Source organism: Cynocephalus volans, chromosome 14 (assembly GCF_027409185.1).
Source record: "Cynocephalus volans isolate mCynVol1 chromosome 14, mCynVol1.pri, whole genome shotgun sequence".
NCBI classification, from domain to species: domain Eukaryota; kingdom Metazoa; phylum Chordata; class Mammalia; order Dermoptera; family Cynocephalidae; genus Cynocephalus; species Cynocephalus volans.
In genome coordinates, this window is record NC_084473.1 from 92,130,056 (window position 1) to 92,199,964 (window position 69,909).

The 69,909-nt window shown below is 52.1% G+C and overlaps 4 protein-coding genes across 4 annotated transcripts; all 4 read left to right on the forward strand.

Moving 5' to 3' along the window:
* Positions 1-7,745: 7,745 nt before the first annotated feature.
* Positions 7,746-11,008, forward strand: LOC134362645 (melanoma inhibitory activity protein 2-like; the record flags this gene model as incomplete). The annotated part of the gene is made up of 2 exons (XM_063077824.1): positions 7,746-9,917; positions 10,871-11,008. Coding segments are annotated over exons 1-2 (2,310 nt in total), but the record flags the coding sequence as incomplete, so codon positions are not given.
* Positions 11,009-34,098: 23,090 nt separating this feature from the next.
* LOC134362797 (melanoma inhibitory activity protein 2-like) lies at positions 34,099-36,675 on the forward strand (the record flags this gene model as incomplete). Its single annotated transcript, XM_063078074.1, has 2 exons — positions 34,099-35,631; positions 36,574-36,675. Coding segments are annotated over 2 exons (1,635 nt in total), but the record flags the coding sequence as incomplete, so codon positions are not given.
* Positions 36,676-46,497: 9,822 nt separating this feature from the next.
* Positions 46,498-49,074, forward strand: LOC134362796 (melanoma inhibitory activity protein 2-like; the record flags this gene model as incomplete). The annotated part of the gene is made up of 2 exons (XM_063078073.1): positions 46,498-48,030; positions 48,973-49,074. Coding segments are annotated over 2 exons (1,635 nt in total), but the record flags the coding sequence as incomplete, so codon positions are not given.
* Positions 49,075-58,897: 9,823 nt separating this feature from the next.
* LOC134362790 (melanoma inhibitory activity protein 2-like) lies at positions 58,898-61,474 on the forward strand (the record flags this gene model as incomplete). Its single annotated transcript, XM_063078067.1, has 2 exons — positions 58,898-60,430; positions 61,373-61,474. Coding segments are annotated over 2 exons (1,635 nt in total), but the record flags the coding sequence as incomplete, so codon positions are not given.
* Between the last annotated feature and the right edge of the window lie 8,435 nt (positions 61,475-69,909).

Genomic DNA, 69,909 nt, shown 5'->3' on the forward strand with positions numbered 1-69,909 from the left:
TGCAGCTAAGCTGGGAATTAATTACATTTTCCACAGTTTCCTTCCGTCTCTTCTTCCAGATTAGAATTGGCCAAGAAAGAAACTTGCAGAATATTGGAAACTGGAAATGAGGCAGTGGCCATAACCATCTGCAGATCTTTTCTCAGGCAGATTCAGAGAGAGACAGAAGAAGAGGCCGGGCCCATGTGGGTAAAAACCTCCAGCCGAGTCTGTGAAGTGACGTATCCCGAGGTTGTCCTGAGGGGAGTGCTTCCGTTTTTCTTTGTTCACGGATGTTCTCCTCAAACCAAAGCCATTTTTCTGGAAATTTTCTTCTCTAAAGCTTCTTGGCCTTTAAAAACCTAGTATTTGTCAGTTGAGTTTTGGTGCAGCACCAAAGACCCTCCACAGTCATCTGAAGTGGCTGCTGAAGCACTTCTTCTGCAGTTAGTGTCTCTGTGAAGCTCAACTTGCTTCACGTTCTTCCACCAAAGCAACGTGTTGCCACAGATTCCTGCAGCAGCAGGTAGGAGAGTCCAGCTGCTTCTGAGGAGCGTCAGCGCTGCAGCGGCCTCCTCAGCGCTCCAGCGCTCCCGCTCCGCTGCAGCCTCTGCCCCGCTAGAGCCGCTGCCCGCGTGCTCCCGATCCCACTGCAGCGTCGGCCCATTGGAGCTGCTGCCGCCAGCTCCCGCTCCCTATGCAGCCCCCCTTTCCAGCCTCTGCCCCTTTCCAGCCGCTGCCCCGCTGCAGCCGCTGCATGCACGCTCCCGCTCCTGCTCCCGCTGCAGCCTCTGCCCCGTTCGAGCTGCTGCCGTGCGCTCCCGATCGCGCTGCAGCCTCTGCCTGGCTCGAGCCGCTGCCCTGGCGCTCCCGATCCCGCTGCAGCCTCTGCCCTGTTTGAGCCGCTGCCCGCGCCCTCCCGATCCCGCTGCAGCCCGTGCCCCTCTCGAGCTTCTGCCCCTCTCGAGCAGCTTCCCCCCCGCTCACGCGCCCGCTCCCGCCTCCGCCTTTGCCCAGCTCCAGCTATTGCCCGCGCCCTCCTGCTCCGGCTCCAGCCTCTGCTCCGCTACAGCTGCTGCCCGCTTGCTTCCGATCCCGCTGCAGCGTTTGCCCTGCTGGAGCCGCTGCCCGCGCTCACGATCCCGCTGCAGCCTCTGCCTCTCTAGAGCGGCTGCCCGCGCGCTCCCGCTCAGGCTGCAGCCTCTGCCCAGCTGGAGCCACTGCCCGCGCGTTCCCGATCCCGCTGCAGCCTCTGCCCCGCTCGAGCAGCTGCCCGCACGCTCCCGATCTGGCTGCAGCCTCTGCACCGCTTGAGCCGCTGCCCCCGCGCTCCCGATCTGGCTGCAGCCTCTGCCCTGCTCGAGCCGCTGCCTGCGCGCTCCCGATCCCGCTGCAGCCTCTGCCTGGCTGGAGCCGCCGCCCGTGCGCTCCCGCTCCCCCTGCAGGCTCTGCCCGGCTAGAGCCGCTGCCCACCCGCTCCTGATCCCGCAGCAGCCTCTGCCCCGCTCGAGCCGCTGCCGCTGCCTGCGCGCTCCCGATCGCGCTGCAGCCTCTGCACCGCTCGAGCTTCTGCCCGCACGCTAGCGCTCCAGCTCCCGCTGCAGTCTTTGCCCAGCTCGAGCTGTTTCCCACCCCCTCCTGCTCCCGCCCCACCGCAGCCTTGGCCCAGCTCCAGCTGTTGCCCACGCCCTCCCGCTCCCGCTGCAGCCTCTGCCCCGCTAGAGCCGCTGCCCGCCCACTCCCGATCTAGCTGCAGCCTCTGCCCCTCTCGAGCCTCTGCCCCTCTCCCGCCGCTGCCCCGACGCTCACGCTCCCGCTCCCGCCTCCGCCTTTGCTCAGCTCCAGCTGTTGCCTGCACCCTCCTGCTCCCGCTCCAGCCTCTGTCCCGCTCGATCCGCTGCCTGCGCACTCCCGATCGCGCTGCAGCCTCTGCACCGCTCAGCCGCTGTCCCCGCTCTCCCGATCTGGCCGCAGCCTCTGGCCTGCTCGAGCCGCTGCCTGCGCGCTCCCGATCCCCCTGCAGGCTCTGCCCGGCTCCGGCCGCTGCCCGCCCGCTCCTGATCCCGCTGCAGCCTCTGCCCCGCTTGAGCCGCTGCCCGCGTGCTCCCGCTCCCGCCACAGCCTCTCCCCAGCCAGTGCACCTAAAAGGAGGGCGGAGGTTCTGGATCCCAGGGAAAGAGAGCGAGAAAGCGGAATGACACGGGGTCTTGAGGCTGCACTTTCCTGTCCCTCAGCTCAGGTCCCGTTGCGCTGTCCGAACACCTGTGTTTAAATCTGCTCTGCTATCTAGAAACCTGCAGACCTCTATTTCCATGTCAGGGTAGAGAGGACCGTCTCATTCTTTTTTTAAAGCTGCATCAATTATGATTTTACCATCATGTATTTACCCCGTGCCCCACGGGTGGACACTCAGGTTGTGTCCAGGTTGTGCTGTCCTACACAATGCTGCAGTGAGCATCCTGGTGTCCTTCAGAGATTTCTCTGGGTTTGGGCCTAGAGGTGACACTGATGGGACAAAGAATATCCACATGGAAAATACTGAAAGATAGGACCAGATTATCTTCCAAAGGCTGCAGTTTTATTGCTACCAAGAGTATGTGAGGCAATTTTAAATTGAGTTGAATTGTGGATGTGTTGAGTCTAATCAAAATTCTAGTGTTGGTCTCTTCATTGTCTGAGGTATTGCGTCAGGCCTCTGGAGACAGGTGCGTGCATGAGATGACTCCTGGCTTCCAGCTGTCTACACCATGTGTAACATGGCTGTCGGATGACTCTGGCGGCCTGCGGTCCCACAGTCAACTTTGTCATTCTCTTCTCCCCATTAAAATACAGATTGAGTACCCCTTATCCAAAATGCTTGGAAAGTATTTTGGATTTAGGATGTTTTCAGATTTGGGAATATTTGGAGAATACATTTGCAGAATGCTCCAATGAGCATTTCCTTTGAGTGTCATGTTAGCACTCAAAAAGTTTAGGAGTTTGGATTTTTGGATTAGAGACTCTTAACCTGTATATAAATATCCCAGACATTCTGTTTTCTACTATTCTTGGAGTTTCAGGTCCTCAAAGGAGCACAAAAATATTTTGCCAAACCACAGTTCTAATTTGTGATGTTTAAGATGTGGCTTTTGTATTTGCAAACTCGAATTGTTGTGCCAGACGCTCCAGCCTTGCCACCCAGCAAAAGGCCCCATGGAAGATTCTGCCAAAGAAATGCCAGATGGGCCAAGGCATCCAAGGTCTCAGGTGACTGGCCAGGGCAGCTCCAGTTGGCCGAGTTGTGCTAAGAGAGGGTCGCCTGGTGGGCGAGAGCCTGCCCATGCTACCCGAAGGGACAAGCAGTGTGAGTTAACATTTATTTATCGAGCTATGAGTATCAACGGGGAAGCGTGTTATACGCTTTACAAGGATCAACCAAGAGACAGGACTTGTTGCTTATCTACCTGAGGGCTGAGAAACTAGGATGCAGAGACTGGATGTGGGCTGCATAGCAAAGGCAATACTTACCCAAAGGAGTCAACGTATGATGGTGGCATTTCAGGACATAACTGAGTTCTCTGGAGTCAGCCTGAGGCCCTGCTCTGGGTGGTGGTGGCCAGTGTCCCTCCCCACCCTCTGGGCCTCCCATCTTACCTCCTAGCACCCTGTCTCTCTGAGCCTAAATGCCAGGGACCAAACCAGGAGGCTGGCAGCCAGCCTGGTCCACACCATGGGCCCCTCCTCCATGGTCCCAAATCCTTCCTTGCACTTTCTGGACAAAGCATGGAGCAGTTAGCTTCCAACCCTCGTACAAACACTGATGATCACAGCCCCATGTGGGGAGGGAGGCCGGTGTGTGCCGTGAGATGACCCCGCCCAGCCCCTGACCCCTGCCCACATTGATGCCGCATTTAGAGAAGAGATGGCCTGACCCCTCACCCACACCAAGGGTACCAAGGAGTCAAGTGTTGAGGTTAGAGGCGGGGATATCAGGGAGGTGAGCTGAGACCAGAGGGTGAGGTGAGATGCCCTCGTTCACATCAAGCCAGAGGAAGAGGGCTTTAAAGAGAGCTTTAGGCTTTGAGGTGTCCTCCGCAGGTGGAGAAATCCAGTGGACTGATGCCTCACCCCCACCCCCACCCCAAAGTCTAGAGGGCAAGAGACAGGCTGGCTGCTTTGATGGCGGAGCTGAGGAGAGGGCCGACGGCCCAGGTGAGGGCCTCGTGTGAGAGAGTCGGCGTGGAATCTCACAGGCCCAGTCCCAGGAGGCAGCCTGGGCAGTGAACAGATGCAGGCCAAGAGAAGGTGGGGCTGCCGCTACCCGTCAGGGGCTCCTTGGTTCTCTGAGGCCCACACAAAATATTCTAGTCAGGGGGACAGTGGGGACCATGTCCGGGCTCTGAAGACCCTTGGAGATGCCGATGAGAGAAAGAGGCGTAGCTTTCAACCTCCGCCAAGCCCAGAGCACAGTTCAGCTGGAGGCTGACCACGCCTGCTGCCCGGCCGAGGCTTCCCACCCCACCAGGCCGGGGCAGCAGGAGCGGCCTCCACTTCAAAGCAGGGGACTTGACGATGACGTCAGGCCCTTTTTATTGTTGGGCCTGGACGTGAGCCGAGCGGTGCTGTGTGACGTGAAGTGGTGGAGACCACGGGTATTTCCCTACCAAGAAGCAGCCTGGGCCTGTCAGGTTTCCATCTGGCCGTGGGAGGACTGGCCAGCAGAAGAGGTTTCAAGGGCCAGAGGTGGACACAAATAAAGCTGCTTTAAGTGGTTTCCAGTTCCACAGCTGTGCTGGCTCAGTGTCCTGGTGACATCCCTGAGTTCTGTGGCATCCAGAGGAGGGCTTTGGGGGGGCAACAGGTGTTTATTGACCTTCTTTAAAGAGCGGGCACCACGTGCATGGTGAGACGCACCCCCCTCCCAGAGGGGCCTTGGTCTCAGGCAGGGGCTCTTGGTGGGGCAGGGCCCAAACCCCGAGGGGGAATTTCTCTGTCTCTGCCCCTCAGCCAGGCCCAACAGTAGAAAGGGCCTGAGGGAAAGGTACGGAAGAGCTCCACCTGCCGGCTTGGGGTCCTGGGGAGGAGGGATTGAACTTGGGCCTGGAGTGGAGGGGGTCATGAGGAAGGTCCAGGAGACCCCAAGACTTGTGGGTGGGGCTTGCCAAGCCCCTCTCCTGCCTGGGATGAGAGTATGAGACCCTGGTCAGCTAACGCGTCTCATCACCGCCGCCTCCAGTGTGAAGTGCTCAGTAACTGCAACATAAGGAAACGCAGCCTTCATCCAGACTTGAAACGATTCCTTCCCTTTCCACTTCCAAACTGCCCTGCCCTCGGGCTCCTGCCACCGTGGGAGGAAAAGCACAGTTCCAACCCATCAGGCTCAAGCTCGTAGCTAACAGGGCAGGCACTCCTGCAGCCTTCCGCCCCTTTTCTGGGTCTGATAGCTGCCAGAGACTCTTGCAAAACTGACTCTCTCTTGGGGAGTTTGCTAATGGCCACGTGCCCACAGCACGGCCACCGCTGAGGCCCATGCAAGGAGCCTACTCAGGCGTCCTCGGTCCCCATTCCCTCCTGCCTGGGAAAGGACCCAGTGGCAGAGGGGGGTCATGGCAGGGGGCAGGAACATTCACATCTGTGTTGCATGAGGGGAACCCTCCAGGTTGGCTGCTGCAGTGGGAGGTTCCCAAGGCCCCGGGGCCTGGGGGGCCCAGTGGGCAGGGCAGTCGTCCTGATCTGTTTGGTTGCACAGCTTGTTAACTTCGAAGAAAGCACCTCTGAGCAGTGGGAGGGTGACTCACCAGAGGGCAGCACTGGTTTGGGGGTGGGCTTCTCTGGTCCTACCTTTTCAGTTCACACAGTAAGGAAGGCCAGGCCTGTCCTGGGCAGTGTGATCAGCAAGTCTCCAAGCTGACGTATGAAACATGGGTGTGTCATCGGTTGGGGTGCATCTTGACCGCCATGCTCGCTTTGGGATGAAAGGAACAGGCTTTATGTCCCGGCTTTGTCACTTTCTAGCCTGTGACTTGGGCAAACCCTTTTACTTTTCTGGGTCTCACTGTCATCATCCATAGAGTGAGATAAAGACACCTTCCTCCCAAGTCCACCGTGAAGACTCAAAACGCTCAGCGCGTCCCTGCTCCTGGAAGTGTGCTGGGAGCCAAAGGAGCAGGGCTGTCCTGGCCTTGAAAGGCCGAGGGGCTCCTGGGGAGCTGTGCCCTGACCTGAGGCTTGCCCCCCCTTTCCCCAGGGGGCAGGGTGGGCTGGGAGCTTGGGCCAGACACCTGGGCAGCTGCCTCCCCTCTGGAACAGTCCTCATTTTATTCCCCTGGGGTCCTGAAAGTTGGAACTAACTGGCTGGCTAAAAAAACAAAAAAGAAAAGGCAAAGGGCGAGCAAGCGCTTTGTGCGTGCTGCAAGGCAGGGTGTGTCTCAGGGATCTGTTTCCATGGGAACCAGCGGCACAGGCTGGCTCCTATGGGCACCAAAAAGAGAAACTTGGCAGAGGTTTCAGGCACCTGAAGTGGGATTCATGCCAGGGATACAAGGATGGTTCAACATATGAAAGTCAATAAAGGTGATACAATAAATGTAACGGTCATGTGGCCAGTATGAATCTGGCCATCACAGCTTGGGTATGAACGGTGACAATCAGCCTTGCATCCCGTGAATATTCATAACCAATAAAACTGGGGGGAAAAAAGAATAAATGGGTACAGGAGATCTTATTGGTGTGGTGAAAATGTTCTAAAACTGATTTGTGGTGATGGCTGCACAACTTGATGAACTTACTAGAACTCATTGAATTGCATACCTGAAATGGGTGGATTACAAGGTATCTAAAATATTCCTCAATAAAGTGTTTTTTAAACAAAGAGCATTTCACTGACATCCAGCAGATCCCGAAATACAACACACTTCTGCCACTAAATAGCTAAACAGCCCTGGACAAGTAGTGCACTTACTGTAGACCTTTGCTTCATTACCTATAAAGAAAGCGTTGGGCCAGCTGAAGCCCAGAGTGTCTCAGGCCTCTTCCCATTGCCACATTCTACGGCTATTTTGGCAAAGTTAGTCCAAAGAAAACACTTTTGTTCCTTGGCAGATATCTAAGGAAGGATGCTCCTCTGAAAGAAATTAAAATCGCAAAATTTCCTTTAAAAAACTGCCAAAGGAAAAGTTGATCTCCTAGAAGTAGCAGAATAGTGGTCACTAGAGGCTGGGAAGGGTAGGGCGAGGAGGGGAAAGGCAGAGGTTACAGATACAAAGTTGCAGCTGGACAGGAGGAACTATTTGTACTGATCTACAGCTTTGTAAGGTGGCTAGAGTCAGCACGCATTTATTAGATAATTTCAAATAGCTAAAAGAGAGGATTTTGAATTTTCCCAGCACAAAGAAATGACAAATATTTGAGTGATGAGTATGCTGATTACCCAGATTTCATCATTATAAACATGGATTCAAATCCAGCGGTGGCCCGGCCAAAACCAAGCCGAGGTGGGGGTGGCTAGGACAACGTGTGCCACAGGCTCGCGGGGGGCAGGCTCCGGAACCGCGTGGCGGAAGTGACGTCACAAAGGGGCCTGGTTACCATGGTGCGCGTGGGGGACGCCTGAGGCCGGTGGGCGCCAGTGCTCCCCGGCTCCCCTCAAGGCCGGCTGCGCTGTGTCTGCTGCTGTCGCCGGGGCCGGTTCGCGTTCCCGACAGAACGCAGAGCTGTCTCAGCTGCTGGTGGTGGCCCGGCCAGGCCGTGGCTACTGTGGCCACAGCCGGAGCAGCCTCGGGGGCGCCATGGAGGTGCCCGGGGCTGCCCCTCAGCCGTACTTGGGGCTGGTCCTGGGAAAGCTGTGCAGGACTGTGGCAGCATTGCCTGAAGACCTGAGACCGGGCCCTGGTTTTCCGTGGGAACTGGTGACATGTGCGGCTCTTACTGGATTTTTGATTCTCTTGTTTTTGTGGAGAAGTGTTCGATCGGTGAGAAGCCGGCTTTATGTAAGAAGAGAGAAAAAGCTTGCTGAAAAGCTTTCTGGACTAATTGAAGAAAAATGTAAACTACTTGACAAACTTTGCGTTGTTCAAGAGGAGTATGAAGGCTTGGAGTCAGCTGTGAAGGATGCCAGCTTTGAGAAGGGGTCAACAGAAGCACAAAGCTTGGAGGCAACCTATGAAAAGCTGAGCAGCTCCAAATCTAAACTTGAGGATGAAATAGTCTTTCTAGCAAAAGAATTAAAGGAACAGAAATCTAAACATTGTGAGCAAGATGAATTGATGGCGGATATTTCAAAAAGGATACAGTCCCTAGAAGATGAATCGAAATCCATCCAGTCACAAGTAGCTGAAGCCAAACTAATCTGCAAAATATTTCAAATGAATGAAGAACGTCTGAAGGTGGCAATAAAAGACGCCTTGAATGAAAATTCCCAACTTCAGGAAAGCCAGAAACAGCTTTTACAAGAAGCGGAAGTATTGAAAGAACAAGTGAGTGAACTTAATAAACAGAAAATAATATTTGAAAACTCCAAAGTCCAGGCAGAACGAGTTCTGAGTGATAAAGAAAATCACATCAAGTCTCTGGCTGAACGCTTGCTCAAGATGACAGACTGGGCTGCTGTGCTTGGAGAAGACATGATGGCTGATGACTTGGAATTGCAGATGAAGAGTGAATCACAAAAGGGTGCTCGCTTAGATGATCTGCCAAAAGGAGCTTTGAAGAAACTGATTCACACTGCTAAGTTAAATGCTTCTTTCAAAACCCTAGAAGGAGAAAGAAACCAAATTTACACTGAGTTGTCTGAAGTAGATAAAACAAAGGAAGAGCTTATAGAGCATATTACAAATCTCCAGACTGAACAAGCATCTTTACAGTCAGAAAACACACAGTTGGAAAGTGAAAATCAGAAGCTTCGGCAGAAACTTAAAGGAATGACTGAACTGTATCAAGAAAATGGAATGAAACTCCACAGGAAGTTAATAGCAGAGGAAAAGGACCGGTTAGAGAAGGAGGAGAAACTTTCCAAAGTAGAAGAGAAGATGAGCCATGCAGCTGAGGAACTGGAGACCTACAGAAGGAGAGCCAGAGATGCAGAAGAAGAATTGGAGAGAAGCGTTCGTTCTTATCAAGGGCAGATGACTTCCTATGAGAAAGAAGCGCATGGCAGCTGGGTGGCAGCTGAGACTGCTGAAAGACACCTCAGGTATTTAAGGAAAGTAAATGTTTCCAAGAGACAAAAATTAGCTGAAAAAGAGTTTAAATTTGAACTTTTCAAAAAAGATCCATATGTAGTTGATGTTCCAAAGACAGCATTTGGCGGAGAGCATTCCCCATGTGGTGCCTCACCAGTGGGTCGACCTTCATCCGAAACGAGAGCTTTTCTCTCTCCACTCAGACTCGCACCTTTGACTCCAGGGCGAGGAGGAGGAAGAGGCTCAAGAGGCCCAGAGAATACTCTGGATCACCAGATGACCAATGAAAGAGGAGAATCGGGCTGTGATAGGTTAACCGATTCTCATGGAGCACCATCTGGGTACCTGTCACCTCCGTGGGAACAGCACCGGAGGATGAGGATCCCTCCACCAGGCCACCCATGTTCTGATCCAGCTCTTCTTCCACGAAGGCAAGACGGATTTGATTCTAATCCTGGTGGACCGTCTGGCCCAGCAGAACTCAGAAGTTTTAACCTGGCTTCTTTGGATAAAGTGGATGGGCCAAAGCCCTCACAAACGGAATCCAGCAGAAATGATACCAAAGACGACCTTGGTAATGAAAATGTGCCTCATTCATCGGTGCCTGCTGAAAGGGAAGCGTGTGGCCCTGGCTTTGCTCCTCCACCTTTTCCTGCAATCAGAGGTCCATTGTTTCCAGTGGATAGGAGGGGTCCATTCATGAGAAGAGAACCTCCTTTTCCTCCACCTCCTCCAGGAAGCATGTATGCAGCTCCTCAAAATTATTATCTCCCAAGGGATTTCCCTGTGCAGCCACCACCTCCGTCTGGGTTCCTGTCACCTCCGTGGGAACAACACCGAAGGATGATGATTCCCCCACCAGGCCACCCATGTTCTGATCCAGCTCTTCTTCCACAAAGGCAAGACGGATTTGATCCTGATCCTGGTGGACCGTCTGGCCCAGCAGAGCTCAGAAGTTTTAACCTGGCTTCTTTGGACAAAGTGGATGGGCCAAAGCCCTCACAAACGGAATCCAGCAGAAATGAAACCAAAGACGACCTTGGTAATGTAAATGTGCCTCATTCATCTGTGCCTGCTGAAAGGGAAGCGTGTGGCCCTGGCTTTGCTCCTCCACCTTTTCCTGCAATCAGAGGTCCATTGTTTCCAGTGGATAGTAGGGGTCCATTCATGAGAAGAGAACGTCCTTTTCCTCCACCTCCTCCAGGAAGCATGTATGGAGCTCCTCAAAATTATTATCTCCCAAGGGATTTCCCTGTGCAGCCACCACCTCCATCTGGGTTCCTGTCACCTCCGTGGGAACAACACCGAAGGATGATGATTCCCCCAGCAGGCCACCCATGTTCTGATCCAGCTCTTCTTCCACAAAGGCAAGACGGATTTGATCCTGATCCTGGTGGACCGTCTGGCCCAGCAGAGCTCAGAAGTTTTAACCTGGCTTCTTTGGATAAAGTGGATGGGCCAAAGCCCTCACAAACGGAATCCAGCAGAAATGATACCAAAGACGACCTTGGTGATGTAAATGTGCCTCATTCATCTGTGCCTGCTGAAAGGGAAGCAAGTGGCCCTGGCTTTGCTCCTCCACCTTTTCCTGCAATCAGAGGTCCATTGTTTCCAGTGGATAGGAGGGGTCCATTCATGAGAAGAGAACCTCCTTTCCTCCACCTCCTCCAGGAAGCATGTATGCAGCTCCTCAAAATTATTTTCTACCAAGGGATTTCTCTGTCCAGCCACCACCTCCATTTGCAATGAGAAATGTCTATTCACTGAGGGGATTTCCTCCTTATGTTCCTCTAGGAGCTGGATTGTCACCTCCACCCCCACATTCTGAAAGTAGGGGTGAGTTCCCTTCAGGGTCGATTCCGTGCTCAAATGAGCCTGCTCCTGAAATCCAGAAGCACAGCAAGAAACCTGATGATATTTTTGGTCTCTCTTCATAAATAGTTTTGACTTATCTTTCATTTTCAGTTTAAGTAACTACAATTTTTGCTCAAATTGAAGCTTAATGGAATTATAATTCTCAGGATACTATTTTGTAAATAAAGATGATTTAAATATGAATTTCGTGAGTAAATTATTTCCATTTTATTTTATCCTAGATTGTATAATTATTTTAATTTGATTAACTAACCCACTATTACATAAACAATAATGGGAAATTTATTTAGGTAATCTTGCAGTTGGGGATGTTTTAAACTCCAAGGGCTGTGTCTTTATGCCAAGAACTGTATTTACTACGGTTGTAGACAAATGTGAAAGTAACTTTATGCTTAATTAAATTTTCATTGATTTAAAGACTTGCTTGGTATTGATAATAATAATAAAATCAGCTAGGTTTTTAATTAAAAAAATCACAATGTACCCCATAAATATGTACAGTTATTAGGTGTCCGTTAAAAATAATAATAATCTTTTAAAATTACCAAAAGAAATTGTGGATCTAAGACCCTTCAAGACCCTCTATTTATAAAAACTTGCTGTCGATGGATATTTTTATGCTCTTAAAACATGAAATCTAAGCCTCTGTCCATGCTGCAATGAAAAAGTCTGTGGTGAGAAGATATGATAAGAAGATGAAGCATATTATTAACCAGTGTTTATGTGTTTCATAGACCTTTACTATCTAGAAAGAAACCTGTAAGGAGGGTATAATGATGCTTCTATGGTTCTAATTTAAATTTTTTATGAATAGAAAACAGTGAGCACTGTATACAGGTAAAAAGCCATATAACATCCTGCATATATGGGTATCTGAGAACTTCAAAATGTTTGTGGAAAAATAGAATTGAAAGATAATATGAATCTTCCCTGAGCTTTGTGAAGTGCCGCCGTACATGGAGATGTGTGTATTATATAATTATGCATGTGTGTGTGTAATTGACAGTTAACGTTTTTCTGATGATAAAAATAATACATTACTGCTAAGTTTTGCTTGAAATATCTGAAGAATATGCACCAGTCAATCTTTAGGTTAAAATTAAGGATGATTTCCATGTGACCGCAACGTTAAGAACTTTAATCCTTGGGGAAAAAAAAATCATTCAACTCTATAGCGCCTATATGGGTGGTATGCATTAACAAAATAAATGAGATTTTCTTCTCAGTTTTTGCAAAAAAAAAAATTTTTTTTTTGTAAAATAGGGGAAATTCTCTAGAAAATTCTTTGATATTTCTTATCTAGAAAATAATTTGGTAAGTCTCCTATTTATGCCTTAGAAAAAAGACAGTATGTGGCATTACACTCTGGTGCTTTGTACTCTGTCAGTGCAGCTAAGCTGGGAATTAATTACATTTTCCACAGTTTCCTTCCGTCTCTTCTTCCAGATTAGAATTGGCCAAGAAAGAAACTTGCAGAATATTGGAAACTGGAAATGAGGCAGTGGCCATAACCATCTGCAGATCTTTTCTCAGGCAGATTCAGAGAGAGACAGAAGAAGAGGCCGGGCCCATGTGGGTAAAAACCTCCAGCCGAGTCTGTGAAGTGACGTATCCCGAGGTTGTCCTGAGGGGAGTGCTTCCGTTTTTCTTTGTTCACGGATGTTCTCCTCAAACCAAAGCCATTTTTCTGGAAATTTTCTTCTCTAAAGCTTCTTGGCCTTTAAAAACCTAGTATTTGTCAGTTGAGTTTTGGTGCAGCACCAAAGACCCTCCACAGTCATCTGAAGTGGCTGCTGAAGCACTTCTTCTGCAGTTAGTGTCTCTGTGAAGCTCAACTTGCTTCACGTTCTTCCACCAAAGCAACGTGTTGCCACAGATTCCTGCAGCAGCAGGTAGGAGAGTCCAGCTGCTTCTGAGGAGCGTCAGCGCTGCAGCGGCCTCCTCAGCGCTCCAGCGCTCCCGCTCCGCTGCAGCCTCTGCCCCGCTAGAGCCGCTGCCCGCGTGCTCCCGATCCCACTGCAGCGTCGGCCCATTGGAGCTGCTGCCGCCAGCTCCCGCTCCCTATGCAGCCCCCCTTTCCAGCCTCTGCCCCTTTCCAGCCGCTGCCCCGCTGCAGCCGCTGCATGCACGCTCCCGCTCCTGCTCCCGCTGCAGCCTCTGCCCCGTTCGAGCTGCTGCCGTGCGCTCCCGATCGCGCTGCAGCCTCTGCCTGGCTCGAGCCGCTGCCCTGGCGCTCCCGATCCCGCTGCAGCCTCTGCCCTGTTTGAGCCGCTGCCCGCGCCCTCCCGATCCCGCTGCAGCCCGTGCCCCTCTCGAGCTTCTGCCCCTCTCGAGCAGCTTCCCCCCCGCTCACGCGCCCGCTCCCGCCTCCGCCTTTGCCCAGCTCCAGCTATTGCCCGCGCCCTCCTGCTCCGGCTCCAGCCTCTGCTCCGCTACAGCTGCTGCCCGCTTGCTTCCGATCCCGCTGCAGCGTTTGCCCTGCTGGAGCCGCTGCCCGCGCTCACGATCCCGCTGCAGCCTCTGCCTCTCTAGAGCGGCTGCCCGCGCGCTCCCGCTCAGGCTGCAGCCTCTGCCCAGCTGGAGCCACTGCCCGCGCGTTCCCGATCCCGCTGCAGCCTCTGCCCCGCTCGAGCAGCTGCCCGCACGCTCCCGATCTGGCTGCAGCCTCTGCACCGCTTGAGCCGCTGCCCCCGCGCTCCCGATCTGGCTGCAGCCTCTGCCCTGCTCGAGCCGCTGCCTGCGCGCTCCCGATCCCGCTGCAGCCTCTGCCTGGCTGGAGCCGCCGCCCGTGCGCTCCCGCTCCCCCTGCAGGCTCTGCCCGGCTAGAGCCGCTGCCCACCCGCTCCTGATCCCGCAGCAGCCTCTGCCCCGCTCGAGCCGCTGCCGCTGCCTGCGCGCTCCCGATCGCGCTGCAGCCTCTGCACCGCTCGAGCTTCTGCCCGCACGCTAGCGCTCCAGCTCCCGCTGCAGTCTTTGCCCAGCTCGAGCTGTTTCCCACCCCCTCCTGCTCCCGCCCCACCGCAGCCTTGGCCCAGCTCCAGCTGTTGCCCACGCCCTCCCGCTCCCGCTGCAGCCTCTGCCCCGCTAGAGCCGCTGCCCGCCCACTCCCGATCTAGCTGCAGCCTCTGCCCCTCTCGAGCCTCTGCCCCTCTCCCGCCGCTTCCCCGACGCTCACGCTCCCGCTCCCGCCTCCGCCTTTGCTCAGCTCCAGCTGTTGCCTGCACCCTCCTGCTCCCGCTCCAGCCTCTGTCCCGCTCGATCCGCTGCCTGCGCACTCCCGATCGCGCTGCAGCCTCTGCACCGCTCAGCCGCTGTCCCCGCTCTCCCGATCTGGCCGCAGCCTCTGGCCTGCTCGAGCCGCTGCCTGCGCGCTCCCGATCCCCCTGCAGGCTCTGCCCGGCTCCGGCCGCTGCCCGCCCGCTCCTGATCCCGCTGCAGCCTCTGCCCCGCTTGAGCCGCTGCCCGCGTGCTCCCGCTCCCGCCACAGCCTCTCCCCAGCCAGTGCACCTAAAAGGAGGGCGGAGGTTCTGGATCCCAGGGAAAGAGAGCGAGAAAGCGGAATGACACGGGGTCTTGAGGCTGCACTTTCCTGTCCCTCAGCTCAGGTCCCGTTGCGCTGTCCGAACACCTGTGTTTAAATCTGCTCTGCTATCTAGAAACCTGCAGACCTCTATTTCCATGTCAGGGTAGAGAGGACCGTCTCATTCTTTTTTTAAAGCTGCATCAATTATGATTTTACCATCATGTATTTACCCCGTGCCCCACGGGTGGACACTCAGGTTGTGTCCAGGTTGTGCTGTCCTACACAATGCTGCAGTGAGCATCCTGGTGTCCTTCAGAGATTTCTCTGGGTTTGGGCCTAGAGGTGACACTGATGGGACAAAGAATATCCACATGGAAAATACTGAAAGATAGGACCAGATTATCTTCCAAAGGCTGCAGTTTTATTGCTACCAAGAGTATGTGAGGCAATTTTAAATTGAGTTGAATTGTGGATGTGTTGAGTCTAATCAAAATTCTAGTGTTGGTCTCTTCATTGTCTGAGGTATTGCGTCAGGCCTCTGGAGACAGGTGCGTGCATGAGATGACTCCTGGCTTCCAGCTGTCTACACCATGTGTAACATGGCTGTCGGATGACTCTGGCGGCCTGCGGTCCCACAGTCAACTTTGTCATTCTCTTCTCCCCATTAAAATACAGATTGAGTACCCCTTATCCAAAATGCTTGGAAAGTATTTTGGATTTAGGATGTTTTCAGATTTGGGAATATTTGGAGAATACATTTGCAGAATGCTCCAATGAGCATTTCCTTTGAGTGTCATGTTAGCACTCAAAAAGTTTAGGAGTTTGGATTTTTGGATTAGAGACTCTTAACCTGTATATAAATATCCCAGACATTCTGTTTTCTACTATTCTTGGAGTTTCAGGTCCTCAAAGGAGCACAAAAATATTTTGCCAAACCACAGTTCTAATTTGTGATGTTTAAGATGTGGCTTTTGTATTTGCAAACTCGAATTGTTGTGCCAGACGCTCCAGCCTTGCCACCCAGCAAAAGGCCCCATGGAAGATTCTGCCAAAGAAATGCCAGATGGGCCAAGGCATCCAAGGTCTCAGGTGACTGGCCAGGGCAGCTCCAGTTGGCCGAGTTGTGCTAAGAGAGGGTCGCCTGGTGGGCAAGAGCCTGCCCATGCTACCCGAAGGGACAAGCAGTGTGAGTTAACATTTATTTATCGAGCTATGAGTATCAACGGGGAAGCGTGTTATACGCTTTACAAGGATCAACCAAGAGACAGGACTTGTTGCTTATCTACCTGAGGGCTGAGAAACTAGGATGCAGAGACTGGATGTGGGCTGCATAGCAAAGGCAATACTTACCCAAAGGAGTCAACGTATGATGGTGGCATTTCAGGACATAACTGAGTTCTCTGGAGTCAGCCTGAGGCCCTGCTCTGGGTGGTGGTGGCCAGTGTCCCTCCCCACCCTCTGGGCCTCCCATCTTACCTCCTAGCACCCTGTCTCTCTGAGCCTAAATGCCAGGGACCAAACCAGGAGGCTGGCAGCCAGCCTGGTCCACACCATGGGCCCCTCCTCCATGGTCCCAAATCCTTCCTTGCACTTTCTGGACAAAGCATGGAGCAGTTAGCTTCCAACCCTCGTACAAACACTGATGATCACAGCCCCATGTGGGGAGGGAGGCCGGTGTGTGCCGTGAGATGACCCCGCCCAGCCCCTGACCCCTGCCCACATTGATGCCGCATTTAGAGAAGAGATGGCCTGACCCCTCACCCACACCAAGGGTACCAAGGAGTCAAGTGTTGAGGTTAGAGGCGGGGATATCAGGGAGGTGAGCTGAGACCAGAGGGTGAGGTGAGATGCCCTCGTTCACATCAAGCCAGAGGAAGAGGGCTTTAAAGAGAGCTTTAGGCTTTGAGGTGTCCTCCGCAGGTGGAGAAATCCAGTGGACTGATGCCTCACCCCCACCCCCACCCCAAAGTCTAGAGGGCAAGAGACAGGCTGGCTGCTTTGATGGCGGAGCTGAGGAGAGGGCCGACGGCCCAGGTGAGGGCCTCGTGTGAGAGAGTCGGCGTGGAATCTCACAGGCCCAGTCCCAGGAGGCAGCCTGGGCAGTGAACAGATGCAGGCCAAGAGAAGGTGGGGCTGCCGCTACCCGTCAGGGGCTCCTTGGTTCTCTGAGGCCCACACAAAATATTCTAGTCAGGGGGACAGTGGGGACCATGTCCGGGCTCTGAAGACCCTTGGAGATGCCGATGAGAGAAAGAGGCGTAGCTTTCAACCTCCGCCAAGCCCAGAGCACAGTTCAGCTGGAGGCTGACCACGCCTGCTGCCCGGCCGAGGCTTCCCACCCCACCAGGCCGGGGCAGCAGGAGCGGCCTCCACTTCAAAGCAGGGGACTTGACGATGACGTCAGGCCCTTTTTATTGTTGGGCCTGGACGTGAGCCGAGCGGTGCTGTGTGACGTGAAGTGGTGGAGACCACGGGTATTTCCCTACCAAGAAGCAGCCTGGGCCTGTCAGGTTTCCATCTGGCCGTGGGAGGACTGGCCAGCAGAAGAGGTTTCAAGGGCCAGAGGTGGACACAAATAAAGCTGCTTTAAGTGGTTTCCAGTTCCACAGCTGTGCTGGCTCAGTGTCCTGGTGACATCCCTGAGTTCTGTGGCATCCAGAGGAGGGCTTTGGGGGGGCAACAGGTGTTTATTGACCTTCTTTAAAGAGCGGGCACCACGTGCATGGTGAGACGCACCCCCCTCCCAGAGGGGCCTTGGTCTCAGGCAGGGGCTCTTGGTGGGGCAGGGCCCAAACCCCGAGGGGGAATTTCTCTGTCTCTGCCCCTCAGCCAGGCCCAACAGTAGAAAGGGCCTGAGGGAAAGGTACGGAAGAGCTCCACCTGCCGGCTTGGGGTCCTGGGGAGGAGGGATTGAACTTGGGCCTGGAGTGGAGGGGGTCATGAGGAAGGTCCAGGAGACCCCAAGACTTGTGGGTGGGGCTTGCCAAGCCCCTCTCCTGCCTGGGATGAGAGTATGAGACCCTGGTCAGCTAACGCGTCTCATCACCGCCGCCTCCAGTGTGAAGTGCTCAGTAACTGCAACATAAGGAAACGCAGCCTTCATCCAGACTTGAAACGATTCCTTCCCTTTCCACTTCCAAACTGCCCTGCCCTCGGGCTCCTGCCACCGTGGGAGGAAAAGCACAGTTCCAACCCATCAGGCTCAAGCTCGTAGCTAACAGGGCAGGCACTCCTGCAGCCTTCCGCCCCTTTTCTGGGTCTGATAGCTGCCAGAGACTCTTGCAAAACTGACTCTCTCTTGGGGAGTTTGCTAATGGCCACGTGCCCACAGCACGGCCACCGCTGAGGCCCATGCAAGGAGCCTACTCAGGCGTCCTCGGTCCCCATTCCCTCCTGCCTGGGAAAGGACCCAGTGGCAGAGGGGGGTCATGGCAGGGGGCAGGAACATTCACATCTGTGTTGCATGAGGGGAACCCTCCAGGTTGGCTGCTGCAGTGGGAGGTTCCCAAGGCCCCGGGGCCTGGGGGGCCCAGTGGGCAGGGCAGTCGTCCTGACCTGTTTGGTTGCACAGCTTGTTAACTTCGAAGAAAGCACCTCTGAGCAGTGGGAGGGTGACTCACCAGAGGGCAGCACTGGTTTGGGGGTGGGCTTCTCTGGTCCTACCTTTTCAGTTCACACAGTAAGGAAGGCCAGGCCTGTCCTGGGCAGTGTGATCAGCAAGTCTCCAAGCTGACGTATGAAACATGGGTGTGTCATCGGTTGGGGTGCATCTTGACCGCCATGCTCGCTTTGGGATGAAAGGAACAGGCTTTATGTCCCGGCTTTGTCACTTTCTAGCCTGTGACTTGGGCAAACCCTTTTACTTTTCTGGGTCTCACTGTCATCATCCATAGAGTGAGATAAAGACACCTTCCTCCCAAGTCCACCGTGAAGACTCAAAACGCTCAGCGCGTCCCTGCTCCTGGAAGTGTGCTGGGAGCCAAAGGAGCAGGGCTGTCCTGGCCTTGAAAGGCCGAGGGGCTCCTGGGGAGCTGTGCCCTGACCTGAGGCTTGCCCCCCCTTTCCCCAGGGGGCAGGGTGGGCTGGGAGCTTGGGCCAGACACCTGGGCAGCTGCCTCCCCTCTGGAACAGTCCTCATTTTATTCCCCTGGGGTCCTGAAAGTTGGAACTAACTGGCTGGCTAAAAAAACAAAAAAGAAAAGGCAAAGGGCGAGCAAGCGCTTTGTGCGTGCTGCAAGGCAGGGTGTGTCTCAGGGATCTGTTTCCATGGGAACCAGCGGCACAGGCTGGCTCCTATGGGCACCAAAAAGAGAAACTTGGCAGAGGTTTCAGGCACCTGAAGTGGGATTCATGCCAGGGATACAAGGATGGTTCAACATATGAAAGTCAATAAAGGTGATACAATAAATGTAACGGTCATGTGGCCAGTATGAATCTGGCCATCACAGCTTGGGTATGAACGGTGACAATCAGCCTTGCATCCCGTGAATATTCATAACCAATAAAACTGGGGGGGAAAAAGAATAAATGGGTACAGGAGATCTTATTGGTGTGGTGAAAATGTTCTAAAACTGATTTGTGGTGATGGCTGCACAACTTGATGAACTTACTAGAACTCATTGAATTGCATACCTGAAATGGGTGGATTACAAGGTATATAAAATATTCCTCAATAAAGTGTTTTTTAAACAAAGAGCATTTCACTGACATCCAGCAGATCCCGAAATACAACACACTTCTGCCACTAAATAGCTAAACAGCCCTGGACAAGTAGTGCACTTACTGTAGACCTTTGCTTCATTACCTATAAAGAAAGCGTTGGGCCAGCTGAAGCCCAGAGTGTCTCAGGCCTCTTCCCATTGCCACATTCTACGGCTATTTTGGCAAAGTTAGTCCAAAGAAAACACTTTTGTTCCTTGGCAGATATCTAAGGAAGGATGCTCCTCTGAAAGAAATTAAAATCGCAAAATTTCCTTTAAAAAATTGCCAAAGGAAAAGTTGATCTCCTAGAAGTAGCAGAATAGTGGTCACTAGAGGCTGGGAAGGGTAGGGCGAGGAGGGGAAAGGCAGAGGTTACAGATACAAAGTTGCAGCTGGACAGGAGGAACTATTTGTACTGATCTACAGCTTTGTAAGGTGGCTAGAGTCAGCACGCATTTATTAGATAATTTCAAATAGCTAAAAGAGAGGATTTTGAATTTTCCCAGCACAAAGAAATGACAAATATTTGAGTGATGAGTATGCTGATTACCCAGATTTCATCATTATAAACATGGATTCAAATCCAGCGGTGGCCCGGCCAAAACCAAGCCGAGGTGGGGGTGGCTAGGACAGCGTGTGTCACAGGCTCGCGCGGGGCAGGCTCCGGAACCGCGTGGCGGAAGTGACGTCACAAAGGGGCCTGGTTACCATGGTGCGCGTGGGGGACGCCTGAGGCCGGTGGGCGCCAGTGCTCCCCGGCTCCCCTCAAGGCCGGCTGCGCTGTGTCTGCTGCTGTCGCCGGGGCCGGTTCGCGTTCCCGACAGAACGCAGAGCTGTCTCAGCTGCTGGTGGTGGCCCGGCCAGGCCGTGGCTACTGTGGCCACAGCCGGAGCAGCCTCGGGGGCGCCATGGAGGTGCCCGGGGCTGCCCCTCAGCCGTACTTGGGGCTGGTCCTGGGAAAGCTGTGCAGGACTGTGGCAGCATTGCCTGAAGACCTGAGACCGGGCCCTGGTTTTCCGTGGGAACTGGTGACATGTGCGGCTCTTACTGGATTTTTGATTCTCTTGTTTTTGTGGAGAAGTGTTCGATCGGTGAGAAGCCGGCTTTATGTAAGAAGAGAGAAAAAGCTTGCTGAAAAGCTTTCTGGACTAATTGAAGAAAAATGTAAACTACTTGACAAACTTTGCGTTGTTCAAGAGGAGTATGAAGGCTTGGAGTCAGCTGTGAAGGATGCCAGCTTTGAGAAGGGGTCAACAGAAGCACAAAGCTTGGAGGCAACCTATGAAAAGCTGAGCAGCTCCAAATCTAAACTTGAGGATGAAATAGTCTTTCTAGCAAAAGAATTAAAGGAACAGAAATCTAAACATTGTGAGCAAGATGAATTGATGGCGGATATTTCAAAAAGGATACAGTCCCTAGAAGATGAATCGAAATCCATCCAGTCACAAGTAGCTGAAGCCAAACTAATCTGCAAAATATTTCAAATGAATGAAGAACGTCTGAAGGTGGCAATAAAAGACGCCTTGAATGAAAATTCCCAACTTCAGGAAAGCCAGAAACAGCTTTTACAAGAAGCGGAAGTATTGAAAGAACAAGTGAGTGAACTTAATAAACAGAAAATAATATTTGAAAACTCCAAAGTCCAGGCAGAACGAGTTCTGAGTGATAAAGAAAATCACATCAAGTCTCTGGCTGAACGCTTGCTCAAGATGACAGACTGGGCTGCTGTGCTTGGAGAAGACATGATGGCTGATGACTTGGAATTGCAGATGAAGAGTGAATCACAAAAGGGTGCTCGCTTAGATGATCTGCCAAAAGGAGCTTTGAAGAAACTGATTCACACTGCTAAGTTAAATGCTTCTTTCAAAACCCTAGAAGGAGAAAGAAACCAAATTTACACTGAGTTGTCTGAAGTAGATAAAACAAAGGAAGAGCTTATAGAGCATATTACAAATCTCCAGACTGAACAAGCATCTTTACAGTCAGAAAACACACAGTTGGAAAGTGAAAATCAGAAGCTTCGGCAGAAACTTAAAGGAATGACTGAACTGTATCAAGAAAATGGAATGAAACTCCACAGGAAGTTAATAGCAGAGGAAAAGGACCGGTTAGAGAAGGAGGAGAAACTTTCCAAAGTAGAAGAGAAGATGAGCCATGCAGCTGAGGAACTGGAGACCTACAGAAGGAGAGCCAGAGATGCAGAAGAAGAATTGGAGAGAAGCGTTCGTTCTTATCAAGGGCAGATGACTTCCTATGAGAAAGAAGCGCATGGCAGCTGGGTGGCAGCTGAGACTGCTGAAAGACACCTCAGGTATTTAAGGAAAGTAAATGTTTCCAAGAGACAAAAATTAGCTGAAAAAGAGTTTAAATTTGAACTTTTCAAAAAAGATCCATATGTAGTTGATGTTCCAAAGACAGCATTTGGCGGAGAGCATTCCCCATGTGGTGCCTCACCAGTGGGTCGACCTTCATCTGAAACGAGAGCTTTTCTCTCTCCACTCAGACTCGCACCTTTGACTCCAGGGCGAGGAGGAGGAAGAGGCTCAAGAGGCCCAGAGAATACTCTGGATCACCAGATGACCAATGAAAGAGGAGAATCGGGCTGTGATAGGTTAACCGATTCTCATGGAGCACCATCTGGGTACCTGTCACCTCCGTGGGAACAGCACCGGAGGATGAGGATCCCTCCACCAGGCCACCCATGTTCTGATCCAGCTCTTCTTCCACGAAGGCAAGACGGATTTGATTCTAATCCTGGTGGACCGTCTGGCCCAGCAGAACTCAGAAGTTTTAACCTGGCTTCTTTGGATAAAGTGGATGGGCCAAAGCCCTCACAAACGGAATCCAGCAGAAATGATACAAAAGACGACCTTGGTAATGAAAATGTGCCTCATTCATCGGTGCCTGCTGAAAGGGAAGCGTGTGGCCCTGGCTTTGCTCCTCCACCTTTTCCTGCAATCAGAGGTCCATTGTTTCCAGTGGATAGGAGGGGTCCATTCATGAGAAGAGAACCTCCTTTTCCTCCACCTCCTCCAGGAAGCATGTATGCAGCTCCTCAAAATTATTATCTCCCAAGGGATTTCCCTGTGCAGCCACCACCTCCGTCTGGGTTCCTGTCACCTCCGTGGGAACAACACCGAAGGATGATGATTCCCCCACCAGGCCACCCATGTTCTGATCCAGCTCTTCTTCCACAAAGGCAAGACGGATTTGATCCTGATCCTGGTGGACCGTCTGGCCCAGCAGAGCTCAGAAGTTTTAACCTGGCTTCTTTGGACAAAGTGGATGGGCCAAAGCCCTCACAAACGGAATCCAGCAGAAATGAAACCAAAGACGACCTTGGTAATGTAAATGTGCCTCATTCATCTGTGCCTGCTGAAAGGGAAGCAAGTGGCCCTGGCTTTGCTCCTCCACCTTTTCCTGCAATCAGAGGTCCATTGTTTCCAGTGGATAGGAGGGGTCCATTCATGAGAAGAGAACCTCCTTTTCCTCCACCTCCTCCAGGAAGCATGTATGGAGCTCCTCAAAATTATTATCTCCCAAGGGATTTCCCTGTGCAGCCACCACCTCCATCTGGGTTCCTGTCACCTCCGTGGGAACAACACCGAAGGATGATGATTCCTCCACCAGGCCACCCATGTTCTGATCCAGCTCTTCTTCCACAAAGGCAAGACGGATTTGATCCTGATCCTGGTGGACCATCTGGCCCAGCAGAACTCAGAAGTTTTAACCTGGCTTCTTTGGATAAAGTGGATGGGCCAAAGCCCTCACAAACGGAATCCAGCAGAAATGATACCAAAGACGACCTTGGTGATGTAAATGTGCCTCATTCATCTGTGCCTGCTGAAAGGGAAGCAAGTGGCCCTGGCTTTGCTCCTCCACCTTTTCCTGCAATCAGAGGTCCATTGTTTCCAGTGGATAGGAGGGGTCCATTCATGAGAAGAGAAACTCTTTTTCCTCCACCTCCTCCAGGAAGCATGTATGGAGCTCCTCAAAATTATTTTCTACCAAGGGATTTCTCTGTCCAGCCACCACCTCCATTTGCAATGAGAAATGTCTATTCACTGAGGGGATTTCCTCCTTATGTTCCTCTAGGAGCTGGATTGTCACCTCCACCCCCACATTCTGAAAGTAGGGGTGAGTTCCCTTCAGGGTCGATTCCGTGCTCAAATGAGCCTGCTCCTGAAATCCAGAAGCACAGCAAGAAACCTGATGATATTTTTGGTCTCTCTTCATAAATAGTTTTGACTTATCTTTCATTTTCAGTTTAAGTAACTACAATTTTTGCTCAAATTGAAGCTTAATGGAATTATAATTCTCAGGATACTATTTTGTAAGTAAAGATGATTTAAATATGAATTTCGTGAGTAAATTATTTCCATTTTATTTTATCCTAGATTGTATAATTATTTTAATTTGATTAACTAACCCACTATTACATAAACAATAATGGGAAATTTATTTAGGTAATCTTGCAGTTGGGGATGTTTTAAACTCCAAGGGCTGTGTCTTTATGCCAAGAACTGTATTTACTACGGTTGTAGACAAATGTGAAAGTAACTTTATGCTTAATTAAATTTTCATTGATTTAAAGACTTGCTTGGTATTGATAATAATAATAAAATCAGCTAGGTTTTTAATTAAAAAAATCACAATGTACCCCATAAATATGTACAGTTATTAGGTGTCCGTTAAAAATAATAATAATCTTTTAAAATTACCAAAAGAAATTGTGGATCTAAGACCCTTCAAGACCCTCTATTTATAAAAACTTGCTGTCGATGGATATTTTTATGCTCTTAAAACATGAAATCTAAGCCTCTGTCCATGCTGCAATGAAAAAGTCTGTGGTGAGAAGATATGATAAGAAGATGAAGCATATTATTAACCAGTGTTTATGTGTTTCATAGACCTTTACTATCTAGAAAGAAACCTGTAAGGAGGGTATAATGATGCTTCTATGGTTCTAATTTAAATTTTTTATGAATAGAAAACAGTGAGCACTGTATACAGGTAAAAAGCCATATAACATCCTGCATATATGGGTATCTGAGAACTTCAAAATGTTTGTGGAAAAATAGAATTGAAAGATAATATGAATCTTCCCTGAGCTTTGTGAAGTGCCGCCGTACATGGAGATGTGTGTATTATATAATTATGCATGTGTGTGTGTAATTGACAGTTAACGTTTTTCTGATGATAAAAATAATACATTACTGCTAAGTTTTGCTTGAAATATCTGAAGAATATGCACCAGTCAATCTTTAGGTTAAAATTAAGGATGATTTCCATGTGACCGCAACGTTAAGAACTTTAATCCTTGGGGAAAAAAAAATCATTCAACTCTATAGCGCCTATATGGGTGGTATGCATTAACAAAATAAATGAGATTTTCTTCTCAGTTTTTGCAAAAAAAAAAATTTTTTTTTTGTAAAATAGGGGAAATTCTCTAGAAAATTCTTTGATATTTCTTATCTAGAAAATAATTTGGTAAGTCTCCTATTTATGCCTTAGAAAAAAGACAGTATGTGGCATTACACTCTGGTGCTTTGTACTCTGTCAGTGCAGCTAAGCTGGGAATTAATTACATTTTCCACAGTTTCCTTCCGTCTCTTCTTCCAGATTAGAATTGGCCAAGAAAGAAACTTGCAGAATATTGGAAACTGGAAATGAGGCAGTGGCCATAACCATCTGCAGATCTTTTCTCAGGCAGATTCAGAGACAGACAGAAGAAGAGGCCGGGCCCATGTGGGTAAAAACCTCCAGCCGAGTCTGTGAAGTGACGTATCCCGAGGTTGTCCTGAGGGGAGTGCTTCCGTTTTTCTTTGTTCACGGATGTTCTCCTCAAACCAAAGCCATTTTTCTGGAAATTTTCTTCTCTAAAGCTTCTTGGCCTTTAAAAACCTAGTATTTGTCAGTTGAGTTTTGGTGCAGCACCAAAGACCCTCCACAGTCATCTGAAGTGGCTGCTGAAGCACTTCTTCTGCAGTTAGTGTCTCTGTGAAGCTCAACTTGCTTCACGTTCTTCCACCAAAGCAACGTGTTGCCACAGATTCCTGCAGCAGCAGGTAGGAGAGTCCAGCTGCTTCTGAGGAGCGTCAGCGCTGCAGCGGCCTCCTCAGCGCTCCAGCGCTCCCGCTCCGCTGCAGCCTCTGCCCCGCTAGAGCCGCTGCCCGCGTGCTCCCGATCCCACTGCAGCGTCGGCCCATTGGAGCTGCTGCCGCCAGCTCCCGCTCCCTATGCAGCCCCCCTTTCCAGCCTCTGCCCCTTTCCAGCCGCTGCCCCGCTGCAGCCGCTGCATGCACGCTCCCGCTCCTGCTCCCGCTGCAGCCTCTGCCCCGTTCGAGCTGCTGCCGTGCGCTCCCGATCGCGCTGCAGCCTCTGCCTGGCTCGAGCCGCTGCCCTGGCGCTCCCGATCCCGCTGCAGCCTCTGCCCTGTTTGAGCCGCTGCCCGCGCCCTCCCGATCCCGCTGCAGCCCGTGCCCCTCTCGAGCTTCTGCCCCTCTCGAGCAGCTTCCCCCCCGCTCACGCGCCCGCTCCCGCCTCCGCCTTTGCCCAGCTCCAGCTATTGCCCGCGCCCTCCTGCTCCGGCTCCAGCCTCTGCTCCGCTACAGCTGCTGCCCGCTTGCTTCCGATCCCGCTGCAGCGTTTGCCCTGCTGGAGCCGCTGCCCGCGCTCACGATCCCGCTGCAGCCTCTGCCTCTCTAGAGCGGCTGCCCGCGCGCTCCCGCTCAGGCTGCAGCCTCTGCCCAGCTGGAGCCACTGCCCGCGCGTTCCCGATCCCGCTGCAGCCTCTGCCCCGCTCGAGCAGCTGCCCGCACGCTCCCGATCTGGCTGCAGCCTCTGCCCTGCTCGAGCCGCTGCCTGCGCGCTCCCGATCCCGCTGCAGCCTCTGCCTGGCTGGAGCCGCCGCCCGTGCGCTCCCGCTCCCCCTGCAGGCTCTGCCCGGCTAGAGCCGCTGCCCACCCGCTCCTGATCCCGCAGCAGCCTCTGCCCCGCTCGAGCCGCTGCCGCTGCCTGCGCACTCCCGATCGCGCTGCAGCCTCTGCACCGCTCGAGCTTCTGCCCGCACGCTAGCGCTCCAGCTCCCGCTGCAGTCTTTGCCCAGCTCGAGCTGTTTCCCAACCCCTCCTGCTCCCGCCCCACCGCAGCCTTGGCCCAGCTCCAGCTGTTGCCCACGCCCTCCCGCTCCCGCTGCAGCCTCTGCCCTGCTGCAGCCGCTGCCCTGGCTCTCCCGATCACGCTGCAGCCTCTGCCCCTCTCGAGCCTCTGCCCCTCTCCCGCCGCTGCCCCCACACTCACGCTCCCGCTCCCGCCTCCGCCTTGGCCCAGCTCCAGCTGTTGCCCGAGCCCTCCTGCTCCCGCTCCAGCCTCTGCTCCGCTAGAGCTGCTGCCCGCTTGCTCCCGATCCCGCTGCAGCTTTTGCCCTGCTGGAGCCGCTGCCCGTGCTCACGATCCCGCTGCAGCCCCTGCCTCGCTCCAGCGGCTGCCCGCACGCTCCCGATCTCGCTGCAGCCTCTGCCCGCCTGGAGCCGCTGCCCGCGCGCTCCAGAACCCGCTGCAGCCTCTGCCTCACTGGAGCCACTGCCCGCGCGCTACCGATCTCGCTGCAGCCTCTGCCCTGCTCGAGCCGCTGCCTGCGCGCTCCCGATCCTGCTGCAGCCTCTGCCCGGCTGGAGCCGCTGCCCGTGTGCTCCCGCTCCCCCTGCAGGCTCTGCCCGGCTCGAGCTGCTCCCCACCCGCTCCTGATCCCACAGCAGCCTCTGCCCGCCTGGAGCCGCTGCCCGCGCGCTCCAGAACCCGCTGCAGCCTCTGCCTCACTGGAGCCACTGCCCGCGCGCTCCCGATCCTGCTGCAGCCTCTGCCCGGCTGGAGCCGCTGCCCCTGTGCTCCCGCTCCCCCTGCAGGCTCTGCCCGGCTCGAGCCGCTCCCCACCCGCTCCTGATCCCACAGCAGCCTCTGCCCCGCTCGAGCCGCTGCCTGCGCGCTCCCGATCGCGCTGCAGCCTCTGCACCGCTCGAGGCGCTGCCTGCGCGTTCCCGATCCCGCCGCAACCTCTGCCCCGCTCGAGCTTCTGCCCGCACGCTAGCGCTCCAGCTCACGCAGCAGTCTTTGCCCAGCTCCAGCTGTTGCCCACGCCCTCCCGCTCCCGCTGCAGCCTCTGCCCCGCTAGAGCCGCTGCCCGCCCACTCCCGATCTAGCTGCAGCCTCTGCCCCTCTCGAGCCTCTGCCCCTCTCCCGCCGCTGCCCCGACGCTCACGCTCCCGCTCCCGCCTCCGCCTTTGCCCAGCTCCAGCTGTTGCCTGCACCCTCCTGCTCCCGCTCCAGCCTCTGTCCCGCTCGATCCGCTGCCTGCGCACTCCCGATCGCGCTGCAGCCTCTGCACCGCTCAGCCGCTGTCCCCGCTCTCCCGATCTGGCCGCAGCCTCTGGCCTGCTCGAGCCGCTGCCTGCGCGCTCCCGATCCCCCTGCAGGCTCTGCCCGGCTCCGGCCGCTGCCCGCCCGCTCCTGATCCCGCTGCAGCCTCTGCCCCGCTTGAGCCGCTGCCCGCGTGCTCCCGCTCCCGCCACAGCCTCTCCCCAGCCAGTGCACCTAAAAGGAGGGCGGAGGTTCTGGATCCCAGGGAAAGAGAGCGAGAAAGCGGAATGACACGGGGTCTTGAGGCTGCACTTTCCTGTCCCTCAGCTCAGGTCCCGTTGCGCTGTCCGAACACCTGTGTTTAAATCTGCTCTGCTATCTAGAAACCTGCAGACCTCTATTTCCATGTCAGGGTAGAGAGGACCGTCTCATTCTTTTTTTAAAGCTGCATCAATTATGATTTTACCATCATGTATTTACCCCGTGCCCCACGGGTGGACACTCAGGTTGTGTCCAGGTTGTGCTGTCCTACACAATGCTGCAGTGAGCATCCTGGTGTCCTTCAGAGATTTCTCTGGGTTTGGGCCTAGAGGTGACACTGATGGGACAAAGAATATCCACATGGAAAATACTGAAAGATAGGACCAGATTATCTTCCAAAGGCTGCAGTTTTATTGCTACCAAGAGTATGTGAGGCAATTTTAAATTGAGTTGAATTGTGGATGTGTTGAGTCTAATCAAAATTCTAGTGTTGGTCTCTTCATTGTCTGAGGTATTGCGTCAGGCCTCTGGAGACAGGTGCGTGCATGAGATGACTCCTGGCTTCCAGCTGTCTACACCATGTGTAACATGGCTGTCGGATGACTCTGGCGGCCTGCGGTCCCACAGTCAACTTTGTCATTCTCTTCTCCCCATTAAAATACAGATTGAGTACCCCTTATCCAAAATGCTTGGAAAGTATTTTGGATTTAGGATGTTTTCAGATTTGGGAATATTTGGAGAATACATTTGCAGAATGCTCCAATGAGCATTTCCTTTGAGTGTCATGTTAGCACTCAAAAAGTTTAGGAGTTTGGATTTTTGGATTAGAGACTCTTAACCTGTATATAAATATCCCAGACATTCTGTTTTCTACTATTCTTGGAGTTTCAGGTCCTCAAAGGAGCACAAAAATATTTTGCCAAACCACAGTTCTAATTTGTGATGTTTAAGATGTGGCTTTTGTATTTGCAAACTCGAATTGTTGTGCCAGACGCTCCAGCCTTGCCACCCAGCAAAAGGCCCCATGGAAGATTCTGCCAAAGAAATGCCAGATGGGCCAAGGCATCCAAGGTCTCAGGTGACTGGCCAGGGCAGCTCCAGTTGGCCGAGTTGTGCTAAGAGAGGGTCGCCTGGTGGGCAAGAGCCTGCCCATGCTACCCGAAGGGACAAGCAGTGTGAGTTAACATTTATTTATCGAGCTATGAGTATCAACGGGGAAGCGTGTTATACGCTTTACAAGGATCAACCAAGAGACAGGACTTGTTGCTTATCTACCTGAGGGCTGAGAAACTAGGATGCAGAGACTGGATGTGGGCTGCATAGCAAAGGCAATACTTACCCAAAGGAGTCAACGTATGATGGTGGCATTTCAGGACATAACTGAGTTCTCTGGAGTCAGCCTGAGGCCCTGCTCTGGGTGGTGGTGGCCAGTGTCCCTCCCCACCCTCTGGGCCTCCCATCTTACCTCCTAGCACCCTGTCTCTCTGAGCCTAAATGCCAGGGACCAAACCAGGAGGCTGGCAGCCAGCCTGGTCCACACCATGGGCCCCTCCTCCATGGTCCCAAATCCTTCCTTGCACTTTCTGGACAAAGCATGGAGCAGTTAGCTTCCAACCCTCGTACAAACACTGATGATCACAGCCCCATGTGGGGAGGGAGGCCGGTGTGTGCCGTGAGATGACCCCGCCCAGCCCCTGACCCCTGCCCACATTGATGCCGCATTTAGAGAAGAGATGGCCTGACCCCTCACCCACACCAAGGGTACCAAGGAGTCAAGTGTTGAGGTTAGAGGCGGGGATATCAGGGAGGTGAGCTGAGACCAGAGGGTGAGGTGAGATGCCCTCGTTCACATCAAGCCAGAGGAAGAGGGCTTTAAAGAGAGCTTTAGGCTTTGAGGTGTCCTCCGCAGGTGGAGAAATCCAGTGGACTGATGCCTCACCCCCACCCCCACCCCAAAGTCTAGAGGGCAAGAGACAGGCTGGCTGCTTTGATGGCGGAGCTGAGGAGAGGGCCGACGGCCCAGGTGAGGGCCTCGTGTGAGAGAGTCGGCGTGGAATCTCACAGGCCCAGTCCCAGGAGGCAGCCTGGGCAGTGAACAGATGCAGGCCAAGAGAAGGTGGGGCTGCCGCTACCCGTCAGGGGCTCCTTGGTTCTCTGAGGCCCACACAAAATATTCTAGTCAGGGGGACAGTGGGGACCATGTCCGGGCTCTGAAGACCCTTGGAGATGCCGATGAGAGAAAGAGGCGTAGCTTTCAACCTCCGCCAAGCCCAGAGCACAGTTCAGCTGGAGGCTGACCACGCCTGCTGCCCGGCCGAGGCTTCCCACCCCACCAGGCCGGGGCAGCAGGAGCGGCCTCCACTTCAAAGCAGGGGACTTGACGATGACGTCAGGCCCTTTTTATTGTTGGGCCTGGACGTGAGCCGAGCGGTGCTGTGTGACGTGAAGTGGTGGAGACCACGGGTATTTCCCTACCAAGAAGCAGCCTGGGCCTGTCAGGTTTCCATCTGGCCGTGGGAGGACTGGCCAGCAGAAGAGGTTTCAAGGGCCAGAGGTGGACACAAATAAAGCTGCTTTAAGTGGTTTCCAGTTCCACAGCTGTGCTGGCTCAGTGTCCTGGTGACATCCCTGAGTTCTGTGGCATCCAGAGGAGGGCTTTGGGGGGGCAACAGGTGTTTATTGACCTTCTTTAAAGAGCGGGCACCACGTGCATGGTGAGACGCACCCCCCTCCCAGAGGGGCCTTGGTCTCAGGCAGGGGCTCTTGGTGGGGCAGGGCCCAAACCCCGAGGGGGAATTTCTCTGTCTCTGCCCCTCAGCCAGGCCCAACAGTAGAAAGGGCCTGAGGGAAAGGTACGGAAGAGCTCCACCTGCCGGCTTGGGGTCCTGGGGAGGAGGGATTGAACTTGGGCCTGGAGTGGAGGGGGTCATGAGGAAGGTCCAGGAGACCCCAAGACTTGTGGGTGGGGCTTGCCAAGCCCCTCTCCTGCCTGGGATGAGAGTATGAGACCCTGGTCAGCTAACGCGTCTCATCACCGCCGCCTCCAGTGTGAAGTGCTCAGTAACTGCAACATAAGGAAACGCAGCCTTCATCCAGACTTGAAACGATTCCTTCCCTTTCCACTTCCAAACTGCCCTGCCCTCGGGCTCCTGCCACCGTGGGAGGAAAAGCACAGTTCCAACCCATCAGGCTCAAGCTCGTAGCTAACAGGGCAGGCACTCCTGCAGCCTTCCGCCCCTTTTCTGGGTCTGATAGCTGCCAGAGACTCTTGCAAAACTGACTCTCTCTTGGGGAGTTTGCTAATGGCCACGTGCCCACAGCACGGCCACCGCTGAGGCCCATGCAAGGAGCCTACTCAGGCGTCCTCGGTCCCCATTCCCTCCTGCCTGGGAAAGGACCCAGTGGCAGAGGGGGGTCATGGCAGGGGGCAGGAACATTCACATCTGTGTTGCATGAGGGGAACCCTCCAGGTTGGCTGCTGCAGTGGGAGGTTCCCAAGGCCCCGGGGCCTGGGGGGCCCAGTGGGCAGGGCAGTCGTCCTGACCTGTTTGGTTGCACAGCTTGTTAACTTCGAAGAAAGCACCTCTGAGCAGTGGGAGGGTGACTCACCAGAGGGCAGCACTGGTTTGGGGGTGGGCTTCTCTGGTCCTACCTTTTCAGTTCACACAGTAAGGAAGGCCAGGCCTGTCCTGGGCAGTGTGATCAGCAAGTCTCCAAGCTGACGTATGAAACATGGGTGTGTCATCGGTTGGGGTGCATCTTGACCGCCATGCTCGCTTTGGGATGAAAGGAACAGGCTTTATGTCCCGGCTTTGTCACTTTCTAGCCTGTGACTTGGGCAAACCCTTTTACTTTTCTGGGTCTCACTGTCATCATCCATAGAGTGAGATAAAGACACCTTCCTCCCAAGTCCACCGTGAAGACTCAAAACGCTCAGCGCGTCCCTGCTCCTGGAAGTGTGCTGGGAGCCAAAGGAGCAGGGCTGTCCTGGCCTTGAAAGGCCGAGGGGCTCCTGGGGAGCTGTGCCCTGACCTGAGGCTTGCCCCCCCTTTCCCCAGGGGGCAGGGTGGGCTGGGAGCTTGGGCCAGACACCTGGGCAGCTGCCTCCCCTCTGGAACAGTCCTCATTTTATTCCCCTGGGGTCCTGAAAGTTGGAACTAACTGGCTGGCTAAAAAAACAAAAAAGAAAAGGCAAAGGGCGAGCAAGCGCTTTGTGCGTGCTGCAAGGCAGGGTGTGTCTCAGGGATCTGTTTCCATGGGAACCAGCGGCACAGGCTGGCTCCTATGGGCACCAAAAAGAGAAACTTGGCAGAGGTTTCAGGCACCTGAAGTGGGATTCATGCCAGGGATACAAGGATGGTTCAACATATGAAAGTCAATAAAGGTGATACAATAAATGTAACGGTCATGTGGCCAGTATGAATCTGGCCATCACAGCTTGGGTATGAACGGTGACAATCAGCCTTGCATCCCGTGAATATTCATAACCAATAAAACTGGGGGGGAAAAAGAATAAATGGGTACAGGAGATCTTATTGGTGTGGTGAAAATGTTCTAAAACTGATTTGTGGTGATGGCTGCACAACTTGATGAACTTACTAGAACTCATTGAATTGCATACCTGAAATGGGTGGATTACAAGGTATATAAAATATTCCTCAATAAAGTGTTTTTTAAACAAAGAGCATTTCACTGACATCCAGCAGATCCCGAAATACAACACACTTCTGCCACTAAATAGCTAAACAGCCCTGGACAAGTAGTGCACTTACTGTAGACCTTTGCTTCATTACCTATAAAGAAAGCGTTGGGCCAGCTGAAGCCCAGAGTGTCTCAGGCCTCTTCCCATTGCCACATTCTACGGCTATTTTGGCAAAGTTAGTCCAAAGAAAACACTTTTGTTCCTTGGCAGATATCTAAGGAAGGATGCTCCTCTGAAAGAAATTAAAATCGCAAAATTTCCTTTAAAAAATTGCCAAAGGAAAAGTTGATCTCCTAGAAGTAGCAGAATAGTGGTCACTAGAGGCTGGGAAGGGTAGGGCGAGGAGGGGAAAGGCAGAGGTTACAGATACAAAGTTGCAGCTGGACAGGAGGAACTATTTGTACTGATCTACAGCTTTGTAAGGTGGCTAGAGTCAGCACGCATTTATTAGATAATTTCAAATAGCTAAAAGAGAGGATTTTGAATTTTCCCAGCACAAAGAAATGACAAATATTTGAGTGATGAGTATGCTGATTACCCAGATTTCATCATTATAAACATGGATTCAAATCCAGCGGTGGCCCGGCCAAAACCAAGCCGAGGTGGGGGTGGCTAGGACAGCGTGTGTCACAGGCTCGCGCGGGGCAGGCTCCGGAACCGCGTGGCGGAAGTGACGTCACAAAGGGGCCTGGTTACCATGGTGCGCGTGGGGGACGCCTGAGGCCGGTGGGCGCCAGTGCTCCCCGGCTCCCCTCAAGGCCGGCTGCGCTGTGTCTGCTGCTGTCGCCGGGGCCGGTTCGCGTTCCCGACAGAACGCAGAGCTGTCTCAGCTGCTGGTGGTGGCCCGGCCAGGCCGTGGCTACTGTGGCCACAGCCGGAGCAGCCTCGGGGGCGCCATGGAGGTGCCCGGGGCTGCCCCTCAGCCGTACTTGGGGCTGGTCCTGGGAAAGCTGTGCAGGACTGTGGCAGCATTGCCTGAAGACCTGAGACCGGGCCCTGGTTTTCCGTGGGAACTGGTGACATGTGCGGCTCTTACTGGATTTTTGATTCTCTTGTTTTTGTGGAGAAGTGTTCGATCGGTGAGAAGCCGGCTTTATGTAAGAAGAGAGAAAAAGCTTGCTGAAAAGCTTTCTGGACTAATTGAAGAAAAATGTAAACTACTTGACAAACTTTGCGTTGTTCAAGAGGAGTATGAAGGCTTGGAGTCAGCTGTGAAGGATGCCAGCTTTGAGAAGGGGTCAACAGAAGCACAAAGCTTGGAGGCAACCTATGAAAAGCTGAGCAGCTCCAAATCTAAACTTGAGGATGAAATAGTCTTTCTAGCAAAAGAATTAAAGGAACAGAAATCTAAACATTGTGAGCAAGATGAATTGATGGCGGATATTTCAAAAAGGATACAGTCCCTAGAAGATGAATCGAAATCCATCCAGTCACAAGTAGCTGAAGCCAAACTAATCTGCAAAATATTTCAAATGAATGAAGAACGTCTGAAGGTGGCAATAAAAGACGCCTTGAATGAAAATTCCCAACTTCAGGAAAGCCAGAAACAGCTTTTACAAGAAGCGGAAGTATTGAAAGAACAAGTGAGTGAACTTAATAAACAGAAAATAATATTTGAAAACTCCAAAGTCCAGGCAGAACGAGTTCTGAGTGATAAAGAAAATCACATCAAGTCTCTGGCTGAACGCTTGCTCAAGATGACAGACTGGGCTGCTGTGCTTGGAGAAGACATGATGGCTGATGACTTGGAATTGCAGATGAAGAGTGAATCACAAAAGGGTGCTCGCTTAGATGATCTGCCAAAAGGAGCTTTGAAGAAACTGATTCACACTGCTAAGTTAAATGCTTCTTTCAAAACCCTAGAAGGAGAAAGAAACCAAATTTACACTGAGTTGTCTGAAGTAGATAAAACAAAGGAAGAGCTTATAGAGCATATTACAAATCTCCAGACTGAACAAGCATCTTTACAGTCAGAAAACACACAGTTGGAAAGTGAAAATCAGAAGCTTCGGCAGAAACTTAAAGGAATGACTGAACTGTATCAAGAAAATGGAATGAAACTCCACAGGAAGTTAATAGCAGAGGAAAAGGACCGGTTAGAGAAGGAGGAGAAACTTTCCAAAGTAGAAGAGAAGATGAGCCATGCAGCTGAGGAACTGGAGACCTACAGAAGGAGAGCCAGAGATGCAGAAGAAGAATTGGAGAGAAGCGTTCGTTCTTATCAAGGGCAGATGACTTCCTATGAGAAAGAAGCGCATGGCAGCTGGGTGGCAGCTGAGACTGCTGAAAGACACCTCAGGTATTTAAGGAAAGTAAATGTTTCCAAGAGACAAAAATTAGCTGAAAAAGAGTTTAAATTTGAACTTTTCAAAAAAGATCCATATGTAGTTGATGTTCCAAAGACAGCATTTGGCGGAGAGCATTCCCCATGTGGTGCCTCACCAGTGGGTCGACCTTCATCTGAAACGAGAGCTTTTCTCTCTCCACTCAGACTCGCACCTTTGACTCCAGGGCGAGGAGGAGGAAGAGGCTCAAGAGGCCCAGAGAATACTCTGGATCACCAGATGACCAATGAAAGAGGAGAATCGGGCTGTGATAGGTTAACCGATTCTCATGGAGCACCATCTGGGTACCTGTCACCTCCGTGGGAACAGCACCGGAGGATGAGGATCCCTCCACCAGGCCACCCATGTTCTGATCCAGCTCTTCTTCCACGAAGGCAAGACGGATTTGATTCTAATCCTGGTGGACCGTCTGGCCCAGCAGAACTCAGAAGTTTTAACCTGGCTTCTTTGGATAAAGTGGATGGGCCAAAGCCCTCACAAACGGAATCCAGCAGAAATGATACAAAAGACGACCTTGGTAATGAAAATGTGCCTCATTCATCTGTGCCTGCTGAAAGGGAAGCGTGTGGCCCTGGCTTTGCTCCTCCACCTTTTCCTGCAATCAGAGGTCCATTGTTTCCAGTGGATAGGAGGGGTCCATTCATGAGAAGAGAACCTCCTTTTCCTCCACCTCCTCCAGGAAGCATGTATGCAGCTCCTCAAAATTATTATCTCCCAAGGGATTTCCCTGTGCAGCCACCACCTCCGTCTGGGTTCCTGTCACCTCCGTGGGAACAACACCGAAGGATGATGATTCCCCCACCAGGCCACCCATGTTCTGATCCAGCTCTTCTTCCACAAAGGCAAGACGGATTTGATCCTGATCCTGGTGGACCGTCTGGCCCAGCAGAGCTCAGAAGTTTTAACCTGGCTTCTTTGGATAAAGTGGATGGGCCAAAGCCCTCACAAATGGAATCCAGCAGAAATGAAACCAAAGACGACCTTGGTAATGTAAATGTGCCTCATTCATCTGTGCCTGCTGAAAGGGAAGCAAGTGGCCCTGGCTTTGCTCCTCCACCTTTTCCTGCAATCAGAGGTCCATTGTTTCCAGTGGATAGGAGGGGTCCATTCATGAGAAGAGAACCTCCTTTTCCTCCACCTCCTCCAGGAAGCATGTATGGAGCTCGTCAAAATTATTATCTCCCAAGGGATTTCCCTGTGCAGCCACCACCTCCATCTGGGTTCCTGTCACCTCCGTGGGAACAACACCGAAGGATGATGATTCCTCCACCAGGCCACCCATGTTCTGATCCAGCTCTTCTTCCACAAAGGCAAGACGGATTTGATCCTGATCCTGGTGGACCATCTGGCCCAGCAGAACTCAGAAGTTTTAACCTGGCTTCTTTGGATAAAGTGGATGGGCCAAAGCCCTCACAAACGGAATCCAGCAGAAATGATACCAAAGACGACCTTGGTGATGTAAATGTGCCTCATTCATCTGTGCCTGCTGAAAGGGAAGCAAGTGGCCCTGGCTTTGCTCCTCCACCTTTTCCTGCAATCAGAGGTCCATTGTTTCCAGTGGATAGGAGGGGTCCATTCATGAGAAGAGAAACTCTTTTTCCTCCACCTCCTCCAGGAAGCATGTATGGAGCTCCTCAAAATTATTTTCTACCAAGGGATTTCTCTGTCCAGCCACCACCTCCATTTGCAATGAGAAATGTCTATTCACTGAGGGGATTTCCTCCTTATGTTCCTCTAGGAGCTGGATTGTCACCTCCACCCCCACATTCTGAAAGTAGGGGTGAGTTCCCTTCAGGGTCGATTCCGTGCTCAAATGAGCCTGCTCCTGAAATCCAGAAGCACAGCAAGAAACCTGATGATATTTTTGGTCTCTCTTCATAAATAGTTTTGACTTATCTTTCATTTTCAGTTTAAGTAACTACAATTTTTGCTCAAATTGAAGCTTAATGGAATTATAATTCTCAGGATACTATTTTGTAAGTAAAGATGATTTAAATATGAATTTCGTGAGTAAATTATTTCCATTTTATTTTATCCTAGATTGTATAATTATTTTAATTTGATTAACTAACCCACTATTACATAAACAATAATGGGAAATTTATTTAGGTAATCTTGCAGTTGGGGATGTTTTAAACTCCAAGGGCTGTGTCTTTATGCCAAGAACTGTATTTACTACGGTTGTAGACAAATGTGAAAGTAACTTTATGCTTAATTAAATTTTCATTGATTTAAAGACTTGCTTGGTATTGATAATAATAATAAAATCAGCTAGGTTTTTAATTAAAAAAATCACAATGTACCCCATAAATATGTACAGTTATTAGGTGTCCGTTAAAAATAATAATAATCTTTTAAAATTACCAAAAGAAATTGTGGATCTAAGACCCTTCAAGACCCTCTATTTATAAAAACTTGCTGTCGATGGATATTTTTATGCTCTTAAAACATGAAATCTAAGCCTCTGTCCATGCTGCAATGAAAAAGTCTGTGGTGAGAAGATATGATAAGAAGATGAAGCATATTATTAACCAGTGTTTATGTGTTTCATAGACCTTTACTATCTAGAAAGAAACCTGTAAGGAGGGTATAATGATGCTTCTATGGTTCTAATTTAAATTTTTTATGAATAGAAAACAGTGAGCACTGTATACAGGTAAAAAGCCATATAACATCCTGCATATATGGGTATCTGAGAACTTCAAAATGTTTGTGGAAAAATAGAATTGAAAGATAATATGAATCTTCCCTGAGCTTTGTGAAGTGCCGCCGTACATGGAGATGTGTGTATTATATAATTATGCATGTGTGTGTGTAATTGACAGTTAACGTTTTTCTGATGATAAAAATAATACATTACTGCTAAGTTTTGCTTGAAATATCTGAAGAATATGCACCAGTCAATCTTTAGGTTAAAATTAAGGATGATTTCCATGTGACCGCAACGTTAAGAACTTTAATCCTTGGGGAAAAAAAAATCATTCAACTCTATAGCGCCTATATGGGTGGTATGCATTAACAAAATAAATGAGATTTTCTTCTCAGTTTTTGCAAAAAAAAAAATTTTTTTTTTGTAAAATAGGGGAAATTCTCTAGAAAATTCTTTGATATTTCTTATCTAGAAAATAATTTGGTAAGTCTCCTATTTATGCCTTAGAAAAAAGACAGTATGTGGCATTACACTCTGGTGCTTTGTACTCTGTCAGTGCAGCTAAGCTGGGAATTAATTACATTTTCCACAGTTTCCTTCCGTCTCTTCTTCCAGATTAGAATTGGCCAAGAAAGAAACTTGCAGAATATTGGAAACTGGAAATGAGGCAGTGGCCATAACCATCTGCAGATCTTTTCTCAGGCAGATTCAGAGACAGACAGAAGAAGAGGCCGGGCCCATGTGGGTAAAAACCTCCAGCCGAGTCTGTGAAGTGACGTATCCCGAGGTTGTCCTGAGGGGAGTGCTTCCGTTTTTCTTTGTTCACGGATGTTCTCCTCAAACCAAAGCCATTTTTCTGGAAATTTTCTTCTCTAAAGCTTCTTGGCCTTTAAAAACCTAGTATTTGTCAGTTGAGTTTTGGTGCAGCACCAAAGACCCTCCACAGTCATCTGAAGTGGCTGCTGAAGCACTTCTTCTGCAGTTAGTGTCTCTGTGAAGCTCAACTTGCTTCACGTTCTTCCACCAAAGCAACGTGTTGCCACAGATTCCTGCAGCAGCAGGTAGGAGAGTCCAGCTGCTTCTGAGGAGCATCAGCGCTGCAGCGGCCTCCTCAGCGCTCCAGCGCTCCCGCTCCGCTGCAGCCTCTGCCCCGCTAGAGCCGCTGCCCGCGTGCTCCCGATCCCACTGCAGCGTCGGCCCATTGGAGCTGCTGCCGCCAGCTCCCGCTCCCTATGCAGCCCCCCTTTCCAGCCTCTGCCCCTTTCCAGCCGCTGCCCCGCTGCAGCCGCTGCATGCACGCTCCCGCTCCTGCTCCCGCTGCAGCCTCTGCCCCGTTCGAGCTGCTGCCGTGCGCTCCCGATCGCGCTGCAGCCTCTGCCTGGCTCGAGCCGCTGCCCTGGCGCTCCCGATCCCACTGCAGCCTCTGCCCTGTTTGAGCCGCTGCCCGCGCCCTCCCGATCCCGCTGCAGCCCGTGCCCCTCTCGAGCTTCTGCCCCTCTCGAGCAGCTTCCCCCCCGCTCACGCGCCCGCTCCCGCCTCCGCCTTTGCCCAGCTCCAGCTATTGCCCGCGCCCTCCTGCTCCGGCTCCAGCCTCTGCTCCGCTACAGCTGCTGCCCGCTTGCTTCCGATCCCGCTGCAGCGTTTGCCCTGCTGGAGCCGCTGCCCGCGCTCACGATCCCGCTGCAGCCTCTGCCTCTCTAGAGCGGCTGCCCGCGCGCTCCCGCTCAGGCTGCAGCCTCTGCCCAGCTGGAGCCACTGCCCGCGCGTTCCCGATCCCGCTGCAGCCTCTGCCCCGCTCGAGCAGCTGCCCGCACGCTCCCGATCTGGCTGCAGCCTCTGCACCGCTTGAGCCGCTGCCCCCGCGCTCCCGATCTGGCTGCAGCCTCTGCCCTGCTCGAGCCGCTGCCTGCGCGCTCCCGATCCCGCTGCAGCCTCTGCCTGGCTGGAGCCGCCGCCCGTGCGCTCCCGCTCCCCCTGCAGGCTCTGCCCGGCTAGAGCCGCTGCCCACCCGCTCCTGATCCCGCAGCAGCCTCTGCCCCGCTCGAGCCGCTGCCGCTGCCTGCGCGCTCCCGATCGCGCTGCAGCCTCTGCACCGCTCGAGCTTCTGCCCGCACGCTAGCGCTCCAGCTCCCGCTGCAGTCTTTGCCCAGCTCGAGCTGTTTCCCACCCCCTCCTGCTCCCGCCCCACCGCAGCCTTGGCCCAGCTCCAGCTGTTGCCCACGCCCTCCCGCTCCCGCTGCAGCCTCTGCCCCGCTAGAGCCGCTGCCCGCCCACTCCCGATCTAGCTGCAGCCTCTGCCCCTCTCGAGCCTCTGCCCCTCTCCCGCCGCTGCCCCGACGCTCACGCTCCCGCTCCCGCCTCCGCCTTTGCTCAGCTCCAGCTGTTGCCTGCACCCTCCTGCTCCCGCTCCAGCCTCTGTCCCGCTCGATCCGCTGCCTGCGCACTCCCGATCGCGCTGCAGCCTCTGCACCGCTCAGCCGCTGTCCCCGCTCTCCCGATCTGGCCGCAGCCTCTGGCCTGCTCGAGCCGCTGCCTGCGCGCTCCCGATCCCCCTGCAGGCTCTGCCCGGCTCCGGCCGCTGCCCGCCCGCTCCTGATCCCGCTGCAGCCTCTGCCCCGCTTGAGCCGCTGCCCGCGTGCTCCCGCTCCCGCCACAGCCTCTCCCCAGCCAGTGCACCTAAAAGGAGGGCGGAGGTTCTGGATCCCAGGGAAAGAGAGCGAGAAAGCGGAATGACACGGGGTCTTGAGGCTGCACTTTCCTGTCCCTCAGCTCAGGTCCCGTTGCGCTGTCCGAACACCTGTGTTTAAATCTGCTCTGCTATCTAGAAACCTGCAGACCTCTATTTCCATGTCAGGGTAGAGAGGACCGTCTCATTCTTTTTTTAAAGCTGCATCAATTATGATTTTACCATCATGTATTTACCCCGTGCCCCACGGGTGGACACTCAGGTTGTGTCCAGGTTGTGCTGTCCTACACAATGCTGCAGTGAGCATCCTGGTGTCCTTCAGAGATTTCTCTGGGTTTGGGCCTAGAGGTGACACTGATGGGACAAAGAATATCCACATGGAAAATACTGAAAGATAGGACCAGATTATCTTCCAAAGGCTGCAGTTTTATTGCTACCAAGAGTATGTGAGGCAATTTTAAATTGAGTTGAATTGTGGATGTGTTGAGTCTAATCAAAATTCTAGTGTTGGTCTCTTCATTGTCTGAGGTATTGCGTCAGGCCTCTGGAGACAGGTGCGTGCATGAGATGACTCCTGGCTTCCAGCTGTCTACACCATGTGTAACATGGCTGTCGGATGACTCTGGCGGCCTGCGGTCCCACAGTCAACTTTGTCATTCTCTTCTCCCCATTAAAATACAGATTGAGTACCCCTTATCCAAAATGCTTGGAAAGTATTTTGGATTTAGGATGTTTTCAGATTTGGGAATATTTGGAGAATACATTTGCAGAATGCTCCAATGAGCATTTCCTTTGAGTGTCATGTTAGCACTCAAAAAGTTTAGGAGTTTGGATTTTTGGATTAGAGACTCTTAACCTGTATATAAATATCCCAGACATTCTGTTTTCTACTATTCTTGGAGTTTCAGGTCCTCAAAGGAGCACAAAAATATTTTGCCAAACCACAGTTCTAATTTGTGATGTTTAAGATGTGGCTTTTGTATTTGCAAACTCGAATTGTTGTGCCAGACGCTCCAGCCTTGCCACCCAGCAAAAGGCCCCATGGAAGATTCTGCCAAAGAAATGCCAGATGGGCCAAGGCATCCAAGGTCTCAGGTGACTGGCCAGGGCAGCTCCAGTTGGCCGAGTTGTGCTAAGAGAGGGTCGCCTGGTGGGCAAGAGCCTGCCCATGCTACCCGAAGGGACAAGCAGTGTGAGTTAACATTTATTTATCGAGCTATGAGTATCAACGGGGAAGCGTGTTATACGCTTTACAAGGATCAACCAAGAGACAGGACTTGTTGCTTATCTACCTGAGGGCTGAGAAACTAGGATGCAGAGACTGGATGTGGGCTGCATAGCAAAGGCAATACTTACCCAAAGGAGTCAACGTATGATGGTGGCATTTCAGGACATAACTGAGTTCTCTGGAGTCAGCCTGAGGCCCTGCTCTGGGTGGTGGTGGCCAGTGTCCCTCCCCACCCTCTGGGCCTCCCATCTTACCTCCTAGCACCCTGTCTCTCTGAGCCTAAATGCCAGGGACCAAACCAGGAGGCTGGCAGCCAGCCTGGTCCACACCATGGGCCCCTCCTCCATGGTCCCAAATCCTTCCTTGCACTTTCTGGACAAAGCATGGAGCAGTTAGCTTCCAACCCTCGTACAAACACTGATGATCACAGCCCCATGTGGGGAGGGAGGCCGGTGTGTGCCGTGAGATGACCCCGCCCAGCCCCTGACCCCTGCCCACATTGATGCCGCATTTAGAGAAGAGATGGCCTGACCCCTCACCCACACCAAGGGTACCAAGGAGTCAAGTGTTGAGGTTAGAGGCGGGGATATCAGGGAGGTGAGCTGAGACCAGAGGGTGAGGTGAGATGCCCTCGTTCACATCAAGCCAGAGGAAGAGGGCTTTAAAGAGAGCTTTAGGCTTTGAGGTGTCCTCCGCAGGTGGAGAAATCCAGTGGACTGATGCCTCACCCCCACCCCCACCCCAAAGTCTAGAGGGCAAGAGACAGGCTGGCTGCTTTGATGGCGGAGCTGAGGAGAGGGCCGACGGCCCAGGTGAGGGCCTCGTGTGAGAGAGTCGGCGTGGAATCTCACAGGCCCAGTCCCAGGAGGCAGCCTGGGCAGTGAACAGATGCAGGCCAAGAGAAGGTGGGGCTGCCGCTACCCGTCAGGGGCTCCTTGGTTCTCTGAGGCCCACACAAAATATTCTAGTCAGGGGGACAGTGGGGACCATGTCCGGGCTCTGAAGACCCTTGGAGATGCCGATGAGAGAAAGAGGCGTAGCTTTCAACCTCCGCCAAGCCCAGAGCACAGTTCAGCTGGAGGCTGACCACGCCTGCTGCCCGGCCGAGGCTTCCCACCCCACCAGGCCGGGGCAGCAGGAGCGGCCTCCACTTCAAAGCAGGGGACTTGACGATGACGTCAGGCCCTTTTTATTGTTGGGCCTGGACGTGAGCCGAGCGGTGCTGTGTGACGTGAAGTGGTGGAGACCACGGGTATTTCCCTACCAAGAAGCAGCCTGGGCCTGTCAGGTTTCCATCTGGCCGTGGGAGGACTGGCCAGCAGAAGAGGTTTCAAGGGCCAGAGGTGGACACAAATAAAGCTGCTTTAAGTGGTTTCCAGTTCCACAGCTGTGCTGGCTCAGTGTCCTGGTGACATCCCTGAGTTCTGTGGCATCCAGAGGAGGGCTTTGGGGGGGCAACAGGTGTTTATTGACCTTCTTTAAAGAGCGGGCACCACGTGCATGGTGAGACGCACCCCCCTCCCAGAGGGGCCTTGGTCTCAGGCAGGGGCTCTTGGTGGGGCAGGGCCCAAACCCCGAGGGGGAATTTCTCTGTCTCTGCCCCTCAGCCAGGCCCAACAGTAGAAAGGGCCTGAGGGAAAGGTACGGAAGAGCTCCACCTGCCGGCTTGGGGTCCTGGGGAGGAGGGATTGAACTTGGGCCTGGAGTGGAGGGGGTCATGAGGAAGGTCCAGGAGACCCCAAGACTTGTGGGTGGGGCTTGCCAAGCCCCTCTCCTGCCTGGGATGAGAGTATAAGACCCTGGTCAGCTAACGCGTCTCATCACCGCCGCCTCCAGTGTGAAGTGCTCAGTAACTGCAACATAAGGAAACGCAGCCTTCATCCAGACTTGAAACGATTCCTTCCCTTTCCACTTCCAAACTGCCCTGCCCTCGGGCTCCTGCCACCGTGGGAGGAAAAGCACAGTTCCAACCCATCAGGCTCAAGCTCGTAGCTAACAGGGCAGGCACTCCTGCAGCCTTCCGCCCCTTTTCTGGGTCTGATAGCTGCCAGAGACTCTTGCAAAACTGACTCTCTCTTGGGGAGTTTGCTAATGGCCACGTGCCCACAGCACGGCCACCGCTGAGGCCCATGCAAGGAGCCTACTCAGGCGTCCTCGGTCCCCATTCCCTCCTGCCTGGGAAAGGACCCAGTGGCAGAGGGGGGTCATGGCAGGGGGCAGGAACATTCACATCTGTGTTGCATGAGGGGAACCCTCCAGGTTGGCTGCTGCAGTGGGAGGTTCCCAAGGCCCCGGGGCCTGGGGGGCCCAGTGGGCAGGGCAGTCGTCCTGACCTGTTTGGTTGCACAGCTTGTTAACTTCGAAGAAAGCACCTCTGAGCAGTGGGAGGGTGACTCACCAGAGGGCAGCACTGGTTTGGGGGTGGGCTTCTCTGGTCCTACCTTTTCAGTTCACACAGTAAGGAAGGCCAGGCCTGTCCTGGGCAGTGTGATCAGCAAGTCTCCAAGCTGACGTATGAAACATGGGTGTGTCATCGGTTGGGGTGCATCTTGACCGCCATGCTCGCTTTGGGATGAAAGGAACAGGCTTTATGTCCCGGCTTTGTCACTTTCTAGCCTGTGACTTGGGCAAACCCTTTTACTTTTCTGGGTCTCACTGTCATCATCCATAGAGTGAGATAAAGACACCTTCCTCCCAAGTCCACCGTGAAGACTCAAAACGCTCAGCGCGTCCCTGCTCCTGGAAGTGTGCTGGGAGCCAAAGGAGCAGGGCTGTCCTGGCCTTGAAAGGCCGAGGGGCTCCTGGGGAGCTGTGCCCTGACCTGAGGCTTGCCCCCCCTTTCCCCAGGGGGCAGGGTGGGCTGGGAGCTTGGGCCAGACACCTGGGCAGCTGCCTCCCCTCTGGAACAGTCCTCATTTTATTCCCCTGGGGTCCTGAAAGTTGGAACTAACTGGCTGGCTAAAAAAACAAAAAAGAAAAGGCAAAGGGCGAGCAAGCGCTTTGTGCGTGCTGCAAGGCAGGGTGTGTCTCAGGGATCTGTTTCCATGGGAACCAGCGGCACAGGCTGGCTCCTATGGGCACCAAAAAGAGAAACTTGGCAGAGGTTTCAGGCACCTGAAGTGGGATTCATGCCAGGGATACAAGGATGGTTCAACATATGAAAGTCAATAAAGGTGATACAATAAATGTAACGGTCATGTGGCCAGTATGAATCTGGCCATCACAGCTTGGGTATGAACGGTGACAATCAGCCTTGCATCCCGTGAATATTCATAACCAATAAAACTGGGGGGGAAAAAGAATAAATGGGTACAGGAGATCTTATTGGTGTGGTGAAAATGTTCTAAAACTGATTTGTGGTGATGGCTGCACAACTTGATGAACTTACTAGAACTCATTGAATTGCATACCTGAAATGGGTGGATTACAAGGTATATAAAATATTCCTCAATAAAGTGTTTTTTAAACAAAGAGCATTTCACTGACATCCAGCAGATCCCGAAATACAACACACTTCTGCCACTAAATAGCTAAACAGCCCTGGACAAGTAGTGCACTTACTGTAGACCTTTGCTTCATTACCTATAAAGAAAGCGTTGGGCCAGCTGAAGCCCAGAGTGTCTCAGGCCTCTTCCCATTGCCACATTCTACGGCTATTTTGGCAAAGTTAGTCCAAAGAAAACACTTTTGTTCCTTGGCAGATATCTAAGGAAGGATGCTCCTCTGAAAGAAATTAAAATCGCAAAATTTCCTTTAAAAAATTGCCAAAGGAAAAGTTGATCTCCTAGAAGTAGCAGAATAGTGGTCACTAGAGGCTGGGAAGGGTAGGGCGAGGAGGGGAAAGGCAGAGGTTACAGATACAAAGTTGCAGCTGGACAGGAGGAACTATTTGTACTGATCTACAGCTTTGTAAGGTGGCTAGAGTCAGCACGCATTTATTAGATAATTTCAAATAGCTAAAAGAGAGGATTTTGAATTTTCCCAGCACAAAGAAATGACAAATATTTGAGTGATGAGTATGCTGATTACCCAGATTTCATCATTATAAACATGGATTCAAATCCAGCGGTGGCCCGGCCAAAACCAAGCCGAGGTGGGGGTGGCTAGGACAGCGTGTGTCACAGGCTCGCGCGGGGCAGGCTCCGGAACCGCGTGGCGGAAGTGACGTCACAAAGGGGCCTGGTTACCATGGTGCGCGTGGGGGACGCCTGAGGCCGGTGGGCGCCAGTGCTCCCCGGCTCCCCTCAAGGCCGGCTGCGCTGTGTCTGCTGCTGTCGCCGGGCCGGTTCGCGTTCCCGACAGAACGCAGAGCTGTCTCAGCTGCTGGTGGTGGCCCGGCCAGGCCGTGGCTACTGTGGCCACAGCCGGAGCAGCCTCGGGGGCGCCATGGAGGTGCCCGGGGCTGCCCCTCAGCCGTACTTGGGGCTGGTCCTGGGAAAGCTGTGCAGGACTGTGGCAGCATTGCCTGAAGACCTGAGACCGGGCCCTGGTTTTCCGTGGGAACTGGTGACATGTGCGGCTCTTACTGGATTTTTGATTCTCTTGTTTTTGTGGAGAAGTGTTCGATCGGTGAGAAGCCGGCTTTATGTAAGAAGAGAGAAAAAGCTTGCTGAAAAGCTTTCTGGACTAATTGAAGAAAAATGTAAACTACTTGACAAACTTTGCGTTGTTCAAGAGGAGTATGAAGGCTTGGAGTCAGCTGTGAAGGATGCCAGCTTTGAGAAGGGGTCAACAGAAGCACAAAGCTTGGAGGCAACCTATGAAAAGCTGAGCAGCTCCAAATCTAAACTTGAGGATGAAATAGTCTTTCTAGCAAAAGAATTAAAGGAACAGAAATCTAAACATTGTGAGCAAGATGAATTGATGGCGGATATTTCAAAAAGGATACAGTCCCTAGAAGATGAATCGAAATCCATCCAGTCACAAGTAGCTGAAGCCAAACTAATCTGCAAAATATTTCAAATGAATGAAGAACGTCTGAAGGTGGCAATAAAAGACGCCTTGAATGAAAATTCCCAACTTCAGGAAAGCCAGAAACAGCTTTTACAAGAAGCGGAAGTATTGAAAGAACAAGTGAGTGAACTTAATAAACAGAAAATAATATTTGAAAACTCCAAAGTCCAGGCAGAACGAGTTCTGAGTGATAAAGAAAATCACATCAAGTCTCTGGCTGAACGCTTGCTCAAGATGACAGACTGGGCTGCTGTGCTTGGAGAAGACATGATGGCTGATGACTTGGAATTGCAGATGAAGAGTGAATCACAAAAGGGTGCTCGCTTAGATGATCTGCCAAAAGGAGCTTTGAAGAAACTGATTCACACTGCTAAGTTAAATGCTTCTTTCAAAACCCTAGAAGGAGAAAGAAACCAAATTTACACTGAGTTGTCTGAAGTAGATAAAACAAAGGAAGAGCTTATAGAGCATATTACAAATCTCCAGACTGAACAAGCATCTTTACAGTCAGAAAACACACAGTTGGAAAGTGAAAATCAGAAGCTTCGGCAGAAACTTAAAGGAATGACTGAACTGTATCAAGAAAATGGAATGAAACTCCACAGGAAGTTAATAGCAGAGGAAAAGGACCGGTTAGAGAAGGAGGAGAAACTTTCCAAAGTAGAAGAGAAGATGAGCCATGCAGCTGAGGAACTGGAGACCTACAGAAGGAGAGCCAGAGATGCAGAAGAAGAATTGGAGAGAAGCGTTCGTTCTTATCAAGGGCAGATGACTTCCTATGAGAAAGAAGCGCATGGCAGCTGGGTGGCAGCTGAGACTGCTGAAAGACACCTCAGGTATTTAAGGAAAGTAAATGTTTCCAAGAGACAAAAATTAGCTGAAAAAGAGTTTAAATTTGAACTTTTCAAAAAAGATCCATATGTAGTTGATGTTCCAAAGACAGCATTTGGCGGAGAGCATTCCCCATGTGGTGCCTCACCAGTGGGTCGACCTTCATCTGAAACGAGAGCTTTTCTCTCTCCACTCAGACTCGCACCTTTGACTCCAGGGCGAGGAGGAGGAAGAGGCTCAAGAGGCCCAGAGAATACTCTGGATCACCAGATGACCAATGAAAGAGGAGAATCGGGCTGTGATAGGTTAACCGATTCTCATGGAGCACCATCTGGGTACCTGTCACCTCCGTGGGAACAGCACCGGAGGATGAGGATCCCTCCACCAGGCCACCCATGTTCTGATCCAGCTCTTCTTCCACGAAGGCAAGACGGATTTGATTCTAATCCTGGTGGACCGTCTGGCCCAGCAGAACTCAGAAGTTTTAACCTGGCTTCTTTGGATAAAGTGGATGGGCCAAAGCCCTCACAAACGGAATCCAGCAGAAATGATACAAAAGACGACCTTGGTAATGAAAATGTGCCTCATTCATCTGTGCCTGCTGAAAGGGAAGCGTGTGGCCCTGGCTTTGCTCCTCCACCTTTTCCTGCAATCAGAGGTCCATTGTTTCCAGTGGATAGGAGGGGTCCATTCATGAGAAGAGAACCTCCTTTTCCTCCACCTCCTCCAGGAAGCATGTATGCAGCTCCTCAAAATTATTATCTCCCAAGGGATTTCCCTGTGCAGCCACCACCTCCGTCTGGGTTCCTGTCACCTCCGTGGGAACAACACCGAAGGATGATGATTCCCCCACCAGGCCACCCATGTTCTGATCCAGCTCTTCTTCCACAAAGGCAAGACGGATTTGATCCTGATCCTGGTGGACCGTCTGGCCCAGCAGAGCTCAGAAGTTTTAACCTGGCTTCTTTGGATAAAGTGGATGGGCCAAAGCCCTCACAAATGGAATCCAGCAGAAATGAAACCAAAGACGACCTTGGTAATGTAAATGTGCCTCATTCATCTGTGCCTGCTGAAAGGGAAGCAAGTGGCCCTGGCTTTGCTCCTCCACCTTTTCCTGCAATCAGAGGTCCATTGTTTCCAGTGGATAGGAGGGGTCCATTCATGAGAAGAGAACCTCCTTTTCCTCCACCTCCTCCAGGAAGCATGTATGGAGCTCGTCAAAATTATTATCTCCCAAGGGATTTCCCTGTGCAGCCACCACCTCCATCTGGGTTCCTGTCACCTCCGTGGGAACAACACCGAAGGATGATGATTCCTCCACCAGGCCACCCATGTTCTGATCCAGCTCTTCTTCCACAAAGGCAAGACGGATTTGATCCTGATCCTGGTGGACCATCTGGCCCAGCAGAACTCAGAAGTTTTAACCTGGCTTCTTTGGATAAAGTGGATGGGCCAAAGCCCTCACAAACGGAATCCAGCAGAAATGATACCAAAGACGACCTTGGTGATGTAAATGTGCCTCATTCATCTGTGCCTGCTGAAAGGGAAGCAAGTGGCCCTGGCTTTGCTCCTCCACCTTTTCCTGCAATCAGAGGTCCATTGTTTCCAGTGGATAGGAGGGGTCCATTCATGAGAAGAGAAACTCTTTTTCCTCCACCTCCTCCAGGAAGCATGTATGGAGCTCCTCAAAATTATTTTCTACCAAGGGATTTCTCTGTCCAGCCACCACCTCCATTTGCAATGAGAAATGTCTATTCACTGAGGGGATTTCCTCCTTATGTTCCTCTAGGAGCTGGATTGTCACCTCCACCCCCACATTCTGAAAGTAGGGGTGAGTTCCCTTCAGGGTCGATTCCGTGCTCAAATGAGCCTGCTCCTGAAATCCAGAAGCACAGCAAGAAACCTGATGATATTTTTGGTCTCTCTTCATAAATAGTTTTGACTTATCTTTCATTTTCAGTTTAAGTAACTACAATTTTTGCTCAAATTGAAGCTTAATGGAATTATAATTCTCAGGATACTATTTTGTAAGTAAAGATGATTTAAATATGAATTTCGTGAGTAAATTATTTCCATTTTATTTTATCCTAGATTGTATAATTATTTTAATTTGATTAACTAACCCACTATTACATAAACAATAATGGGAAATTTATTTAGGTAATCTTGCAGTTGGGGATGTTTTAAACTCCAAGGGCTGTGTCTTTATGCCAAGAACTGTATTTACTACGGTTGTAGACAAATGTGAAAGTAACTTTATGCTTAATTAAATTTTCATTGATTTAAAGACTTGCTTGGTATTGATAATAATAATAAAATCAGCTAGGTTTTTAATTAAAAAAATCACAATGTACCCCATAAATATGTACAGTTATTAGGTGTCCGTTAAAAATAATAATAATCTTTTAAAATTACCAAAAGAAATTGTGGATCTAAGACCCTTCAAGACCCTCTATTTATAAAAACTTGCTGTCGATGGATATTTTTATGCTCTTAAAACATGAAATCTAAGCCTCTGTCCATGCTGCAATGAAAAAGTCTGTGGTGAGAAGATATGATAAGAAGATGAAGCATATTATTAACCAGTGTTTATGTGTTTCATAGACCTTTACTATCTAGAAAGAAACCTGTAAGGAGGGTATAATGATGCTTCTATGGTTCTAATTTAAATTTTTTATGAATAGAAAACAGTGAGCACTGTATACAGGTAAAAAGCCATATAACATCCTGCATATATGGGTATCTGAGAACTTCAAAATGTTTGTGGAAAAATAGAATTGAAAGATAATATGAATCTTCCCTGAGCTTTGTGAAGTGCCGCCGTACATGGAGATGTGTGTATTATATAATTATGCATGTGTGTGTGTAATTGACAGTTAACGTTTTTCTGATGATAAAAATAATACATTACTGCTAAGTTTTGCTTGAAATATCTGAAGAATATGCACCAGTCAATCTTTAGGTTAAAATTAAGGATGATTTCCATGTGACCGCAACGTTAAGAACTTTAATCCTTGGGGAAAAAAAAATCATTCAACTCTATAGCGCCTATATGGGTGGTATGCATTAACAAAATAAATGAGATTTTCTTCTCAGTTTTTGCAAAAAAAAAAATTTTTTTTTTGTAAAATAGGGGAAATTCTCTAGAAAATTCTTTGATATTTCTTATCTAGAAAATAATTTGGTAAGTCTCCTATTTATGCCTTAGAAAAAAGACAGTATGTGGCATTACACTCTGGTGCTTTGTACTCTGTCAGTGCAGCTAAGCTGGGAATTAATTACATTTTCCACAGTTTCCTTCCGTCTCTTCTTCCAGATTAGAATTGGCCAAGAAAGAAACTTGCAGAATATTGGAAACTGGAAATGAGGCAGTGGCCATAACCATCTGCAGATCTTTTCTCAGGCAGATTCAGAGACAGACAGAAGAAGAGGCCGGGCCCATGTGGGTAAAAACCTCCAGCCGAGTCTGTGAAGTGACGTATCCCGAGGTTGTCCTGAGGGGAGTGCTTCCGTTTTTCTTTGTTCACGGATGTTCTCCTCAAACCAAAGCCATTTTTCTGGAAATTTTCTTCTCTAAAGCTTCTTGGCCTTTAAAAACCTAGTATTTGTCAGTTGAGTTTTGGTGCAGCACCAAAGACCCTCCACAGTCATCTGAAGTGGCTGCTGAAGCACTTCTTCTGCAGTTAGTGTCTCTGTGAAGCTCAACTTGCTTCACGTTCTTCCACCAAAGCAACGTGTTGCCACAGATTCCTGCAGCAGCAGGTAGGAGAGTCCAGCTGCTTCTGAGGAGCGTCAGCGCTGCAGCGGCCTCCTCAGCGCTCCAGCGCTCCCGCTCCGCTGCAGCCTCTGCCCCGCTAGAGCCGCTGCCCGCGTGCTCCCGATCCCACTGCAGCGTCGGCCCATTGGAGCTGCTGCCGCCAGCTCCCGCTCCCTATGCAGCCCCCCTTTCCAGCCTCTGCCCCTTTCCAGCCGCTGCCCCGCTGCAGCCGCTGCATGCACGCTCCCGCTCCTGCTCCCGCTGCAGCCTCTGCCCCGTTCGAGCTGCTGCCGTGCGCTCCCGATCGCGCTGCAGCCTCTGCCTGGCTCGAGCCGCTGCCCTGGCGCTCCCGATCCCACTGCAGCCTCTGCCCTGTTTGAGCCGCTGCCCGCGCCCTCCCGATCCCGCTGCAGCCCGTGCCCCTCTCGAGCTTCTGCCCCTCTCGAGCAGCTTCCCCCCCGCTCACGCGCCCGCTCCCGCCTCCGCCTTTGCCCAGCTCCAGCTATTGCCCGCGCCCTCCTGCTCCGGCTCCAGCCTCTGCTCCGCTACAGCTGCTGCCCGCTTGCTTCCGATCCCGCTGCAGCGTTTGCCCTGCTGGAGCCGCTGCCCGCGCTCACGATCCCGCTGCAGCCTCTGCCTCTCTAGAGCGGCTGCCCGCGCGCTCCCGCTCAGGCTGCAGCCTCTGCCCAGCTGGAGCCACTGCCCGCGCGTTCCCGATCCCGCTGCAGCCTCTGCCCCGCTCGAGCAGCTGCCCGCACGCTCCCGATCTGGCTGCAGCCTCTGCACCGCTTGAGCCGCTGCCCCCGCGCTCCCGATCTGGCTGCAGCCTCTGCCCTGCTCGAGCCGCTGCCTGCGCGCTCCCGATCCCGCTGCAGCCTCTGCCTGGCTGGAGCCGCCGCCCGTGCGCTCCCGCTCCCCCTGCAGGCTCTGCCCGGCTAGAGCCGCTGCCCACCCGCTCCTGATCCCGCAGCAGCCTCTGCCCCGCTCGAGCCGCTGCCGCTGCCTGCGCGCTCCCGATCGCGCTGCAGCCTCTGCACCGCTCGAGCTTCTGCCCGCACGCTAGCGCTCCAGCTCCCGCTGCAGTCTTTGCCCAGCTCGAGCTGTTTCCCACCCCCTCCTGCTCCCGCCCCACCGCAGCCTTGGCCCAGCTCCAGCTGTTGCCCACGCCCTCCCGCTCCCGCTGCAGCCTCTGCCCCGCTAGAGCCGCTGCCCGCCCACTCCCGATCTAGCTGCAGCCTCTGCCCCTCTCGAGCCTCTGCCCCTCTCCCGCCGCTGCCCCGACGCTCACGCTCCCGCTCCCGCCTCCGCCTTTGCTCAGCTCCAGCTGTTGCCTGCACCCTCCTGCTCCCGCTCCAGCCTCTGTCCCGCTCGATCCGCTGCCTGCGCACTCCCGATCGCGCTGCAGCCTCTGCACCGCTCAGCCGCTGTCCCCGCTCTCCCGATCTGGCCGCAGCCTCTGGCCTGCTCGAGCCGCTGCCTGCGCGCTCCCGATCCCCCTGCAGGCTCTGCCCGGCTCCGGCCGCTGCCCGCCCGCTCCTGATCCCGCTGCAGCCTCTGCCCCGCTTGAGCCGCTGCCCGCGTGCTCCCGCTCCCGCCACAGCCTCTCCCCAGCCAGTGCACCTAAAAGGAGGGCGGAGGTTCTGGATCCCAGGGAAAGAGAGCGAGAAAGCGGAATGACACGGGGTCTTGAGGCTGCACTTTCCTGTCCCTCAGCTCAGGTCCCGTTGCGCTGTCCGAACACCTGTGTTTAAATCTGCTCTGCTATCTAGAAACCTGCAGACCTCTATTTCCATGTCAGGGTAGAGAGGACCGTCTCATTCTTTTTTTAAAGCTGCATCAATTATGATTTTACCATCATGTATTTACCCCGTGCCCCACGGGTGGACACTCAGGTTGTGTCCAGGTTGTGCTGTCCTACACAATGCTGCAGTGAGCATCCTGGTGTCCTTCAGAGATTTCTCTGGGTTTGGGCCTAGAGGTGACACTGATGGGACAAAGAATATCCACATGGAAAATACTGAAAGATAGGACCAGATTATCTTCCAAAGGCTGCAGTTTTATTGCTACCAAGAGTATGTGAGGCAATTTTAAATTGAGTTGAATTGTGGATGTGTTGAGTCTAATCAAAATTCTAGTGTTGGTCTCTTCATTGTCTGAGGTATTGCGTCAGGCCTCTGGAGACAGGTGCGTGCATGAGATGACTCCTGGCTTCCAGCTGTCTACACCATGTGTAACATGGCTGTCGGATGACTCTGGCGGCCTGCGGTCCCACAGTCAACTTTGTCATTCTCTTCTCCCCATTAAAATACAGATTGAGTACCCCTTATCCAAAATGCTTGGAAAGTATTTTGGATTTAGGATGTTTTCAGATTTGGGAATATTTGGAGAATACATTTGCAGAATGCTCCAATGAGCATTTCCTTTGAGTGTCATGTTAGCACTCAAAAAGTTTAGGAGTTTGGATTTTTGGATTAGAGACTCTTAACCTGTATATAAATATCCCAGACATTCTGTTTTCTACTATTCTTGGAGTTTCAGGTCCTCAAAGGAGCACAAAAATATTTTGCCAAACCACAGTTCTAATTTGTGATGTTTAAGATGTGGCTTTTGTATTTGCAAACTCGAATTGTTGTGCCAGACGCTCCAGCCTTGCCACCCAGCAAAAGGCCCCATGGAAGATTCTGCCAAAGAAATGCCAGATGGGCCAAGGCATCCAAGGTCTCAGGTGACTGGCCAGGGCAGCTCCAGTTGGCCGAGTTGTGCTAAGAGAGGGTCGCCTGGTGGGCAAGAGCCTGCCCATGCTACCCGAAGGGACAAGCAGTGTGAGTTAACATTTATTTATCGAGCTATGAGTATCAACGGGGAAGCGTGTTATACGCTTTACAAGGATCAACCAAGAGACAGGACTTGTTGCTTATCTACCTGAGGGCTGAGAAACTAGGATGCAGAGACTGGATGTGGGCTGCATAGCAAAGGCAATACTTACCCAAAGGAGTCAACGTATGATGGTGGCATTTCAGGACATAACTGAGTTCTCTGGAGTCAGCCTGAGGCCCTGCTCTGGGTGGTGGTGGCCAGTGTCCCTCCCCACCCTCTGGGCCTCCCATCTTACCTCCTAGCACCCTGTCTCTCTGAGCCTAAATGCCAGGGACCAAACCAGGAGGCTGGCAGCCAGCCTGGTCCACACCATGGGCCCCTCCTCCATGGTCCCAAATCCTTCCTTGCACTTTCTGGACAAAGCATGGAGCAGTTAGCTTCCAACCCTCGTACAAACACTGATGATCACAGCCCCATGTGGGGAGGGAGGCCGGTGTGTGCCGTGAGATGACCCCGCCCAGCCCCTGACCCCTGCCCACATTGATGCCGCATTTAGAGAAGAGATGGCCTGACCCCTCACCCACACCAAGGGTACCAAGGAGTCAAGTGTTGAGGTTAGAGGCGGGGATATCAGGGAGGTGAGCTGAGACCAGAGGGTGAGGTGAGATGCCCTCGTTCACATCAAGCCAGAGGAAGAGGGCTTTAAAGAGAGCTTTAGGCTTTGAGGTGTCCTCCGCAGGTGGAGAAATCCAGTGGACTGATGCCTCACCCCCACCCCCACCCCAAAGTCTAGAGGGCAAGAGACAGGCTGGCTGCTTTGATGGCGGAGCTGAGGAGAGGGCCGACGGCCCAGGTGAGGGCCTCGTGTGAGAGAGTCGGCGTGGAATCTCACAGGCCCAGTCCCAGGAGGCAGCCTGGGCAGTGAACAGATGCAGGCCAAGAGAAGGTGGGGCTGCCGCTACCCGTCAGGGGCTCCTTGGTTCTCTGAGGCCCACACAAAATATTCTAGTCAGGGGGACAGTGGGGACCATGTCCGGGCTCTGAAGACCCTTGGAGATGCCGATGAGAGAAAGAGGCGTAGCTTTCAACCTCCGCCAAGCCCAGAGCACAGTTCAGCTGGAGGCTGACCACGCCTGCTGCCCGGCCGAGGCTTCCCACCCCACCAGGCCGGGGCAGCAGGAGCGGCCTCCACTTCAAAGCAGGGGACTTGACGATGACGTCAGGCCCTTTTTATTGTTGGGCCTGGACGTGAGCCGAGCGGTGCTGTGTGACGTGAAGTGGTGGAGACCACGGGTATTTCCCTACCAAGAAGCAGCCTGGGCCTGTCAGGTTTCCATCTGGCCGTGGGAGGACTGGCCAGCAGAAGAGGTTTCAAGGGCCAGAGGTGGACACAAATAAAGCTGCTTTAAGTGGTTTCCAGTTCCACAGCTGTGCTGGCTCAGTGTCCTGGTGACATCCCTGAGTTCTGTGGCATCCAGAGGAGGGCTTTGGGGGGGCAACAGGTGTTTATTGACCTTCTTTAAAGAGCGGGCACCACGTGCATGGTGAGACGCACCCCCCTCCCAGAGGGGCCTTGGTCTCAGGCAGGGGCTCTTGGTGGGGCAGGGCCCAAACCCCGAGGGGGAATTTCTCTGTCTCTGCCCCTCAGCCAGGCCCAACAGTAGAAAGGGCCTGAGGGAAAGGTACGGAAGAGCTCCACCTGCCGGCTTGGGGTCCTGGGGAGGAGGGATTGAACTTGGGCCTGGAGTGGAGGGGGTCATGAGGAAGGTCCAGGAGACCCCAAGACTTGTGGGTGGGGCTTGCCAAGCCCCTCTCCTGCCTGGGATGAGAGTATGAGACCCTGGTCAGCTAACGCGTCTCATCACCGCCGCCTCCAGTGTGAAGTGCTCAGTAACTGCAACATAAGGAAACGCAGCCTTCATCCAGACTTGAAACGATTCCTTCCCTTTCCACTTCCAAACTGCCCTGCCCTCGGGCTCCTGCCACCGTGGGAGGAAAAGCACAGTTCCAACCCATCAGGCTCAAGCTCGTAGCTAACAGGGCAGGCACTCCTGCAGCCTTCCGCCCCTTTTCTGGGTCTGATAGCTGCCAGAGACTCTTGCAAAACTGACTCTCTCTTGGGGAGTTTGCTAATGGCCACGTGCCCACAGCACGGCCACCGCTGAGGCCCATGCAAGGAGCCTACTCAGGCGTCCTCGGTCCCCATTCCCTCCTGCCTGGGAAAGGACCCAGTGGCAGAGGGGGGTCATGGCAGGGGGCAGGAACATTCACATCTGTGTTGCATGAGGGGAACCCTCCAGGTTGGCTGCTGCAGTCGGAGGTTCCCAAGGCCCCGGGGCCTGGGGGGCCCAGTGGGCAGGGCAGTCGTCCTGACCTGTTTGGTTGCACAGCTTGTTAACTTCGAAGAAAGCACCTCTGAGCAGTGGGAGGGTGACTCACCAGAGGGCAGCACTGGTTTGGGGGTGGGCTTCTCTGGTCCTACCTTTTCAGTTCACACAGTAAGGAAGGCCAGGCCTGTCCTGGGCAGTGTGATCAGCAAGTCTCCAAGCTGACGTATGAAACATGGGTGTGTCATCGGTTGGGGTGCATCTTGACCGCCATGCTCGCTTTGGGATGAAAGGAACAGGCTTTATGTCCCGGCTTTGTCACTTTCTAGCCTGTGACTTGGGCAAACCCTTTTACTTTTCTGGGTCTCACTGTCATCATCCATAGAGTGAGATAAAGACACCTTCCTCCCAAGTCCACCGTGAAGACTCAAAACGCTCAGCGCGTCCCTGCTCCTGGAAGTGTGCTGGGAGCCAAAGGAGCAGGGCTGTCCTGGCCTTGAAAGGCCGAGGGGCTCCTGGGGAGCTGTGCCCTGACCTGAGGCTTGCCCCCCCTTTCCCCAGGGGGCAGGGTGGGCTGGGAGCTTGGGCCAGACACCTGGGCAGCTGCCTCCCCTCTGGAACAGTCCTCATTTTATTCCCCTGGGGTCCTGAAAGTTGGAACTAACTGGCTGGCTAAAAAAACAAAAAAGAAAAGGCAAAGGGCGAGCAAGCGCTTTGTGCGTGCTGCAAGGCAGGGTGTGTCTCAGGGATCTGTTTCCATGGGAACCAGCGGCACAGGCTGGCTCCTATGGGCACCAAAAAGAGAAACTTGGCAGAGGTTTCAGGCACCTGAAGTGGGATTCATGCCAGGGATACAAGGATGGTTCAACATATGAAAGTCAATAAAGGTGATACAATAAATGTAACGGTCATGTGGCCAGTATGAATCTGGCCATCACAGCTTGGGTATGAACGGTGACAATCAGCCTTGCATCCCGTGAATATTCATAACCAATAAAACTGGGGGGAAAAAAGAATAAATGGGTACAGGAGATCTTATTGGTGTGGTGAAAATGTTCTAAAACTGATTTGTGGTGATGGCTGCACAACTTGATGAACTTACTAGAACTCATTGAATTGCATACCTGAAATGGGTGGATTACAAGGTATATAAAATATTCCTCAATAAAGTGTTTTTTAAACAAAGAGCATTTCACTGACATCCAGCAGATCCCGAAATACAACACACTTCTGCCACTAAATAGCTAAACAGCCCTGGACAAGTAGTGCACTTACTGTAGACCTTTGCTTCATTACCTATAAAGAAAGCGTTGGGCCAGCTGAAGCCCAGAGTGTCTCAGGCCTCTTCCCATTGCCACATTCTACGGCTATTTTGGCAAAGTTAGTCCAAAGAAAACACTTTTGTTCCTTGGCAGATATCTAAGGAAGGATGCTCCTCTGAAAGAAATTAAAATCGCAAAATTTCCTTTAAAAAATTGCCAAAGGAAAAGTTGATCTCCTAGAAGTAGCAGAATAGTGGTCACTAGAGGCTGGGAAGGGTAGGGCGAGGAGGGGAAAGGCAGAGGTTACAGATACAAAGTTGCAGCTGGACAGGAGGAACTATTTGTACTGATCTACAGCTTTGTAAGGTGGCTAGAGTCAGCACGCATTTATTAGATAATTTCAAATAGCTAAAAGAGAGGATTTTGAATTTTCCCAGCACAAAGAAATGACAAATATTTGAGTGATGAGTATGCTGATTACCCAGATTTCATCATTATAAACATGGATTCAAATCCAGCGGTGGCCCGGCCAAAACCAAGCCGAGGTGGGGGTGGCTAGGACAGCGTGTGTCACAGGCTCGCGCGGGGCAGGCTCCGGAACCGCGTGGCGGAAGTGACGTCACAAAGGGGCCTGGTTACCATGGTGCGCGTGGGGGACGCCTGAGGCCGGTGGGCGCCAGTGCTCCCCGGCTCCCCTCAAGGCCGGCTGCGCTGTGTCTGCTGCTGTCGCCGGGGCCGGTTCGCGTTCCCGACAGAACGCAGAGCTGTCTCAGCTGCTGGTGGTGGCCCGGCCAGGCCGTGGCTACTGTGGCCACAGCCGGAGCAGCCTCGGGGGCGCCATGGAGGTGCCCGGGGCTGCCCCTCAGCCGTACTTGGGGCTGGTCCTGGGAAAGCTGTGCAGGACTGTGGCAGCATTGCCTGAAGACCTGAGACCGGGCCCTGGTTTTCCGTGGGAACTGGTGACATGTGCGGCTCTTACTGGATTTTTGATTCTCTTGTTTTTGTGGAGAAGTGTTCGATCGGTGAGAAGCCGGCTTTATGTAAGAAGAGAGAAAAAGCTTGCTGAAAAGCTTTCTGGACTAATTGAAGAAAAATGTAAACTACTTGACAAACTTTGCGTTGTTCAAGAGGAGTATGAAGGCTTGGAGTCAGCTGTGAAGGATGCCAGCTTTGAGAAGGGGTCAACAGAAGCACAAAGCTTGGAGGCAACCTATGAAAAGCTGAGCAGCTCCAAATCTAAACTTGAGGATGAAATAGTCTTTCTAGCAAAAGAATTAAAGGAACAGAAATCTAAACATTGTGAGCAAGATGAATTGATGGCGGATATTTCAAAAAGGATACAGTCCCTAGAAGATGAATCGAAATCCATCCAGTCACAAGTAGCTGAAGCCAAACTAATCTGCAAAATATTTCAAATGAATGAAGAACGTCTGAAGGTGGCAATAAAAGACGCCTTGAATGAAAATTCCCAACTTCAGGAAAGCCAGAAACAGCTTTTACAAGAAGCGGAAGTATTGAAAGAACAAGTGAGTGAACTTAATAAACAGAAAATAATATTTGAAAACTCCAAAGTCCAGGCAGAACGAGTTCTGAGTGATAAAGAAAATCACATCAAGTCTCTGGCTGAACGCTTGCTCAAGATGACAGACTGGGCTGCTGTGCTTGGAGAAGACATGATGGCTGATGACTTGGAATTGCAGATGAAGAGTGAATCACAAAAGGGTGCTCGCTTAGATGATCTGCCAAAAGGAGCTTTGAAGAAACTGATTCACACTGCTAAGTTAAATGCTTCTTTCAAAACCCTAGAAGGAGAAAGAAACCAAATTTACACTGAGTTGTCTGAAGTAGATAAAACAAAGGAAGAGCTTATAGAGCATATTACAAATCTCCAGACTGAACAAGCATCTTTACAGTCAGAAAACACACAGTTGGAAAGTGAAAATCAGAAGCTTCGGCAGAAACTTAAAGGAATGACTGAACTGTATCAAGAAAATGGAATGAAACTCCACAGGAAGTTAATAGCAGAGGAAAAGGACCGGTTAGAGAAGGAGGAGAAACTTTCCAAAGTAGAAGAGAAGATGAGCCATGCAGCTGAGGAACTGGAGACCTACAGAAGGAGAGCCAGAGATGCAGAAGAAGAATTGGAGAGAAGCGTTCGTTCTTATCAAGGGCAGATGACTTCCTATGAGAAAGAAGCGCATGGCAGCTGGGTGGCAGCTGAGACTGCTGAAAGACACCTCAGGTATTTAAGGAAAGTAAATGTTTCCAAGAGACAAAAATTAGCTGAAAAAGAGTTTAAATTTGAACTTTTCAAAAAAGATCCATATGTAGTTGATGTTCCAAAGACAGCATTTGGCGGAGAGCATTCCCCATGTGGTGCCTCACCAGTGGGTCGACCTTCATCTGAAACGAGAGCTTTTCTCTCTCCACTCAGACTCGCACCTTTGACTCCAGGGCGAGGAGGAGGAAGAGGCTCAAGAGGCCCAGAGAATACTCTGGATCACCAGATGACCAATGAAAGAGGAGAATCGGGCTGTGATAGGTTAACCGATTCTCATGGAGCACCATCTGGGTACCTGTCACCTCCGTGGGAACAGCACCGGAGGATGAGGATCCCTCCACCAGGCCACCCATGTTCTGATCCAGCTCTTCTTCCACGAAGGCAAGACGGATTTGATTCTAATCCTGGTGGACCGTCTGGCCCAGCAGAACTCAGAAGTTTTAACCTGGCTTCTTTGGATAAAGTGGATGGGCCAAAGCCCTCACAAACGGAATCCAGCAGAAATGATACAAAAGACGACCTTGGTAATGAAAATGTGCCTCATTCATCTGTGCCTGCTGAAAGGGAAGCGTGTGGCCCTGGCTTTGCTCCTCCACCTTTTCCTGCAATCAGAGGTCCATTGTTTCCAGTGGATAGGAGGGGTCCATTCATGAGAAGAGAACCTCCTTTTCCTCCACCTCCTCCAGGAAGCATGTATGCAGCTCCTCAAAATTATTATCTCCCAAGGGATTTCCCTGTGCAGCCACCACCTCCGTCTGGGTTCCTGTCACCTCCGTGGGAACAACACCGAAGGATGATGATTCCCCCACCAGGCCACCCATGTTCTGATCCAGCTCTTCTTCCACAAAGGCAAGACGGATTTGATCCTGATCCTGGTGGACCGTCTGGCCCAGCAGAGCTCAGAAGTTTTAACCTGGCTTCTTTGGATAAAGTGGATGGGCCAAAGCCCTCACAAACGGAATCCAGCAGAAATGAAACCAAAGACGACCTTGGTAATGTAAATGTGCCTCATTCATCTGTGCCTGCTGAAAGGGAAGCAAGTGGCCCTGGCTTTGCTCCTCCACCTTTTCCTGCAATCAGAGGTCCATTGTTTCCAGTGGATAGGAGGGGTCCATTCATGAGAAGAGAACCTCCTTTTCCTCCACCTCCTCCAGGAAGCATGTATGGAGCTCGTCAAAATTATTATCTCCCAAGGGATTTCCCTGTGCAGCCACCACCTCCATCTGGGTTCCTGTCACCTCCGTGGGAACAACACCGAAGGATGATGATTCCTCCACCAGGCCACCCATGTTCTGATCCAGCTCTTCTTCCACAAAGGCAAGACGGATTTGATCCTGATCCTGGTGGACCATCTGGCCCAGCAGAACTCAGAAGTTTTAACCTGGCTTCTTTGGATAAAGTGGATGGGCCAAAGCCCTCACAAACGGAATCCAGCAGAAATGATACCAAAGACGACCTTGGTGATGTAAATGTGCCTCATTCATCTGTGCCTGCTGAAAGGGAAGCAAGTGGCCCTGGCTTTGCTCCTCCACCTTTTCCTGCAATCAGAGGTCCATTGTTTCCAGTGGATAGGAGGGGTCCATTCATGAGAAGAGAAACTCTTTTTCCTCCACCTCCTCCAGGAAGCATGTATGGAGCTCCTCAAAATTATTTTCTACCAAGGGATTTCTCTGTCCAGCCACCACCTCCATTTGCAATGAGAAATGTCTATTCACTGAGGGGATTTCCTCCTTATGTTCCTCTAGGAGCTGGATTGTCACCTCCACCCCCACATTCTGAAAGTAGGGGTGAGTTCCCTTCAGGGTCGATTCCGTGCTCAAATGAGCCTGCTCCTGAAATCCAGAAGCACAGCAAGAAACCTGATGATATTTTTGGTCTCTCTTCATAAATAGTTTTGACTTATCTTTCATTTTCAGTTTAAGTAACTACAATTTTTGCTCAAATTGAAGCTTAATGGAATTATAATTCTCAGGATACTATTTTGTAAGTAAAGATGATTTAAATATGAATTTCGTGAGTAAATTATTTCCATTTTATTTTATCCTAGATTGTATAATTATTTTAATTTGATTAACTAACCCACTATTACATAAACAATAATGGGAAATTTATTTAGGTAATCTTGCAGTTGGGGATGTTTTAAACTCCAAGGGCTGTGTCTTTATGCCAAGAACTGTATTTACTACGGTTGTAGACAAATGTGAAAGTAACTTTATGCTTAATTAAATTTTCATTGATTTAAAGACTTGCTTGGTATTGATAATAATAATAAAATCAGCTAGGTTTTTAATTAAAAAAATCACAATGTACCCCATAAATATGTACAGTTATTAGGTGTCCGTTAAAAATAATAATAATCTTTTAAAATTACCAAAAGAAATTGTGGATCTAAGACCCTTCAAGACCCTCTATTTATAAAAACTTGCTGTCGATGGATATTTTTATGCTCTTAAAACATGAAATCTAAGCCTCTGTCCATGCTGCAATGAAAAAGTCTGTGGTGAGAAGATATGATAAGAAGATGAAGCATATTATTAACCAGTGTTTATGTGTTTCATAGACCTTTACTATCTAGAAAGAAACCTGTAAGGAGGGTATAATGATGCTTCTATGGTTCTAATTTAAATTTTTTATGAATAGAAAACAGTGAGCACTGTATACAGGTAAAAAGCCATATAACATCCTGCATATATGGGTATCTGAGAACTTCAAAATGTTTGTGGAAAAATAGAATTGAAAGATAATATGAATCTTCCCTGAGCTTTGTGAAGTGCCGCCGTACATGGAGATGTGTGTATTATATAATTATGCATGTGTGTGTGTAATTGACAGTTAACGTTTTTCTGATGATAAAAATAATACATTACTGCTAAGTTTTGCTTGAAATATCTGAAGAATATGCACCAGTCAATCTTTAGGTTAAAATTAAGGATGATTTCCATGTGACCGCAACGTTAAGAACTTTAATCCTTGGGGAAAAAAAAATCATTCAACTCTATAGCGCCTATATGGGTGGTATGCATTAACAAAATAAATGAGATTTTCTTCTCAGTTTTTGCAAAAAAAAAATTTTTTTTTTTGTAAAATAGGGGAAATTCTCTAGAAAATTCTTTGATATTTCTTATCTAGAAAATAATTTGGTAAGTCTCCTATTTATGCCTTAGAAAAAAGACAGTATGTGGCATTACACTCTGGTGCTTTGTACTCTGTCAGTGCAGCTAAGCTGGGAATTAATTACATTTTCCACAGTTTCCTTCCGTCTCTTCTTCCAGATTAGAATTGGCCAAGAAAGAAACTTGCAGAATATTGGAAACTGGAAATGAGGCAGTGGCCATAACCATCTGCAGATCTTTTCTCAGGCAGATTCAGAGAGAGACAGAAGAAGAGGCCGGGCCCATGTGGGTAAAAACCTCCAGCCGAGTCTGTGAAGTGACGTATCCCGAGGTTGTCCTGAGGGGAGTGCTTCCGTTTTTCTTTGTTCACGGATGTTCTCCTCAAACCAAAGCCATTTTTCTGGAAATTTTCTTCTCTAAAGCTTCTTGGCCTTTAAAAACCTAGTATTTGTCAGTTGAGTTTTGGTGCAGCACCAAAGACCCTCCACAGTCATCTGAAGTGGCTGCTGAAGCACTTCTTCTGCAGTTAGTGTCTCTGTGAAGCTCAACTTGCTTCACGTTCTTCCACCAAAGCAACGTGTTGCCACAGATTCCTGCAGCAGCAGGTAGGAGAGTCCAGCTGCTTCTGAGGAGCGTCAGCGCTGCAGCGGCCTCCTCAGCGCTCCAGCGCTCCCGCTCCGCTGCAGCCTCTGCCCCGCTAGAGCCGCTGCCCGCGTGCTCCCGATCCCACTGCAGCGTCGGCCCATTGGAGCTGCTGCCGCCAGCTCCCGCTCCCTATGCAGCCCCCCTTTCCAGCCTCTGCCCCTTTCCAGCCGCTGCCCCGCTGCAGCCGCTGCATGCACGCTCCCGCTCCTGCTCCCGCTGCAGCCTCTGCCCCGTTCGAGCTGCTGCCGTGCGCTCCCGATCGCGCTGCAGCCTCTGCCTGGCTCGAGCCGCTGCCCTGGCGCTCCCGATCCCGCTGCAGCCTCTGCCCTGTTTGAGCCGCTGCCCGCGCCCTCCCGATCCCGCTGCAGCCCGTGCCCCTCTCGAGCTTCTGCCCCTCTCGAGCAGCTTCCCCCCCGCTCACGCGCCCGCTCCCGCCTCCGCCTTTGCCCAGCTCCAGCTATTGCCCGCGCCCTCCTGCTCCGGCTCCAGCCTCTGCTCCGCTACAGCTGCTGCCCGCTTGCTTCCGATCCCGCTGCAGCGTTTGCCCTGCTGGAGCCGCTGCCCGCGCTCACGATCCCGCTGCAGCCTCTGCCTCTCTAGAGCGGCTGCCCGCGCGCTCCCGCTCAGGCTGCAGCCTCTGCCCAGCTGGAGCCACTGCCCGCGCGTTCCCGATCCCGCTGCAGCCTCTGCCCCGCTCGAGCAGCTGCCCGCACGCTCCCGATCTGGCTGCAGCCTCTGCACCGCTTGAGCCGCTGCCCCCGCGCTCCCGATCTGGCTGCAGCCTCTGCCCTGCTCGAGCCGCTGCCTGCGCGCTCCCGATCCCGCTGCAGCCTCTGCCTGGCTGGAGCCGCCGCCCGTGCGCTCCCGCTCCCCCTGCAGGCTCTGCCCGGCTAGAGCCGCTGCCCACCCGCTCCTGATCCCGCAGCAGCCTCTGCCCCGCTCGAGCCGCTGCCGCTGCCTGCGCGCTCCCGATCGCGCTGCAGCCTCTGCACCGCTCGAGCTTCTGCCCGCACGCTAGCGCTCCAGCTCCCGCTGCAGTCTTTGCCCAGCTCGAGCTGTTTCCCACCCCCTCCTGCTCCCGCCCCACCGCAGCCTTGGCCCAGCTCCAGCTGTTGCCCACGCCCTCCCGCTCCCGCTGCAGCCTCTGCCCCGCTAGAGCCGCTGCCCGCCCACTCCCGATCTAGCTGCAGCCTCTGCCCCTCTCGAGCCTCTGCCCCTCTCCCGCCGCTGCCCCGACGCTCACGCTCCCGCTCCCGCCTCCGCCTTTGCTCAGCTCCAGCTGTTGCCTGCACCCTCCTGCTCCCGCTCCAGCCTCTGTCCCGCTCGATCCGCTGCCTGCGCACTCCCGATCGCGCTGCAGCCTCTGCACCGCTCAGCCGCTGTCCCCGCTCTCCCGATCTGGCCGCAGCCTCTGGCCTGCTCGAGCCGCTGCCTGCGCGCTCCCGATCCCCCTGCAGGCTCTGCCCGGCTCCGGCCGCTGCCCGCCCGCTCCTGATCCCGCTGCAGCCTCTGCCCCGCTTGAGCCGCTGCCCGCGTGCTCCCGCTCCCGCCACAGCCTCTCCCCAGCCAGTGCACCTAAAAGGAGGGCGGAGGTTCTGGATCCCAGGGAAAGAGAGCGAGAAAGCGGAATGACACGGGGTCTTGAGGCTGCACTTTCCTGTCCCTCAGCTCAGGTCCCGTTGCGCTGTCCGAACACCTGTGTTTAAATCTGCTCTGCTATCTAGAAACCTGCAGACCTCTATTTCCATGTCAGGGTAGAGAGGACCGTCTCATTCTTTTTTTAAAGCTGCATCAATTATGATTTTACCATCATGTATTTACCCCGTGCCCCACGGGTGGACACTCAGGTTGTGTCCAGGTTGTGCTGTCCTACACAATGCTGCAGTGAGCATCCTGGTGTCCTTCAGAGATTTCTCTGGGTTTGGGCCTAGAGGTGACACTGATGGGACAAAGAATATCCACATGGAAAATACTGAAAGATAGGACCAGATTATCTTCCAAAGGCTGCAGTTTTATTGCTACCAAGAGTATGTGAGGCAATTTTAAATTGAGTTGAATTGTGGATGTGTTGAGTCTAATCAAAATTCTAGTGTTGGTCTCTTCATTGTCTGAGGTATTGCGTCAGGCCTCTGGAGACAGGTGCGTGCATGAGATGACTCCTGGCTTCCAGCTGTCTACACCATGTGTAACATGGCTGTCGGATGACTCTGGCGGCCTGCGGTCCCACAGTCAACTTTGTCATTCTCTTCTCCCCATTAAAATACAGATTGAGTACCCCTTATCCAAAATGCTTGGAAAGTATTTTGGATTTAGGATGTTTTCAGATTTGGGAATATTTGGAGAATACATTTGCAGAATGCTCCAATGAGCATTTCCTTTGAGTGTCATGTTAGCACTCAAAAAGTTTAGGAGTTTGGATTTTTGGATTAGAGACTCTTAACCTGTATATAAATATCCCAGACATTCTGTTTTCTACTATTCTTGGAGTTTCAGGTCCTCAAAGGAGCACAAAAATATTTTGCCAAACCACAGTTCTAATTTGTGATGTTTAAGATGTGGCTTTTGTATTTGCAAACTCGAATTGTTGTGCCAGACGCTCCAGCCTTGCCACCCAGCAAAAGGCCCCATGGAAGATTCTGCCAAAGAAATGCCAGATGGGCCAAGGCATCCAAGGTCTCAGGTGACTGGCCAGGGCAGCTCCAGTTGGCCGAGTTGTGCTAAGAGAGGGTCGCCTGGTGGGCGAGAGCCTGCCCATGCTACCCGAAGGGACAAGCAGTGTGAGTTAACATTTATTTATCGAGCTATGAGTATCAACGGGGAAGCGTGTTATACGCTTTACAAGGATCAACCAAGAGACAGGACTTGTTGCTTATCTACCTGAGGGCTGAGAAACTAGGATGCAGAGACTGGATGTGGGCTGCATAGCAAAGGCAATACTTACCCAAAGGAGTCAACGTATGATGGTGGCATTTCAGGACATAACTGAGTTCTCTGGAGTCAGCCTGAGGCCCTGCTCTGGGTGGTGGTGGCCAGTGTCCCTCCCCACCCTCTGGGCCTCCCATCTTACCTCCTAGCACCCTGTCTCTCTGAGCCTAAATGCCAGGGACCAAACCAGGAGGCTGGCAGCCAGCCTGGTCCACACCATGGGCCCCTCCTCCATGGTCCCAAATCCTTCCTTGCACTTTCTGGACAAAGCATGGAGCAGTTAGCTTCCAACCCTCGTACAAACACTGATGATCACAGCCCCATGTGGGGAGGGAGGCCGGTGTGTGCCGTGAGATGACCCCGCCCAGCCCCTGACCCCTGCCCACATTGATGCCGCATTTAGAGAAGAGATGGCCTGACCCCTCACCCACACCAAGGGTACCAAGGAGTCAAGTGTTGAGGTTAGAGGCGGGGATATCAGGGAGGTGAGCTGAGACCAGAGGGTGAGGTGAGATGCCCTCGTTCACATCAAGCCAGAGGAAGAGGGCTTTAAAGAGAGCTTTAGGCTTTGAGGTGTCCTCCGCAGGTGGAGAAATCCAGTGGACTGATGCCTCACCCCCACCCCCACCCCAAAGTCTAGAGGGCAAGAGACAGGCTGGCTGCTTTGATGGCGGAGCTGAGGAGAGGGCCGACGGCCCAGGTGAGGGCCTCGTGTGAGAGAGTCGGCGTGGAATCTCACAGGCCCAGTCCCAGGAGGCAGCCTGGGCAGTGAACAGATGCAGGCCAAGAGAAGGTGGGGCTGCCGCTACCCGTCAGGGGCTCCTTGGTTCTCTGAGGCCCACACAAAATATTCTAGTCAGGGGGACAGTGGGGACCATGTCCGGGCTCTGAAGACCCTTGGAGATGCCGATGAGAGAAAGAGGCGTAGCTTTCAACCTCCGCCAAGCCCAGAGCACAGTTCAGCTGGAGGCTGACCACGCCTGCTGCCCGGCCGAGGCTTCCCACCCCACCAGGCCGGGGCAGCAGGAGCGGCCTCCACTTCAAAGCAGGGGACTTGACGATGACGTCAGGCCCTTTTTATTGTTGGGCCTGGACGTGAGCCGAGCGGTGCTGTGTGACGTGAAGTGGTGGAGACCACGGGTATTTCCCTACCAAGAAGCAGCCTGGGCCTGTCAGGTTTCCATCTGGCCGTGGGAGGACTGGCCAGCAGAAGAGGTTTCAAGGGCCAGAGGTGGACACAAATAAAGCTGCTTTAAGTGGTTTCCAGTTCCACAGCTGTGCTGGCTCAGTGTCCTGGTGACATCCCTGAGTTCTGTGGCATCCAGAGGAGGGCTTTGGGGGGGCAACAGGTGTTTATTGACCTTCTTTAAAGAGCGGGCACCACGTGCATGGTGAGACGCACCCCCCTCCCAGAGGGGCCTTGGTCTCAGGCAGGGGCTCTTGGTGGGGCAGGGCCCAAACCCCGAGGGGGAATTTCTCTGTCTCTGCCCCTCAGCCAGGCCCAACAGTAGAAAGGGCCTGAGGGAAAGGTACGGAAGAGCTCCACCTGCCGGCTTGGGGTCCTGGGGAGGAGGGATTGAACTTGGGCCTGGAGTGGAGGGGGTCATGAGGAAGGTCCAGGAGACCCCAAGACTTGTGGGTGGGGCTTGCCAAGCCCCTCTCCTGCCTGGGATGAGAGTATGAGACCCTGGTCAGCTAACGCGTCTCATCACCGCCGCCTCCAGTGTGAAGTGCTCAGTAACTGCAACATAAGGAAACGCAGCCTTCATCCAGACTTGAAACGATTCCTTCCCTTTCCACTTCCAAACTGCCCTGCCCTCGGGCTCCTGCCACCGTGGGAGGAAAAGCACAGTTCCAACCCATCAGGCTCAAGCTCGTAGCTAACAGGGCAGGCACTCCTGCAGCCTTCCGCCCCTTTTCTGGGTCTGATAGCTGCCAGAGACTCTTGCAAAACTGACTCTCTCTTGGGGAGTTTGCTAATGGCCACGTGCCCACAGCACGGCCACCGCTGAGGCCCATGCAAGGAGCCTACTCAGGCGTCCTCGGTCCCCATTCCCTCCTGCCTGGGAAAGGACCCAGTGGCAGAGGGGGGTCATGGCAGGGGGCAGGAACATTCACATCTGTGTTGCATGAGGGGAACCCTCCAGGTTGGCTGCTGCAGTGGGAGGTTCCCAAGGCCCCGGGGCCTGGGGGGCCCAGTGGGCAGGGCAGTCGTCCTGACCTGTTTGGTTGCACAGCTTGTTAACTTCGAAGAAAGCACCTCTGAGCAGTGGGAGGGTGACTCACCAGAGGGCAGCACTGGTTTGGGGGTGGGCTTCTCTGGTCCTACCTTTTCAGTTCACACAGTAAGGAAGGCCAGGCCTGTCCTGGGCAGTGTGATCAGCAAGTCTCCAAGCTGACGTATGAAACATGGGTGTGTCATCGGTTGGGGTGCATCTTGACCGCCATGCTCGCTTTGGGATGAAAGGAACAGGCTTTATGTCCCGGCTTTGTCACTTTCTAGCCTGTGACTTGGGCAAACCCTTTTACTTTTCTGGGTCTCACTGTCATCATCCATAGAGTGAGATAAAGACACCTTCCTCCCAAGTCCACCGTGAAGACTCAAAACGCTCAGCGCGTCCCTGCTCCTGGAAGTGTGCTGGGAGCCAAAGGAGCAGGGCTGTCCTGGCCTTGAAAGGCCGAGGGGCTCCTGGGGAGCTGTGCCCTGACCTGAGGCTTGCCCCCCCTTTCCCCAGGGGGCAGGGTGGGCTGGGAGCTTGGGCCAGACACCTGGGCAGCTGCCTCCCCTCTGGAACAGTCCTCATTTTATTCCCCTGGGGTCCTGAAAGTTGGAACTAACTGGCTGGCTAAAAAAACAAAAAAGAAAAGGCAAAGGGCGAGCAAGCGCTTTGTGCGTGCTGCAAGGCAGGGTGTGTCTCAGGGATCTGTTTCCATGGGAACCAGCGGCACAGGCTGGCTCCTATGGGCACCAAAAAGAGAAACTTGGCAGAGGTTTCAGGCACCTGAAGTGGGATTCATGCCAGGGATACAAGGATGGTTCAACATATGAAAGTCAATAAAGGTGATACAATAAATGTAACGGTCATGTGGCCAGTATGAATCTGGCCATCACAGCTTGGGTATGAACGGTGACAATCAGCCTTGCATCCCGTGAATATTCATAACCAATAAAACTGGGGGGAAAAAAGAATAAATGGGTACAGGAGATCTTATTGGTGTGGTGAAAATGTTCTAAAACTGATTTGTGGTGATGGCTGCACAACTTGATGAACTTACTAGAACTCATTGAATTGCATACCTGAAATGGGTGGATTACAAGGTATATAAAATATTCCTCAATAAAGTGTTTTTTAAACAAAGAGCATTTCACTGACATCCAGCAGATCCCGAAATACAACACACTTCTGCCACTAAATAGCTAAACAGCCCTGGACAAGTAGTGCACTTACTGTAGACCTTTGCTTCATTACCTATAAAGAAAGCGTTGGGCCAGCTGAAGCCCAGAGTGTCTCAGGCCTCTTCCCATTGCCAC